Raw genomic sequence first — 60,081 nt, 5'->3', positions numbered from 1 at the left:
CTGGGGGGGTGCTGCGGAGGGAGGGGGAGGATGCTGCCGGGGGAGGGGGCTAAAGTGCGCTCCCGAGTGCAGTCCCCACCAGGCTATAGAGGGGTCTGTTTTCTGGCTGAGCCTGGGTGAGGTGGAGGTCAGCGCCCTTCACTCCCCTGGGCGAGCCTTAGGAGGTGACCTGGGCCTTCGGTGCTCTGCTCTTGGGGCTTCAGTCCTCTCATCTGTAATGGCCACACGGCCAGGCCTGGCCGCTGATCAGCCTGGTGCTGGGACGGGGCGAGGCGGAGAGCCACAGGCTGGTGAGGCAGGAAGCACCGGCGAAGGGCGCGAGGCCAGCCCTCTGCCTGGGCCGGCTGCCCGCCAGCGGAAGCAGCGCCAGCGCCTGCTGGAAACGCCGAGCAGGGTGCTGACCTCTGCTTGCCCCTTTGTAAAACAGGGGAGATCCCTGCATGGCCCCACCCCACCCACACAGTGATGGGGCAGCCAGATGAGGTAGGGGAAACCTGTAATCACCCCCTCTTCCTGTGTCCCTCCCTTACCCTTCCCGCAGGGGGTGGACACAGACAGGTGTGGGTGCCACCCTCCTCTGCACTCCCAGCGGTCCTGAGCGGCTCCGTGCTGTCCATGGGCAGAGGCCTCTCTGGAACGGGCTCCTGAGCTCGGGCTTGGGAACTGCTGGCTCACCGCCTGGCCCTCCCTAGACGCCCAGAAAGCGTTTGCAAACACACGGTGGGCCACCTCCTGCGGTGCCACGCTGCCTTCCCTCCTGGGAGTCTGGAGGGCGCACAGCACTCTGTCCCGGGCTCTGAAGATGGCGCAGGCGCAACTCCCGGGCCAGGGCTGCCAGCGTGGCCCGGGGCCTTCTGGGCTCAGGTCCCTACCGGCCACCGGACTTCCCCTCCTGCCATATTCCCCTGCCCCTCTGCTCCGGGGCTTTCCTGCTGCCCCTTGAACATACCGATCCCGTCCTGTGACAGGGCCGCCCTGCCAGCTGCTCCCCCTGCTGGCACACGCCCCTCCCCTCTCTCAGCACCACTCCCGGGCTGGCTCCCTCTCGTCCTGCAGACCTTCTCCCGGAGGCCTCCTGTGCCCACATCGCTGTCACCCTGCACTGCACTCATGCACCTGTGTCCCCGACACTGGGCCCTCCTGGCAGGCGTCTGCCAGCTCGTTCTCTCTGCACTCCTAGCGCACAGCCCAGGCAGAGCACAGAGAAGGTGTCTAATAAATACTAGAGGACGGGAGCATGACACAGATATGGATGAAATGCCTCTAGGCCCGTGCTGACCTCCGAGGCACCCCATGACTCAGGCCTCCAGCGCAGACGTTGACAAGGTTAGTCAGGGAGCCGGACAGACAGCCCAAGAATTACAAAACTCATGAGGGTGTTATAAATAGATGCATGAGCAGGAGTCCCAGGAAGGTGCCAGACTCCACCTGGGTGAGGTCAGGGAAGGCTCCTCAGAGGAGGTGACTGAAGACTAGACCTAGAAGGATCTGCAGGAGCCTCTCAGGCAGAGAAGCAAGAGTCTCCCTAGAATGGGTTGTAGGTACGAAAGGGGCCGCACGGAGGACTGTGGGAGCGCCACGGGACAGCTGTTTCCCGGCCGCTGCAGCAGCATCTGCTGGCCGCCCTCTGCCGGAGCAGTATGGTGAGGCTCTTCAGGAACAGGAGGGGCACTTGACAGGGTCACAACAGCTGCCTCTTACCCTGACTCTGAGGAGAAAAGTCCCAAACACCCCTCTCTGCAGACTCCAGGGAGCTGAGGCACGAGAGGAAAGGGACTGACGCGGCTGTGAGCTGAGGTGGGCAGGGCCCGGGGTGACCGGGCTGGAGAGAGGGTGGTCTGAACCAGGACCGGGGAAACGCATTCATTCAGCAGCTATTGATTGAGCACTTACGTGTGCCTCGTACGCGGGCACAGCACTGAGCCAGACAGACTACGCCCAGCCCTCCGGAGGTGACGAGCTAGTGGGCGCACCCAGGAAGTGCCCATGTGCAAGCACCGCAGTCAGAGGATGGCCATTCCTGTGACGGAAGGAGGGAAAGGAGCAGGATGGAAGCAGGGACAGAGGTGGGCGGGGCTGGAACTTAAGGAGGAAGCTCTACAAGCCTCCCTGGGAGGCCACCTGAGCCCGGACCTGAGGAAGGAGCCCCAGGATGTCTGGGGAGCACACGCCAGGCAGAGGGAACCGCATGGCACCCGCAGAGATAGACGGCGTGGAAGGGGTGACAGTGGCTGCGGAGTGGGAGAAGCAGGGGCCCTGCTCTCACCTCTGTGCATTCTTGCTCATTCACACACCCTGGTGAGGTCCCAACCCCACCAGAGACCCCTCTGCGTCCACACACCCCAAATGCACATGCACGTACTCAGGAACAAGTGAAACAGCCATGTACAGGCGTGGGGCGCGGCCACACCTGCTCAGGTACATTCGCAGACACAGCTGTTCCCGCCCACCTTCCCGACACCGAGGTCTCCACGGCCTGCTGGCTCACAGCGCCCTCTGGTGGCCGCTGTGGTGCGGTGCTGGCCACACTGTGGGAGCTCTGGGCAGCGTCAGGGACTCCCATCTCCTCCTCAGTGCTTCCTGGCCCGTCTCTCCACAGGTTGGAGAGAGCCTTCCAAGTGCAGGGCTGGCCAACTCCACACCTGCCAAGGCGCCCTAAGGAGGTAACTGCCCAGACATCTCCCCAGCCCAGCCACTCCCAAAGCAAGCTCTGCTCCAGGGACCTTTCCTTGCAAAGGCTGTTCCCACAGCTGGGAATGTCCTCCTTGCTTCTCCACCTGACTTATTCCTACCCCCTTCATGAAGGACCAGCTTCGCCTGGTCGGTGTGGCTCAGCTGGTTGGCGTGTCATCACATATACCAAAAGTTCAGTTCCCGGGTAGGACACATACCTAGGTTGCAAGTTCAATCCCTAACCCAGTTTCTCCCTCTCTCCCTCTCTCTCTCTCTCGCTCTCTCTCTCTCTCTCTCTCTCTCTCTCTCTCTCTCTCCCTCCCTCCCTCCCTCCCTCCTCCCTCCTCCCCTCCCTCCCTCCCTCCCTCTCATCCCCTCACTCTAAAAGTCAATGAACATGTCCTTGAGTAATGATTTTTTTTTTTTTAAGGCCAGCTTTGAACCCAGGAAGGGAGACTCTGGGCGGGGAATGCTCCCAGGCTCTGCCCAGCCGCTCTCATCAGGCGCCCACCTGCTCTGTCACACTGTGCTGCCCACGGCGGGTGGGCTGGTTCCCTGTGGCCCAGCAGCAGGAGCTGGAGGCCATTCTCTGGGCAGGAGGGAGCCTTGCAGAGAGGGAGGGAGGGGAAGCCTCGGACCCAGGGCCGGCTCTGCAGTTAGAGCACACAGAGGAGGAGGCTGTGTGAACTGAGGGGGCTCCTGCAAGTCAGACGGCTCTACCGCGAAGCAGCAAGTGCCCCCCGCCTCTGCTGCATGCTGACCTCGAGCAGGTCCTCTCGGGCGCACCCCGGGCGGCACTGGGCACCGGCCTGGCCCCGAGCACGGAGTGCCCGCACACGGCGGGTGCTCTGCAGCAGCTGTGCGATGAGGGAGGTGCGGGGGCCACGGTGATGGCAGAGCTATTGCTGAACTGTCAGATGGAGAGTTTTCCTTCCTTTTCCCACACAAGCTCATCTTCTGCTGAGCAAAGCACGGCTGCTTTCTGGAGAGATGCCAAGCTGTGGATCTTGGCCGAGCCCTGGGGTCTGCTCTGCTCACAGCCTGCAGAGCCTGGCTCAGACACTGCCTGCCGGGGTGGGTGCGGGCATTGACATCTGTTGCACTGGAGCCTGAGACTCAACATGCCCTGAGGAGGCCGGTGTGGGATTCCTTCACCTCAGAGACAAAACCGAGGCCAGAGGGGCAGGCCCACCCCCAAGAGGGATGGGGCTGCTCTGAGCCGAGCCTCGAGCAGCCGAGCAGCCGCCACACTGCAGCGTTTGACGAGAAGACTCACGCTTGTTCCCTGCGGTTCGGGACCTCCGAGGTGTTGGGGGAGGAGTGCCATAAACTCGGAAATAGCTTTGTTTTGCCCAAGATCACCGAGGACCCGCCAGAGGAGAGCGGGATGCCGGCCAGGTGAGCTGCTCAGGCTGCTCTCCGGCCTGAGGGGAGTCCTGGCTCCCACGAAGGAGCTAAGTGACCTCGACCAGTGTTTCCCTTCCCTTTCTTTTCTTAAAAAAATATATTTTATTGACTTCAGAGAGGCAGGGAGAGAGAGAAGCATCCCTGATGAGAGAATCGTTGATCAGCTGCCTCCTGCACACCCCACACGGGGGTAGAGCCCGAAGCCCGGCAGGTGCCATGGGCAGGAATTGAACTGTGACCTCCTGGTTTACAGGTCAACCTCCAACCACTGAGCCACACCACCAGGCTCCGTTCCTTGCCGCTGTCTCCAAGCCTGGCTTCAGCCCTCCCATGAGGGCTCTCACTGGCAGTGTCTTCCGTTTTCAGGAAACCCTGACCATTACCAGCTTCTTCACTGAGTTCTGCTGAAGTTTATCTCTTAGAAATCCCAAGCTTAGATTCAACCCAGCCCTTCAACATAAACTCTTGAGCATGTATTTTTCCTTGACGCTGTGTTAAGTGCTAAAGGTACAAGGTCCCTGCCTTCATGGAGCAAGTCTTCTGGGAGAGATTGAGAAAAAGGCAAATACGCCAGTGAAAGTAAACATATGGAGTCATTTCAGATAGAGATCAGGGCTAGGAGCAGACGGCAAGCAGGGGGATGTGGGAGAGGCACTGGAATGGCTCCATCAGGCAGGGGCTCAGGAGGCCTCCCTGGAGGCAGTGTCCCCTGAGCTCGGACGTGGTGACAGAGAAGCCCTGTGGACCTGGGGCGGGGCCTGACTGGAACACCCTGACACAGGTCCTCAGGGAGGAGCCCAGGGGCCCTGGTCGCCCCTGAGCGGGACACAGGTCTCCCCTCCCACATCCCCACTGAAGCGACAGTAACTTTTCAAAACGGAAAGGCAGTCTCTCAGGGCAGAGAGTGGGAAAGTCAGTGGCAGGGACAGGAGGCGGCTACCACATTTTTAAAGCTGGGAAACTAACAGAAAAGTATTAGCGACGCAGCAGAGGAGGGGAAGGTGAGCTCGTGTGCAGGGAGGGCTCATCTGTGGCCCAACCCCAAACGAGTGCCCAGCGAAGCGCGGCCTGAGGGGCGGACCAGGACCGCAGAGGAAGCACTGCCTCCTCTCCCAGAGCCAAAGCCAGCGGCTCCCGGCTGAGGCCTCAGGCCCCAGCTGCTGCAGGAAAAACAAGACGAGGATTAACTCCCCAAAGCACACACTACAGAACAGGGAGCTCCAGTGCCGCCCGGCCCCGCTGCAGTGTTCACACAATCACCACATTGTCAGCCCCAGCACTGACGTCCCCAAGAGCGTGGTGAGAGTGGCCCTGGGGCAGAGAGGGGGGCTCTGGCCTGCGCACCCGTCCGGTGCCCTCGCTGTCTCACGGGCCTTAGGGCTGGAGCCCTGTATGCTCTGCGCGGTGTGGCTGCGATTAGAAGGAAAGGCGAGCTCTCGGGAGGGGAGAGGCCCGTGTGTCCGCGCCCCGCGCACACAGGCGGGAGGCGGAGGAAGGACACGAGGCCGGGAGGGCCAGGCCCGGCCGCGGGAGCCAGACTCGGAGCCGTTCAGAGAGCCTGAGTCACTCCGGTGGCAGCCACACGAGTCGTTCCCCGGCCGGAGCCAGCCCCGCCCAGCCTGCGGTCCTGCCCGGTGCCCACCAGGGAGGCGGGAGCGGGGAAGGGCCGTGCCCGGGGGGCCGCCGTGGGCCCCGGGCCCTCGCCTCTCTGCGGGGTCTGCGGGAGCACGGCCTCCAGCCCACGCCGGAAGGTCGCACCCGATGGGACGGCGCCGTGACCAACGCTTCTTAGCAGAAACAAGATCCACTTCTAAATGTTTTTATTTTCCTGCCACAGCCTACATTCAATGTTGTTTGTATTAGTTTTCGGTGTACAGTGCAGTGGTTAGACAATCACACACTTCACAGGGTGTCCCCAGTCCCCGCCTGGCACACACTGACTCTGCTCCCGAGGCGGTGTCTTCCATCCTGTGACTGTTCTGTAGCTGCCAATGTCCCCATCTCAGCCTTCCCCTTCTCCCGCCCCCCAACTGCAGTCTGTTCTCTGCCTGTGAGTGTCTGTTTTGTTTATTCTGCTCTTTATAGTCCGCATCCTAGTGAAGCCTGTGGCATTTCTCTTTCTCTGAGTTCCTTCAGGCAGCAAGCAGGGCCGCAGGGCTCCCGCGGGCGGAGCTGTCCTGCCTGCAGCCGGCGGAGCCACGGGAGGGTCCCCTCTCCTGCACTTGTCCGCTGACAGCACTGGGCTGCTTCCAGATGAGCATAAGGGTGCACATAGTCAGCATGTATTTTTCAAATCAGTGTTTTGAGTTTCCGTTTATCTTTTCTCAGAAGTGGGAGCCCGGGCCACGTGGCAGACCGTGTTTAATTGTTTGAGGACGCTCCGTACTGGCCCCACCGCGGCCGCCGGCTGCCTTCCCCCAGCAGTGCCCGGTCCCCTTCCTCCGCATCCCCTCCAGCTCCCATCTCCCTCCCGCCTCCCCCTGCAGAGAGAGGCTGTGTCTCCTCAAAGGCACTGCGGACCGCAGCCCTCCAGCTGCGTGCTCCCAGCCCTCGGTGCGGGAGGCTGCCTCGAGCCGAAAACACTCCGGTGGAGAGAAGAGCAGGGGGGGGGGTGGGCCTGCTCACCTCCCACACCGCAGCTGACGGGGCCCAACGGCAGCCACAGGCCACCGGAGCTGGAGCTGAAGCTACCGCAGGTGCCCGCTGCACCCGGAAGGTGAAGGGGGTGGGGGTGGGGGGGCACCTCTGGGGGAGCCAGGCTGCACCGAGTCCCGGAGAACCGTCTGCAAAGGCCCCGAGGAGCAGCGGGAGGGCCGCGCCTGGGGTGAGCCCGGGTCACCCCTCCGGTCAGCAGCTCTGCCCGGCGCCCCTGCCCAGGAGCCCCCTCAGCTGTGCCGCCCGGCCCCCGGGGCCCTGTCTGTGCGGCCCCCGGGGCCCTGTCTGTGCGGCCCCCGGGGCCCTGTCTGTGGGGGGGGGCCCTGTCTGTGCGGCCCCCGGGGCCCTGTCTGTGCGGCCCCCAGGGCACTGCCCCTGGGGCCCTGTCTGTGCGGCCCCCGGGGCCCTGTCTGTGTGATGCTGAGGCCGTGGCTGGGCCTGGGCCGTGTGGGGACCGGCAGCACCAACCACCCGCCCGCCTCGCACACCGGGCGGGCACATCTCCTGCTGCAGGCCCTGCTGCAGGCCGGGCCAGGGCCGCCGGAGTGCCGGGAGCTGCACGTGGTCGGGCCGCAGAGCAGAACTGGAGGGCATGCTCCGCGGTCAGCAGTAGGCTTTCTGGGCGCTGCTGTTACACGAAACGCTTTTTCCGTCAATCATTGCTGCAAGGCCCGTGTGTGGTGTTTAATATATATTAAATATATATGTTAATGTTAATAAAACCCATTAATATACTTAATGTAATATTTTAATATAAACAAATTCCATGGTTATTTTTTAAAATGTTTTATTGATTTTTTACAGAGAGGAAGAGAGAGGGATAGAGAGTTAGAAACATCGATGAGAGAGAATCATCCATCAGCTGCCTCTTGCACACCCCCTACTGGGGATGTGCCTGCAACCAAGGCACATGCCCTTGACAGGGATTGAACCTGGGACCTTTCAGTCCGCAGGCCGATGCTCTATCCACTGAGCCAAACCGGTTTCGGCTCCATGGTTATTTTTAATTGACTTCTTTTTGGAGAGAGGGAGGAAGGGAGAGGGAGAAGGGGCATCAGTTCTCTGTCCCACTTATTCATGCGCCCCCTGTGCTGACAGGGACCTGGCCCACAGCCTCGGCCTCAGGACCACTGAGCACCGCCAGGCTATCTTTAGCTGCCTGTCCGCTCCGGCCCAGGCCCCTCTCCCCGCCTCCCTCACCCAGGCTGAGCCCTCTCACCAGGCTGAGCCCGCAGGGCCCCAGGCTCCCGCTACGGGGTGGGTGTGGAGGAAGTGCAGTCACAGCCAGGGCGCTCTGAGTCTTCCCCGGCCCGGCCTCACTGCCAGACGGGCCTGACCTTGGGACTTGACCCTGGGCCCCGCGCCCCCGGCCCCACAGGCCGCAGCAGTCCGTGCTGGCAGAGGGCGGCTCCCAGCTGGGAAGGCGCAGAGTGCCCGGGGCACGCAGGATTGTGAGGTGTCAGCACCGAGCAGGGGCCTCCGCTGGAGTTTTTAGAGGCCCCTGGGGGCATGTGGAGTTGAAGGGCGTGAGGGACACATCATCTTTCCAGGCTCAGAGCTCGGCCACCCCTCCCCACATCCCCCTCGAAACCCCACTGTCACCGGCTCTGGCTCCCGAACCCTGTGCGGCCTCATCACACCGAGGGGGGCCCAGTCCCCGCCGAAGGGCCTGGGTGGGGACCAGCGTCCCCACAGGCTCCTCAGAGCCTGGCCCATGCCGGCTCCTCCGTGACGCCGGCTGAGCCCGGCACCGCTGCCTGCGCCGCCGTCGCCTGTGTGCGGTGGGTCTGAGGGACTCGCTCCGGTGAGGAGCCGGGGGCCCGGTCGGACTCAGGCCGGGCGGGGAGGCCCCCGCGTGGCCGAGGCCGAGGAGCCCTGGGCTAGAGCTGGAGGCCGGGCTCCAGGAAAACAGGCTTCAGCCGGCCTGCCCTCGGCGTCAGTGACCGAGCACAGGGAAGGCGGTGGGAGTCCCCCCGACACTGTGGGCAGCAGCGCGGGCGCCTCCAGAGGAGAGGGACGCTCCAGTTCCAGCTCCCGGGTGCGGCGTGAACAGTCCCAACGCGTCTCCGCCCCTGTGACCGAGCACCCCGACCCGCCCTCCCACCAGACGGCACTCCCACGGTGCACCTCGCGCCCTGCGCCCTGCGGCAGGCTCCCGGCTTCTGAGGCCCCCAAACAGCCTCTCCCACCAGCGTCTGAGGGAGGGGCCTCCCTGGGCCGCCCTGCCCCGAGGGAGCCCCAGCAGCCGCCAGCATTCCCTCTGGACGCCCGAGGCGGTGTGGCCCCGAAGCAGATCTGCGTTGTGGGCGGTGCAGAGGGAGCCACGTTCCGGTGAAGGGAGGGTGAAGCCGGCTGCTGTGACAGTCGGTGAGGGCGTGTCCGTCCGTGCCGGGGCCGGACTGCCGGCCACATGGGCCGGGCAGCATCCGGAAGGGCGGGGACTCTGAGCTGGGCTCGCAGTCGAATGCCCAGTCAGGGAGCACAGCATGCCTGGGTTTAAATCCTGCTCTGCCACTCATTATGGACTGAGTCACTTGACCTCTCTAAGGCTCCGTTTAGAGAGTGAGATACTTAACCCGGTGCCCACTAAACTGTCCCCGAGCCCCCAGCTGTCTGCAGTGCAGCCGGGCAATGTGCACGGACCGGGTGAATTCTGCTGCAGGAGGGTGTGCACAAAGGACGACGTCTGTGCCGGAAGCCGGTGCCACCCGGGCTGTGGGCTTGGACTGGCCACAGCAGCTCCTCAAACCGCCGTCTCCCCTGACAGGCGGGAGTCTGCCTGCGCGCGTGGTGCCGCTCGAACAGGGGCGTGCCTGTGCGCACCGGCCTGAGAGCCCGCCGGGAGGGGTGCTGACGGGGTGCTGGGGCGGGGCGGGCGCGGGGCGGGCGGACCCACAGCCTCCTCTGGGCCGAGCAGAGCAGCTGGCGGGCTGTGATAAGTGACAGTTACAAACAACCAACAGCACAGAAACCCGGGCTCCGTGGGGCTCTGTCTCCTCAGAGAACCCCGCAGGCCTGGGGCCTCCTGGGAGAGCCAGCCGGAGCCCTGGTAGAGGGACCTTTCCAGCCACATGACAGGACAGCCACAAGGTCATGCAGGAGTCACAGGCCATGACGAGGAGCCACTCACCCTCAAAACAGCTGGGGAGAAAACGTTTGCAAAGCACATCTCTGTGAAGGGTGTATGCCTGGAATAGAAAGAACCACAGGAAAACCAAGAACCCAGCTCGGGCAATGTGCACAGACCTTAGATACCTTGCCAGAGGGACACCGATGGCAAAGGAGCACACCTCATGTGTCACCAAGCTCACAGTGACCGGGCAGAGTTTATTGCATGTAAATCACACCTTCCCGAAGCCAGAGGGGGACGAGAGAAGCCTGTTTGTTAGGAAAAGAAGCCCAAACAGCGGGGCCATTACTGCTGTCACAGGGAGGAGACAGGCTCAGCAGCATGGCGCAGGCCTCCAAGGCGCAGCCAACCGGCGGAGCTGCGGTGTGGTGGGGAACGAGGCACAGCGGGCCGGGCCTGCAGGGCAGCCTGGTGGCAGCCTGGGTGGCACAGTGGCCAGAGAGGCTGAGATTTCGGGGACTGCAGGGCAGAGGCGTGTGAGGGCACTGCCTGTGCTTCTCAAGTCACCTCACTAACTGCCAGGCTGTGGCCCGGAGGAGCAGGCGAGCCCCCAGTTCACACAGAGCCGTGCTCTTGTTCAGGAGACAGGGCAGGGGAGGCTGTGAGAACCAAGATCAACAGTAATTAATGTAAACGTCAGTCCCGGCTGACAGGGCTCTCTGAGGGTCACTCGGTGAATATCTGAATTTTATGACCGCCTGCTGCCTGCTGACTCAATGGCCTAAAGCAGCCCCCACCCTGGTAATCTTACTGTTTACCAAACATCGCCTTTGACTGTCTGTCTGCATTCCTGAGAAGCCACTGTGTTCTAGTAAACCAGCCGGTGGGAATGGAGACTCGTAAAACGTGGTCCCTTGTACCAAGATCACCACTGGCTTCTCCCATGTTTTCCCAATGTATATTTCTTGTCCTGTGTACTGATTTGCGGCCACGCAGGCCATGGCTCCACAGGAGGCCCCGAGGTCCAGGCCTCTCCCAAACGTCAGTCCACCCACTCCTCCTCTGGCCTCAGGTCCGCAGGAGGGGGAGCCCCAGGGCCCAGCCCACCGGCAGACACGCCGCCCGCAGGGGAAATGGCTGCGGAGGTATCCCGTAGGGAGCGACAGCCCTCCTTTTCTTGGGGCCTCAGCTTTCCTAGCTTCCAGGGGGCGAGCTAAGCCAAATGGCAGCTGGCAAACTGGGGGCCATTCCAGCCCCACAGACATTTTGTTTTAGTCCCAGGGTTGCTTCCTCCCGACCCTTTCCCCCAATATTTTTGTTGTTGTTGTTGTTGTTAATTCTCACTCGAGGATATTTTTCCATTGATTTTTAGAGAGTGGAAGAGAGAGGGAGAGACAGAGAGAAACATCACAGTGAGAGAAACACATGGATTGGTTGCCTCTTGCTGTAACCAAGGTACATGCCCTTGACCAGAATCGAACCCGGGACCCTTTGGTCCTCAGGCCAACGCTCTATCCACTGAGCCAAACCGACCAGGGTCCCCAATTTTTATTGTGAGGAATTTCAAGCACATAGTTGGAGGCTGGGATGGCCACTGCTCACCCTTGGCTCTGGCTCCTCCTCTGCTCCTCTCTCGCAGGCAGACGGAGCTGTTGAAGGGACTCACGGCCACCATCATCTTCCGCTCCTAATCCAGCGCCGGAGAACAGACACTGCCTGAAGCACGATGCGGCTGCGCCAGCGAGGGGACACCGAGCGCCTGGCCCGCGTCCAAGTGCCCAGCAGCTCAAGTGCCTTCCACGGCCCATTGTTTTGAGCCAGTATCTCACCACGAGTCACATACTCCGCTTGGTTTTGTCTCCTTCTCCCTCCATTTTTTACTCTGAAAAAACATTACACCTCCAGAAAAATGCATGCGTACGCGACTGGACCCACCGGCCGTTCGCATTGTCTGTCTCCTGATGTTCAGAGCTGGTGGCAGGCACATGTCCTTGTGCTTTTCCATCCATTGCCATCACTTGCACATCAGGAGAGCTCGCTCTAGTCTTTGATCTCCAGCTCCCATTGAAAACCCAGAGCCTGAGGTCTCCAGCTCAGAGCAGCCAGCTGCCTGAGCGCCGCCCCTCTGGCGGGGCAGTGGTCTGCACGCTGCCCCCCACAGGCCCTCTTTTGTCTGACACCCCCCCTGCCTCTCTCAGCCACGCAACCTCAACCTCCCTCCACTCCGCTCTCCGCTCTCCGGCCCAGGTCTCCTGGGGAGGACGGCTTCTCGCCCTCTGGGGCTCCTCCCGGCTCGAGGCTTAGCCTCACCAGTGCAGTCCCAGCTCCACTCCCACACCAGGGAGAGCGCTGACAGCTCGCAGCCTCCCGCCCAGCCCTGCCTCTCAGGACCTGAGGACTGGCCAGGCCGCACCCGAGCACTCTGCGCAGCACCTGGCCCACAGCGGCGTGGCTGCTGGTGTAAGCTTCCTCAGAAGAGAGGCAGACAGGGGGCAATCAGACATGCATGAACAGAATCCCGTGAGGTGAAAAAATGCTCAACAACAGGGAACTAATGGATTAGATAATTATTGCATCCTTAAGATGCAAGAGTCGGCAGCTGAGACAAAGATGCTACATTTAGAAATGACTCAAAAGAATACACACAAAAAAGAAAAAGGAAAAAAGTTTTTAAGAAGAAATGATCCAAGTAGCCATCAATAAAGGACCATGTTGCCGAAACTGGTTTGGCTCAGTGGATAGAGCTTTGACCTGCAGACTGAAAGGTCCCGGGTTTGATTCTGGTCAAGGGCATGTACCTTGGTTGCGGGCACATCCCCAGTAGGAGGTGTGCAAGAGGCAGCTGATTGATGTTTCTCTCTCATCAATGTTTCTCTCTATCCCTCTCTCTTCCTCTCTGTAAAAAGTCAAAATATATATATATTTTAAATATATATATATTTTTAAAAATAAAATATATTTTAAATAAAATAAAATAAAGGACCGTGTCACAGGGAATGGTTAAGTCTAGTCCTCTGCTATGACATCGTGGGTTTATATTTAGAAAACTAGAAAAATTGTTTCTTTTTTTTTCATTTTTTAAAAATATATATTTTATTGATTTTTTACGGAGAGGAAGGGAGAGAGATAGAGAGCTAGATGAGAGAGAAACATTGACCTTTCAGTCCGCAGACCGATGCTCTACCACTGAGCCAAACCGGTTTCGGCTAGAAAAATTCTTAAGAAACAATCTTCCTCTCTGTGTGGAGGAAGATTGTTCCTAGTTGCAAATATACATACATACATACACACTTATATTATATATGTGTGTGTGTATGTGTGTGTATATACATATATATATATATACTTATTTATGCTTATTTTACTTTTATAGGTGTTTTTTGTATGTTTGTGTGTGTTTTTAGTTTACAGAGAGCAGGAGAGAGAAAAACATCAATTGGTTGCCACACACACATGCCAACGAGGGTTCAAACCCCAACCTGGGCATGTGTCCTGGCTGGGAACTGAACCCACCACCGTTCAGCGCTCCCACCAACTGAGCCACACTGGCCTGACTGTCTCTCTGTCTATTTTTGTTTTTGGAACATGTGACTATATTACCTAGCCAAAAATTGAATTAAAAATATCATTAAAGAGCCCTGTGGTTAGAGCATCAGCCCCACAAAAAAAGGTATCAGGTTCAATCCACTGTCAGGGGCATTGGCAGCTTCACCCCTGGCTCAGTGGGAGTGCGTGCAGGAGGCAACCAATCCATGTATCTCTCTCACATCGCTGCTTCTCTCTCTGCCTCTCCCTCTCCCTTCCACTTTCTCTAAAAATCAAGGGGAAAAATATCCTCAGGCGAGCATTAACCAAAAAACAAACAAAACAACCCAAATGCCCATCAAGGGTGGACAAATTGTGGTAAACGCCAACAATGGGATACTACTCAGCGATAAAAAAGGTACCCTCATCAACATGTTATAGATGAATCCCACAAATAAGATGAATAAAAGAAACTGTACACTAAACAGTATACACTATGTGAGTTCACTGATGCGAAGTTCTGGGAAAAGCATCACGCCGAAACCGGTTTGGTTCAGTGGTAGAGTGTCGGTCTGTGGATTGAAAGGTCCCGGGTTCCATTCCGGTCAAGGCATGTACGTTAGTTTCGGGCACGTCCCCGGTGGGGGATGTGCAAGAGGCGGCTGGTCCATGTTTCTCTCTCATCTACGTTTCTGGCTCTCTATCTCTCTCCCTTCCTCTCTGTAAAAAATCAATAAAATATATAAATAAAAAAATTAGTGCATCACACAGGAAGTCAAGGTAGCAGTTACTTCCAGGGGTGGGACACTGATGGGGGCAATGGAAACCCTGGTATTATTCATCTTGACTGGGGGGCGGTCACCTGGGAGAGAACAGCAAGTTTACACTTTAATTAGCAAACTAGTAAAAAGTAACCTGGAGTTCCGTGGGTGCTGCAGCCCCGGGTGGGAGCCGGCCCAGGGGCAGCAGGGACCTGGCCAAGTTGACCCTGAGAGTCCTGTCCTCTCCAAGCATGTCCCTGGGCTGGTTGGGACTTTCCCATCTCCAGCTCCAATCCAGGATCTCCGAGGCCTCTCTGCGGGTCCGCCTCTTTGGAGGGAGGTGGCCTCCCGCTCTTATCTCAGTCCTGCAGCCGGCCACAGGGGGAGGGGGGGCGGCCACAGGGGTGGGGCCGGTCACGGGTGGGGGGGGGGTGGCCACAGGAGGAGGGCCGGCCAAAGCGGCGGGGGGGGGGGCGGCCACAGGGGGGCGGCCGCCCAAAGCGGGGGGGGGGGGGCCACATGGAGGGGCCAGCTCGACCCTCCCGGCTCCGCGTGCGCCCGCCCCAGGCCTCGCACGCCCTGGCCTCCGCGTCCTCGTCCTCGCCGCGCACTCATTTCTCAGCGGAGCTCCCGAGTTCTGCTAAGCGCAGGCCACGCACACAGCGATGCTCAGTAGATGGTGCTGCGGGGAACCCCGGAGCTTTCCTGCAGATCATGATCGTCATCTCTCTTGGAGGAGTGGTCCGGGGGGGCCCCAAAGACGCCAGTGAATCAAATGCCAGAGGGAAAGGTGGCCTCAGCGGACGCGGCGCGGGGTTCGGAGCGCGGGCGGCGCGCGGGGCGGGCCTGGCCCTTTAAGAGCGGACGGAATGTATCAAAACAAACCGGCCGGCTCCCACTGGCCGCGCGCGGCACGTGACCCCGCCGGCCCCGCCCCCTTTTGTCGGCCGCGTCCGAGTGTCAGTGTCGGCGCCGCCGCCGCGGACTCCGGTGGCTCCGGCCTCCCCGCGCCGCCGCCGCCGCCGCCGCGCCCGCCCCGCGCCCTCGGACCGCGCCGCCCGGGCCGCGGCCTCGCCCGCGGATGGCGCATTCGCCGGCCGCCGCGCCGGGCGCGCAGGAGCCGGGCTGCCCCATCCGCGTAGAGCACGACCGCCGGCGCCGCCAGTTCACCGTCCGCCTCAACGGTAACGCGTGCCCCGCCGCCGCCCTTTGTCTGCGGGGGGCGGGCCGGGCGCCCTCCCGGCGGCGGCCCGCGGCCGGGCGGTGTCCGAGCGCCGCGGGCGGCCTCGGGGCCGAGGTTCTCGGACTCCACCGACGCCGCGGGGCTGCGGCTCGGGGCCGGCGGGGGCGTGGCCGACCCCGGCGGGAGGGGCGGGCTGTGGGCAGGCGCGTCCCCGCGGACAGCCCCTCCGCGCGCGGCGAGCCCCAGGAAGGCGGAAGCCGGAGCGGCGCCGGCGCCGGCCGGCCTCGGCCCTGGGAACGCGCACCTGCTCGGCCGGGCTGCGTCTGGTCCTGGGAGCGGGTCGCCGTGACCCCGCTCCGAGGCTACGCCTTCCTGTGCTGCTCCGAGGGGGCTGGGAGGGTCCTCAGGGCAGACTGGGCCGCTTCTCCCGGGAGGATAAAGATTAGAATCGTGAGCCGAAACCGGTTTGGCTCAGTGGATAGAGCGTCGGCTTGCGGACTGAGAGGTCCCGGGTTCGATTCTGGCCAAGGGCATGTACCTTGGTTGCGGGCACATCCCCGGTGGGGGGGGGGGGGGCAAGAGGCAGCTGATCGATGATTCTCTCTCATCAATGTTTCTAACTCTCTATCCCTTTCTCTTCCTTTCTGTAAAAAATCAATAAAATATATATAATTTTTAAAAAAGAATAGAATTGTGAAATGAAGGACCATAACCCCTGCCTCCCATCCCCTTTGCTTTGATAACTTTTCCTTCTTCCCAGCTGGGCCCCTGCGGCAAGGTCCAAGCCAAAAGGGCCTTCAGAGGCCCAGGAAAGGGAGGGGCTGCCTGAGGTCAGGCAGGGAATTGAGGTGGAACTGGAACAGGGTCCTGCCTAGTGTGACTCCTGGAACTGCATGCCTCCAACTGTGGACGTATCAGGAGGGCTGGCAGCTGGGGCAGGCCATTTCTAAGACGCCCTCCCCTCCCCTGGGGCATTGCTGGGCACTGAGCCAGGCCCTAGCACGTCCTGGAATGTGGGGCATCAGCACCCTGTTCTTGCCGGGGAGCCTCCGTGTGCCCACCGGAGCTGGCTGCAGGGGAGCTCTCGGCCCCAGAGGATGAGGGTGGAGGAAAGCCTTATTGGTGAGGTGACAGGACAGGACCTCCCCCTCCGGCCCGCCTGCCCTGGGAAAAGCCCCATCGTGTCTTCGGCCGAGCTAGGATGAAAGCCATGCCCAGGTGTCCTCCACATTGAAGCCCAGTCCAGCCCCGATCTGCCCGCTTAGTTCGTGTTCCAGCTGCAGTCCTTGGCGTGTGGGGCCCAGAGGGCCATGGCCCATGCAGCTTCTAAGGCTACCTGGCAGGTGAGTGTGGGTCATGGAACAAGAAAGAAATAGGAGCATAAGTGGCAAGAGAGAGAAAGTGTCTTTTTCTGGGGATTTTAATCTAAGATTTCTCAAGCTCCATGGGCTCCACCCTCCCAGCCAGGCTAGATTGACAGGCAAGCAACTTCCCTACCTCACCCTGACTTTACTGCACATGGGTCCATGTCTCTCTGCTATCCTCCTATCTGTGTACTAGAGGCCCGATGCATGAAGATTCGTGCAAGGACAGGCCTTCCTTCCCCTGGCTGCGGGAGCACCTTCACTGCGGCCCAGAGGGCTGGGGCGGATTCAGAATGCCTGTCGTCGCCATGGTGACAACACAAGCATCCCACCCCAGGCCACTTGGCAACTGCATATGCAAATTAATCCAGCATCTTTGTTGGGCTACTCACTCCTGATTGGCTGGTGGGTGTCTTGAAGGCATGGTCAATTTGCATCTTCCCCTTATTGTAGATATAAAAGCCTAAGCAACCATTCAACTGTTGGACCATTCAACTGGTAGCTATGGTGTGCACTGGCCACCGGGGGATGGACGCTCCAACAGGTAGATTAGCTTGCTACTGGGGTCCTGCTGATCAGAACTGGGCGAGTTGGGCTGGACATGCCCTGGAGCCCTCCCATCATCCCTCCCCGTCAGGCCAGCCCCCTCAGGGTCCCCCAGCCTGGCCTGCGATCCACACCCTTTGGGGGATGTCAGAGAGCTGCAGGCCAGGCCAAGGAGCCCCACTGCACCCGACCTCTAATTTTTAATATGAACTAGTTCGTCCCAATGGTGACAACTTCATATTATGGGTGAGCAAACTGAGGCTTCGACCACGGGCAGGAGAGACTGTACCAGCATCACGCAGTGCCCGAGCCGGAGCGCCAAGGCTGTGGTCGGCCCGCGGAAGCCAGGCCTCCGCTGCGGTGGCTGCGGTGGTGCTGTGGCCGGGCCCTGGCGCCCTTGGGGCGGGCTTCAGCGCTGGCCCATCCTTGCAAGGCGGTTTTTCTCGCTTCTAGGAAGTAAGAGAGAGATGTGTCTAGAGCCCTGCTCTGCTTCTGTTTACTGTTGGTCACTTACACATTGATTCTTTGTATTTGGCTCATTTTATGTTTTTGAAGTTGAGTTCCTGTCAAATGGTTTACAGCTGCCTGCAAACTACTGTTAACATTTAGCAGCAAACTAGAACTCAGTGAGCATAGCCCAGACCGTGAGATCCTCGTCCTAAAGAGGTGCTCTGGCTTTTCCAACCTTCTTTTCTGAGGTTCCAGGGAGGCCTCTGGGTCCCTTGGGTGCTAAGGCGGTGCTGCATGCTCACAGAGACAGGCAAAAAGGATGTTCAGGTTTCCCTTCTTCCTAAAGAGTCCAGCCAAAGGAGACCCCGCCCCGCTCCCTCCCCCCTCTCCCTCCTCCCTCCCCTCACCCCCCTCCCCGCCCCATTCCTCTCGCCCCCCCCTCACCCCCCATGCTATTCAACCCGCCCTCTCCCTCACCCCACCCCCACTTCTTCCCCTCTCCCTCACTCCCCCCCTGCCCCCACTCCCTCACTGCCCCCTACCATCCTCGCTTCCTCACCCCCATGCTACTCCCCTCTTCTGCCCCCCCAGCCCACTCCCTCCCCCAGCCCACTCCCCCAGAACTGGCTGTGGTCACAGCTCAATGTGCCCACCTCTGGAACCTGCTGCCACAACAACTGCCTGTGAAGTGTTCCAGGGACCCAGCCACCCCAGGGCACAGTGTGCGACTGTGTCCCCTTCTGCCTGCACACCAGCTCTGCAGCCCGCACCTGGCAGTGGACGTGGGGGCGGGGCGAGAGCAGAGTCATCTGTGTCTGGGCCGCCCGCCTGAGCCAGCTGCTGGGCCTGGAGGACTGAACTCAGCTGAGAGGCTGAGTGGCCCTGGGCCCCCAGGCGGGAGGGGAGAAGCGGGGCCTCTGGCAGCTCTGGCTGGTGTGAGGGAAGGGGCTGAGCGGCTCCTAACCGCCCTCCAGCCCGCCGGCGGGTGCGGCACACGGCTCTGTGTCCCAGACCTGCCGGCCCGGCGGGAGAAGAGTTAGGGCTGGAGGGCCAGGCGCTGTGCTAGGTGCCGGGAGGCCTGGGATTGGCCATCGGGGGGCCAGGCCTGTGAGGGGGAGGGTGGGGACCGGCTCTGTTTGGAAGGGGGTGTTCGGGAGGCCTCCCTGGGCAGGCGGCTGGGGCAGCGTGCGGAGGGACAGCGGGGCCGGGTAGATGCGGGAGGCCCAGGCAGGTGTGAGGCCCCGGAGGCGGCGAGGCCGTGGCTGTGACTGAGCGAGGGGCGCCCAGGAGGGTTGAGCGGACAGGGGCCGCTGTTGCAGGCCCCGGGCTGTCTGGAGGGCAGGCTGTGGGCGGCCAGCATGGGGCAGGGGCGGGAGGGGCCTGCCGCCGTTCTGCAGGGCCTGGCCATGAGGGTGCTCGCTCAGCTCGGGCGTGTGGGACCTCAAGCTCAGGTTCAGAAGCACTAGCTGTGTCACCGCGTCATCGGGGAGGCAGGTGCCTGCCCGTGGCGGCTACGCCGGATGGTGCCACGGCCGGCCCTCCCTCCCCCGGGCTGCGCGCCCTCTCGCTTCCAGAAGGGTCTGCTGTTCCCAGAGCCTGGCGGCCGCAGCCAGCCCCAGCTCACAGGACAGCAGGGTGTCCTGCAAACCCAGAACGGCTCCGCCGCCTCCGAAGCCGCAATCAGACGGCCCCTCCCAGGGGCAGTGTCCCCCGCCGCCCCCTGCGGTCCCGGGTCCCGGTTTACCTCCCAAGGCGGGTAGGCGGCAGCGTCCTGAGAATCAGAGCCGTGTGACTCCACCGCCAGTTCCGGGCCTCAGTCCTGGGCGCTGAGGAAGTGCGGGAGCAGAGCGCCCACCAGGGACCATGCGGTGCCTACGTGGCTGAGGAGGCCCCTCTTCATCGTCTCCACCAGCGCATCTGCCCCGGGGACCGGCAGGAAGCCCCACCGTGTCCGCTGAGAGGCCCTGGGAGTGCCCGCTGGGCCGGCGGCAGGTCCTCGGGGGCAGCACTGTGCGCGCCCACGAGGCGGCTTCCGGAAGGTGCCCTCCGAGGGCCGGGCGGGGAGGATCCCGGTGCCGGCGTGTCTCCCCGGCCACCTGCCGGCGTGCATGGGCTGTGCGCGGAGGGGAACGCCAGGAGCAGCACCGGCTCGCAGACCGACAAGCCGAGTCCTCGTGAACAAGCCGCCCGCGGGCCCGGCTCTGGCCGGAGGCTGCAGGCACAGCCCGGGGTTTCTGTTTCCCGGCCAACGACGGGTGGAGAGCCGTCCTGTTCGGAATCACCAGGGTTTCACGGCAGCACAGGCCCTGCCTCCGCCGTCGCCAAGTCAGGGCCGCGTATCAGTCACGTCCGGGCTTTGTCCGCCCCGGAGCATCACTCCGGGAATGCCGGGCGCTCGCTCTAAAAGCACGTGTGTGTCCTGTGGTGGGTTGGATATTTTAAGGACCATGAGGAGTTTGATTTGAAATTATACAAGATCCCTATTGTGGTTTTTTAAAAAAACAAACTGTGTTCTCCTGTGATTGCCCAGCCCAGCCTCATGTCTGTCATTACAGACCTGCTTGTTCCTGCTGCCTTTTTTCAGACAGTGTTTTTTAAAGACATATACACTTTAAAGTGTTTATTTTTAGTGGCAGAGGAAGGGAGAAGGAAAGAGAAGCATCGATGTGGGAGTGGAGCACGGGCGGCGGCTCCTGTGCCCGAGAGGGAGCCGCCTGGGCACGTGCCACTTGGGGACCAAGCGGGCAGCGCCCTTCCAGTCCTCCCGAGGGTGTGTTTGTTGACTCGAGAGAGAGGAAGGAAAAGGGAGAGAAAAACATGGATAGGAGAGAGAAACGTGGATTGGTTGCCTCCCGTCCACACCCGGACCGCGAGTGGACCCACAGCCTGTCGACGTGCAGGGTGATGCTCCAACCAGTGAGGCTCCCAGCCAGGCCCAGGCAGCCTCTTCAAGCAGAAAACAGGCAGCAAGTCTCATCGGCCGCACCAGGACTTGGCGATAACTGCCGGTGGCGGACGGCCGCTGCACCGTCATTCCGCCGGGCAGCTCGGGCAGCCTCCCTGGCGCCCGGCGCAGGCGCACGCAGGTCTCCGTGCCCCACGCGGCTGACGGTCACGAGTTAGCTCGCCTCTTCTCACCTCGTCAGTCAGCGTTCAGAGATGGGGTGAGCAATCCGTCCAGTCCTTCACCGTCTTTCATTATGGCCAAGGTTTCAGAAAGAAGCGTCACAGGAGAGGGCGTGGGAGCGGGCCCCACAGACAGAAGCGCCTGCCCATGGGCGCACTGGCCGGCAGCTGGCCAGCAAGGTGCCGAGACACTGCCTCCATGTGCATTCCCTGCAGGGGAGACCCGGAGCACCCCCGTGCCAACCCCCGGAGCCCCTCCCGCCTCGCTGTCCTTCCTGGCACCAGCAAGAGCTGTGTGCTGAAGGCGTGAGGTGAAGACAGGACCCTGACAATTGACGTGTGTTAAAAACCCAGTGAGGAGGAGCTGGTGGTTTTATGTAGAAACTAAATAATTCTTCATAAATAAATCTCTGTTTTGGAATCTAAAAGAAGATTCACCTGTGGGCCCTAGAATCCTGGTGCTCCCCACGGCCTCCCCACCCCACTTTGCAGGTGGGAAATCCGAGGTCACAGAGGGTCACTGCCCTGGCTTCCCTCCCCCCCAGGCAGCTGGTGGCAGTGCAGCCGAAGGGCTTGTGCGTCCAGACCCCAGGAACCAGGCCCTGCGTGAGCCCGGCGGCTGCCCCATAGCACGTGAGCGCCCCCTGGGGCTGCACTGGCCGGGACGGCAGGTGCCTGGTGTGGCAAGAGGCCCGGAGGGTAACTTTCCTGGGAGGCCCCAGGGTCTTCACATGCCTCCGGCTGTGCTGGCTGGTCCCCTGGAGGTTTCCCAGGCCGCAGCCTCTCTGCCTAAGCTGCTCTGAGCCACCAGCCTGTGGCCCCTCCCCCCAGGCTCCTCTCCCCCGCAGGGGTGCGAGTTCTCAGAGACCACCTTCCCTGATAGCTTCCTGGGGCTGTTGGCCCTGGGGTTGGGGCCTGGGAAGGGTCCTGGGTAGAGGCCAAGCGTAGGGTCTCTTTGACCCGAGTAGCTTTAACGTTTCTCAAAACCACTGCAGACCATGGTCACAGTGTGACTCGGGCCCTGGGGGACAGAGCGATGGTCCCAGGACAGGCGAGACCGTGGGCATGAGGTGCTGGGACTGGTCTCGAGTCCCTGCAGAGTGTGAGCGCCCAGCTTCCCCGCCTTGGACTTGTTCCTGCGGCCACCCTGGCCGGTCAGTGTGATCGCTCACAGAACCGCCCTGTCCCGGGCTCTGCCCACAGCGTTGTCAGAGAGAGGTGCCCCGGGCCCAGCTGCCCGCACGCCGATGGCAGAGGGCGGGTGCCCAGGACACGGCCCTGCCCTGGCCTCTGCTGGGGACAGGGGGCCTCGGGGAGGGGACAGTGGGCCACCTTGGGGCACAGGAGGAGCCAGCGCTGGGAGGCCAACAGTGAGCACGCAGGCCCTGCGCCACTCAGGCCTCTGAAGTCGTGGCCTGGCCCTGCCAAGGCATTAGAGTGAGGGAGTCAAATGTTTGACCAAACGCAGCAGCTCATTTTAAAAAATATATTTATTGATTTCACAGAGGGAGAGAGAGAGAAACATCAATAATGAGAGAGAGAGAGAGAGAGAGAGAGAGAGAGGGGGGGGGGGGGAGGATCCAAGACGGCTGCACAGGTAAATACCTAGCCGCACACAACAATTTCAATAAAATACAACTAAAATATAAAATGGACATTGCCCAGAACTACAGGAAAGTCGACTGACTGGAAATTCTACATCGAGAAGCAAGGAGAAAACTAGAAGGAAGCGCGGAGGAGCTGTAAAAGCCTAAGGTACGGAGACACGCTGCGCGCACAGAGGACAGAGCTGGAGAGGAGGGAGGCTGAGTGCCTGGCTGGCGTTCCCTAGCGGGAGGAGACAAAAGCTCCGGAGTGTGCTGAACCCCAGATCCAACAGCACTGAACCCCAGTTCTAGGCCAGACCCTGGAGACCCAGGCTCATACAGAGGGAGCCAGGGCTGTGAGGTGGAATCCCAGGGGAGCGGCGAAAGGCAGAGCCCCTGGAGGTGCGCACATTGCGCGCAGAGGACGGACTGTTGACTCTGCTGCCAGATTGCCCTAGCAGGAAGGAGACAAAAGCTCCGGACTGTGCTGAGCCCCAGTTCTGACTGCTCTGAACCCCAGTTCTAGGTCAGACCCCAGGGACCCAGGCTCATACAGAGGGAGACTGGGCTGTAAGGCGGAAACCCGGGGGAGCGGCGAAAGGCAGAGCCCCCAGAGGCGCACACTGCAGGATTGCCCTGGCAAGAAGGAGACAAAAGCTCCGGACTGCTCTGAACCCCACTTCCAACCCCACTTCCAACTGAACTGAACCCCAGTTCTGGGCTCATTGGGATAGAGACCAGACTGTTTGGTAGCAGGCGAAACTCAAGGACACCTCACTCTCAGAGGTGCTTGCAGTGAGTACCGAAGGACCCTGAGAAACACTGAGACTCAGGAGCCGCATAGGGTGTGGCTGACGGAAGCCAAAGCTGTAGACTCCACCCTGAAACTCCGCCCCATCCAAGCAGAACACAGAGACTTTTAAGGCTACCAACTCAGGGAAGCTGCGAAAATGCTGAGACAAGGAAATAGATCACAAATGAAAGAAATGGAGGAAAAGAAGAGACTGGATATAGAGTTCAAAACCACGCTTATAAGGTTTTTCAAGAATTTCCTAGAAAAGGTCGATAAGATCTATGAGGATATGAAAAGGGATCAACTAGAAATAATAAGGGATCAGTAAGAAATAATAAGGGATCAACAAGAAATAAAGAATACATTGTCTGAAATAAAAAATATTATACAGAGTCCTAAAAACAAAATGGAAGATCGCAAGAATCAAGTCAAAGATTTGGAACATAAAGAGCCAGAGGGCACTCCTCCCCAGAAACAAGAAGGCAAGAGAATCCAGAAAATTGAAGATAGTGTAAGAAACCTCTGGGACAACTTCAAGCAAACCAACATCAGAATTATGGGGGTCCCAGAAGAAGAGAGAGAGCAAGATATCGAAAACATACTGAAAGAAATAGTGACAGAAAACTTCCCCCACTGGTGAAAGAATTAGACTTACAAGTCCAGGAAGCGCACAGAACTCCAAACAAAAGGAATCCAAAGAGGACCACACCAAGACACATCATAATTAAAATTCCAAGAGCAAAAGACAGAATATTAAAAGCAGCAAGAGCAAAGCAGGTAGTTACCTATAAAGGAGCACCTATACAATTGTCAGCTGACTTCTCAACAGAAACCATGCAGGCCAGAAGGGAATGGCAAGAAATATTCAAGGTGATGAATAGTAAGAACCTACAGGCAAAGATAATCTACCCAGCAAAGCTATCACTCAGAATCGAAGGCCAGATAAAGAGCTTCAGCAATAAAGAAAAAGCTAAAGGAGTTCATCACCACCAAACCAGAATTATGAATTGCTGAAAGGGTTTCTTTAGGAAGAGAAAGAAAATAAAGATAAAAACTATGAACAACAAATACGTAACTATCAACAAGTGAATCTAAAAACCAAGGAAATTAAAAAAAAAATCTGATGAACAATATTAACTGTTGAATATAATAGAATCAGAGGTATGGAAGGGGAGTGAACTGACGATTCTTGGGGAAAAGGGGAGTCAGGGATGTGGGAAGAGACTGAACATAAACTGTGCACCTATGGATGAGGACAATGAGGAGTGGGAAAGGGCAGAGGGTGGGGTGGAAACCTGGTGGAGGGGAGCAATGAAGGGGGGGGGGAAGGAACATTTGTAATAATATGAACAATAAAGATTTATTTTTAAAAAAATAATAATGAGAGATAATCATGGATCGGCTGCCTCATGCATGCCCCACACTGGGGATCAAGCCTGCAACCTGGACATGTGCCCTAACAGGGAATCGAACCCTGACCTCCTGGTTCACAGGTGTCATTCAGTCACTGAGCCCAGCTGGCGGGGCTGGTGGCTGGTTTTGAGTTGACCGTTTTGCATGGCCCTCCAGTGTTGTCATCAATATCCATTGGCTCGTGGCAGGAAGGCTCCCACTTCTGCTTCCGAGGGGAGGCCAGGCAGAGGGAGCGGCCTGTCAGGCTGGGCGCTGAGAGCTGGGTGTGAGGACAGCGAGGAGGCCGGTGTGGCTGGACGGGAGCCCGAGAGAGAACAGGTGGGCTCTGACTCGCTCCCCTGGCGGATGCAGGGGTGCCCGCAGAGATGTGAGTAGTGCCAGGTTCTGAGCATGTTTTGAAAGTTGTACCCGTGGACTTGTCTCAGGACCAGCTCAGAGTCGGAGAGGAAACGAGGCAGGAGGTCCCAGAACCTGAGCTGCGGGGGTTCGCCATTTTCTGGGGCTCTCAGGACGTCTGAGGGAGGCGGAGGAGCATTCTGGCCATGTTGGCTGTGGGTAGGTAGGGCTCTCAGACTCAGGTGCCAGGCCACAGACCAGGGGCTCTGGGACTGCCCACTCGGGGCCTGGCTCCTGCCCCTGCTCGGGGTGGCCTCGCCTGTGTGGAGGGGCCTTCCTCGGGCACCGCCTGTGGCCCCTGGCGCTCCTCTGTTTCTCCTCTTCAGCCAAGCCCATGCACCGAGGCCTGTGGCCGTCTCTCCGAGCCTCAGTGCTCCCGTCTGCTAGCAGGGCTCCGTCCTGCCCTTTCTGTAAGGGTGTCGTGAGGGTAGCGTGCGGCAGGAGCTGAGCCCAGCCTGTTTCCTGCCAGCTCGCCATGTGGCTGCAGCTATGGCACCTGCTGTCTCTTCAGGCGCAGGGCCGGCTCTGGGGAGGGCCCCCGGTCAGCCTCGAGCTCCTAGAGTGTGTGTGGCAGAGAGAACAGCTGTAGTTTGTAGGACAAATTCCTCTTGAGCGTCTTCCTGGGCTGGCACTGGGGACGCCATGGTGACCGAGCCCCTGTGACCATCAGGAGCTGATGAACAGGGTGGGGACAGCACGGCCATTTGGGGGTCTGTTCCCTCCTCGGCCGGTGGCCACTCCCAGGATATTGTTGAAGGAACAGGAAGACAGGCAAGCTTCCAAGGGCTGAGGACCTGCCACCTCCCTCTTAAATGGCCGTGTGAGAAGCCGTGATCTTGTCAGGGGCTTGCAAGGCCCCACGTGACTCAGCCCCAGAGCCTAGGTATGCCTTCCACCACGCCCCCCCACCCCCCATTCCAGCCGCCGCTGGCTCCACTGCTGCTTGCCCATGTGCCTGGGCCTCTTACAGCTGTCCTCGCACCCGGACTGCTCGTCCCGACGTGTCCTTTCGTGCTCCTTGCCCCTCAGGCCTGTGCCTTCCCCTCCTCTGCTGCATTCGTCTAGCTTGTCCCGGCAGAGGCGGTCTTGTTTATAACGAGGCCACTTCTCTCTCCAGGAGGGAGCGCCTGGCGGTTCTTTCCTGTCACACCCCAGTGCCTGAACCTGCCTGCACAGAGGCCCTGATGAGGTGGGCGAATTGGATGGCCGGGTGGCGCAGCAGCTCCCCCGCTGGGCCCCAGTCCTGCCCCGTGCACGTTGAACACGTTGAATTACCCAGCAGGTTTGGGAGTCGAGACCAGAGTCTTGCTGCACGGCCAGGGCAGGAGGCAGTGGGGCCAGAGCTGGGCCCGCCCACCAGAGCTGAGCAGCTGTCAGGCCTGAGGAGGGGGTGCAGGGGCCCTAGGGCTACCCTCGGCTGGACCATTATGGGGAAGGGTGTTCCCGGCAGAAGCAGCTGCCCTGGGAAAGGCCTGGAGGCAGGGGGCAGGGGCATGTCCAGGGGGAGCAAAGAGACAGGTTTGAGGCCTGGGTTCCCCTTCACCTGCCTCACGGCGGGACATGGACCCTGGGTCTGAGTCTCCCCGTCTGCAAACGGAGGTGGCCCGCAGTGTCACCTGAGCGTCGGGGCCGTGTTCCTGCATCCAGTTCGCTTCTGCTGGTGACATCACGCCCGGCCCAGGCAGCATGGAGCAAATGACACAGCTTTACAGCGAGAACCACGTGAAATGCAATTTGCTTTTAATGATCACACTTGGCATCAACTTTTCTTTTTTTTATTTATTAAGGTATTATATGTGTACATGTCTTTCCATTGCCCCCCACACCCATACATGCTCCCCCCCGAGTTTTTTGTCCATTGGTTTTGCTTATATGCATGCATACAAGTCCTTCAGTTGATCTCTTATCTCCCCCATATCTCCCTACCCTCCCCCCTGTAATTTGACAGTCTGCTTGTTGCTTTACAGTCTCTGTATCTATCTTTTGGTTCATCAGTTTATAATGTTCTTTATTATCCATAAATGAATGAGGTCATGTGGTGTTTCTCTTTCATTGACTGGCTTATTTCACTCAGCATAATGTTCTCCAATTCCATCCAGGTTGCTGCAAATGATAGGAATTCCTTCTTTTTTATGGCAGCATAGTATTCCATTGTGTAGATATACCATAGTTTTTTGATTCAATCATCTGCTGACGGGCATCTAGGCTGTTTCCAAATCCTAAATTGTGCTGCTATGAACATAGGGGTGCTTATTTCCTTTCTGATAGGATATATTCCTAGGAGTGGGATTACTGGGTCAAATGGGAGTTCCATTTTCAGTTTTTTGAGGAAACTCCACACTGTTCTCCACAGTGGTTGCACCAGTCTGCAGTGCATGAGGGTTCCTTTTTCTCCGCAACCTCGCCAACACTTATTATTTGTTGATTTGTTGATGTTGGCCATTCTGACAGGTGTGAGATGGTACCGCATTGTTGTTTTGATTTGCATCTCTCTGATAATTAGTGACTGAGCATGTTTTCATGTGCCTCTTGGCCTTCCTTCTGTCTTCTTTTGAAAATATTCTATTTAGGTCCATTGACCATTTTTTTAATTGGGTCATTTATCTTCCTTTTATTAAGTTGTATAAGCTGTCTATAGATGTTGGAGATTAAACTTTTATCAGTGATAACATTTGAAAATATGTTTTCCCATACAGTGGACTTTCTTGTTTTGTTGATGGTTTCTTTTGCTGTAAAAAAGCTTTTTATTTTGATGTAGTCCCATTTGTTTATTTCCTCTTTAGCTTCCATTGCCCTAGTATCAGTGAAGAAGTTCTTTTGGCATATGTCAGAAATTTTGCTACCTGTGGATCCCTCTAGTATTTTTATGGTTTCCCGTCTTATGTTTAAGACCTGTATCCATTTTGAGTTTATTTTTGTATATGGTGTAAGTTGGTGATCTAGTTTCATTTTTTTGCATGTATCTGTCCAATTTTCCCCACACCATTTATTGAAGAGACTGTCTTGACTCCATTGTATGTTCATACCTCCTTTGTCAAATATTAATTGAGTATAGAGGTTTGGGTCGATATCCTGATTCTCTATTCTATTCCATTGATCTATATGTCTGTTCTTATGCCAGTACCAGGCTGTTTTGAGAACAGTGGCTTTGTAATACAGCTTGAAATCTGGTATTGAGATCCCTCCTACTTTATTCTTTTTTCTCAGGATTGCTGTGGCTATTCGGGGTGTTTTTTTGTTCCAGATGAATTTTTGAGTTCTTTCTAGGTCTGTGAAATATGCTGTTGGTATTTTAATGGGGAGTGCATTGAACTTATAAATTGCTTTGAAAAGTATGGACATTTTGATGTTGATTCTACCAATCCATGGTATGTTCTTCCATCTGTTTACATCTTCCTCTTTCTCTTTTTTCAGTGTCATGAAGTTTTCCGCATATAGGTCTTTTATCTCCTTAGTTAAGTTTATTCCTAGGTATCTTAGTTTTTTTGGTGCGATGGTAAATGGGATTGCTTTTTTAGTCTCTGTTTCTGTAAGTTCACTGTGTATAGAAATGCCATAGATTTCTTGGCATTAATTTTGTATCCTTCTACATTTCCAAATTCATTTATTAAGTCAATTAGTTTTTTGATGGAGTCTTTTGGGTTTTTGATGTACAATATCATGTCATCTGCAAATAAGGATAACTTTACTTCTTCTTTTCCAATTTGGATGCCTTTTATTTCTTCTTCTTGTCTAATTGCAATGGCTAGTACTTCCAGTACTATGTGAAACAGGAGTGGTGAGAGTGGGCATCCCTGTCTTGTTCCTGTTCTTAGAGGGAATGGTTTTAGTTTTTTCCCATTGAGTATGATGTTTGCTGTGGGTTTATCATATTTAGCTTTTATTATGTTGAGGTATGATCTTTCTATTCCCACTTTGTTGAGAGTTTTTATCAGGAAAGGGTGTTGGATTTTATCAAAAGCTTTTACTGCATCAATTGATATGACTATAAGATTTTTATCCCTCACTGAAACTGGTTTGGCTCAGCGGTAGAGTGTCGGTCTGCGGACTGAAAGGTCCCAGGTTCGATTCCGGTCAAGGGCATGTACCTTGGTTGCAGGCACATTCCTGGTAGGGGGTGTGCAAGAAGCAGCTGGTCGATGTTTCTCTCTCATCGACATTTCAACCTCTCTATCTCTCTCCCTTCCTCTCTGTAAGAAAAATCAATAAAATATATATTTTTTTAAAAAGATTTTTATCCCTCAATTTGTTTATGTGATGTATCACGTTTACTGATTTGCGGATATTGTACCATCCTTGCATTCCTGGAATAAATCCTACTTGGTCATGGTATATGATCTTTCTGATGTGCTGCTGGAGCCGATTTGCTAGAATTTTGTTGAGGATTTTGGCATCTATGTTCTTGAGGGATATTAGCCTGTAATTCTCTTTCATTGTGTTGTCTTTATCTAGTTTTGGTATTAGGATAATGCTGGCTTCATAGAAGGATTTTGGAAGTGTTCCTTCCTCTTGAATTTTTTGGAATAGTCTGAGGAGGATAGGTTTTAATTCTTCCTTGAATGTTTGGTGAAACTCTCCTGTGAAGCCACCTGGCCCTAGGCTTTTGTTTGCTGGAATCTTTTTGATGACTGTTTCAATTTCTTCCAAAGTCACTGGTCTATTGAGATTTTTAGATTTTTCCTGATTGAGTTTTGGAAGGTTATATTTTTCTAGGAATATGTCCATTTCCTCCAGGTTGTCCAGTTTGTTGGAATAGAGTTGTTTGTAGTATTTTGTAACAATCCTTTGTATTTCGGCAGGGTCTGTTGTTATTTCACCTCTTTCATTTCTGATTTTGTTTATTTGGGTGTTCTCTCTTTGTTTCTTGGTTAGTCTGGCTAGAGGTTTATCAATCTTGTTTATCCTTTCAAAGAACCAGCTCTTGGTTTTGTTGATCTTATGTATTGTTCCTTTGGTCTCTATGTCATTTATCTCCGCTCTGATTTTTGTTATTTCCTCCCTTCTGCTTACACTGGGCTTTTCTTGTTGCTCTTTTTCTAACTCTGAGTTGTAGAGTTAGATAATTTGTTACCATTTTTTCTTGTTTTTTGCAATAGGCTTGTAGAGATATGAACTTCCCTCTCAAAACTGCTTTTGCTGTGTCCCATAGATTTTGGATTGTTGTGTTTTCATTGTCATTTGTTGCCATGATGTTTTTAATTTCTTCTTCTTTTTTTTTTTTTTTTTTTTAAACTCAGTCCTTGTTTAATAGCATGCTATTTAGTCTCCATGTGTTTAATTTCTTTGGATTATTTTTATTGTAATTACTTCCAATTTTATGCCACTATGATCTGAGAAGATGCTTGATATGATTTCTATCTTCTTGAATTTGAAGAGACTTTGCCTATGTCCCAACATGTGGTCTATCTTTGAAAATGACCCATGTGTACTTGAGAAGAATGTATATTCTGTAGCATTGGGGTGAAATGTTCTGAAGATGTCGATTAATTCCATCTGGTCTAATGCATCATTTAGGATTGATGTTTCTTTGCTGATTTTTTGTTTAGATGATTTGTCGAATGGTGACAATGGGGTATTAAAATCTCCTACTATGATTGTATTGCTATTAATCTCTCCTTTAATGTCCTCCAGCAGTTTGTTTGTTTGTTTTTTTTTATAATGTATTTGGGTGCTCCTGTATTGGGTACATATATGTTTACTAGGGTTATTTCTTCTTGTTAGATTGCTCCCTTGAGTATTATGAAGTGGCCTTCATTACCTCTTGTTATGTCCTTCACTTTGAGATCTAATTTGTCAGATACAAGTATTGCTACCCCAGCTTTTTTTTTTTTCATTTCCATTTGCCTGGAAAACCTTTTTCCATCCCTTCACGCTCAGTCTGTGTGCATCTTTTTTTCTAAAATGGGTTTCTTATAGACAGCAAATATATGGGTCTTGTTTTCTTATCCAATCTGTTACCCTATGTCTTTTGATTGGAGCATTTAATCCATTTACATTTAAAGTTATTATTGATAGATATTTATTTGATGCCATTTTTAAAAATATATATTTTATTGATTTTTTTACAGAGAGGAAGAGAAAATGATAGAGAGTTAGAAACGTCGATGAGAGAGAATCATCGATCAGCTGCCTCTTGCACACCCCCTAGTGGGAATGTGCCCACAATCAAGATAATGCCCTTGACCAGAATTGAACCTGGGACCTTTCAGTCCACAGGCCGAGGCTCTATCCACTGAGCCAAACTGGTTTTGGCTTGACTCCCTTTTTATTCTATACCCCTGTGTTCCTTCTTTGCTTTCTCTCCCTTTATTTTTACAGCAGACCCTTCAGCATTTCTTGCATTGCTGTTTTTTTTTTGTTTTGTTTTGTTTTTCTCTATCTCAGGAAAGTTTTCTGTCATTATTTCTTGAAATACTTTTTCCATGTCTTCCTCAGTTTCCTTTCCTTCTGGAACCCCTATTATTTTAATATTGTTTTGTTTTGTATTGTCCCAAAGCTCCCGTAGGCTCTCCTCCTGCTTTTTAATTTTTTTTTTTAGAAGCTGCTCTAATTGGGTATTTTTTTCCATCTTGTCTTCTAGCTCGTTGATGTGGTCCTCTGCTTCTTCTAGTATACTCTTGATGCCTTCTATTGAGTTCTTCATAGTAGAAATGTCATTTTTCATTTCTTCTTAGTTCATCTTCATTTCCTCTTGGTTCTTCTTCAATTCCTCTTGGTTCTTCTTCATTTCCTCTTGGTTCTTATTCATATCATCAAATTTCTCTTCCATTCTTTTTAGCCAACTTATGATCATTACTCTAAATTCTTGCTCTGGGAGGTTGCTTGCCTTTAAATCGTTTACTTCCTGCCTAAGCCGGTTTGGCTCAGTGGTAGAGCGTCGGTCTGCGGACTGAAAGGTCCCAGGTTCGATTCCGGTCAAGGGCATGTACATTGGTTGCGGGCATATCCCCAGTGGGGGGTGTGCAAGAGGCAGCTGGTCGATGTTTCTCTCTCATCGACGTTTCTGACTCTCTATCTCTCTCTCTTCCTCTCTGTAAAAAATCAATAAAATATATTTAAAAATAAAAAATAAAATAAATAAATAAATCGTTTACTTCCTTTTCTGGTGATGCCTGCTTTTCTTAGTGTGCAGGCTATTTGTCTCCCCAGGGTCTCTCTTTTTAGGATGTCTGGTTATGTAGTTCTTTTCTCCTGTATTGATTTAAAGGCACAAAATACAACACTACCAGGTACAACAAAAGGCACTGAATATTTGTGATATTAATAACCTCTAATAAAGGTGACCACTAGAGAAAGGCAAATTAGGGGATAGGAGAGAAAGAAGAAAAGTTAAAAAAAAGAAAAAAAAGAAAAAAGAAAAGAGGGATAAATAGAGAAAAAGAAAAAAAATAGTGTAGAAATGAAATTGGGAAAAAGGAAAGAGAGAGAGAGAGAGAAGGGGGGGGGGAGAGGGAGACAGACAAGAAGTAGACTAAGAGATAAAGGAGGAACAAACTATATATATATGAGGAAAAAATTCCAATAGAACAACCACTAATCCCAGCAAATACCAGCAACAATACTTGGAGATTAATACAAACTACAATACCCACTATTATCAAGCAAGGCTAGGATAAACAGAAGTAAAAAAACAAACAAAAACAAAGCAATTAAAAAATACTAAGTAACAATAACAACAAAAGAAAAAGCATATCAGTCACACTAAAAAGCATAAAATTCAATATAATCAACATTCATGTAAACAATAACAAAAGGATAGAGAGAAAAACAGTTTTTTGGTTTTTTTTAATAGTTAATATAGCGAAGAGAGTGGTATTTATGCACTTGGAGCAGGGGGTTGAAAATTAGGTTTATAAGTATGGTGAGAATTTTAGCAGGGAGTATACAGAAAGCATAGGGGAAAACTAAAGCAGGAAAGGGTTAAGATAAACAGACGAAAAGGGTAAAGGTTAGTAAGAGAGTGATGGTGTAAAGGTTGAGTTGAGATAGAGTTTAATAATGCTATAGTAAAGATGAAAATAGAATGAAGAGTAATCCCAATGTAAAATAAAGAGAAAATAAAATGGTACTTTAAAAAAGAAAAAGGAAACAAAAATGCAAAATAGCAGTAGTAATAATGGTGATTGAAACTAAAAAATGTAATAATTGAAAAGGTAAAATCAAGTGAGGAAAAAAATTCATTTCTTAGGTGAAAGATGTAAAAATTGAAAATAAAGTAAAAGATGTAAAAAATGAAAATAAAATAAAAAATAGAAAAATTAGCATAAAAATGTGCAGTAGTGGTCATTCACTTCCTCTATTATTCTATTTGCCACGCCTTTTCTCGGTCTAGACAGTATTGCAGTTCCCTGCATTCCACTGCACCTCAGTTTTGTAAGCTAGTCCTTAATTTTTTTAAAAATATTTTTTTAATTGATTTTTCACAGAGAGGAATGGAGAGGGATAGAGAGCTAGAAACATCGAGGAGAGAGAATCATCGATCAGCTGCCTCCTGCACAACCTGTTCAGGGGATGTGCCCGCAATGAATGTACATGCCCCTGACCGGAATCGAACCCGGGACCCTTCAGTCCACAGGCCGATGCTCTATCCACTGAGCCAAACCGGTTTCGGCTAGTCCTTAATTTTAAGTAGGCTATTTCTTAGTTATTTGTGTCCGTTTATTTTTGATTAATTAAAAGTAATAAAATAAAAAAAAATAAAAAAGAAAGGAAAAAAAGGGGGGGGGGAAGTCAGTTTGTAATTCAGCCCCTAGGTGGCAGTGTTTCTAGATTGACTTCCCCGTCTTTTTGGCTGCTCTAGCCTTCTTTCTCTATGGCTCTCTCTATGGTTTGTTGAGGTAGGCTGCCTGGGTGTTGGCTCCCAGATGGTCTCTTCTCACTCTGATCCCGTTTCCAGGAAGGCAGTTCCCCCTGCAGTCTCCCAGGATATGCCAAATGGGGCAGTCCTTCCCTACGACTCGGAAGCAAGTGGGCGAAGGGGACCAGGCGCAGGGTGGCCTGTGCCAAGGTGTCCAGATGTTCCGCTTTTGGCGGCACAGTCCCAATTCTTAACACTTTGTCCCGCATCCCTTGGCATTTTAAAAAAGTCCCGGTTTTTTAGACGATCCCGCCAAACCCAGCCCTGGGTCCTCTCTGCAGCCGCTGCCTCTTTCGTAGCTGCAGCGCCACACCAGCGCACCGGGACCCAGACTCCTCAGGCTATCCCCGCAGACTCTGACCTTTCCGCGGGTGATTGAAGAACTCCCTTGAATCCATGTGTTTGCGCCGGTTGGGGCGTCACAGCTGTTCAGTGGTCTCTGTTTGGGGTTTTTCAGGCCTCAGATAAAATCCTCTTTTCTTTGTAAGATGGCATAGTTTTCCCTCTGAGCCCGTAGCTCCGGGAGAGGTCTCCGCCACAGTCTCAACTTATTTTCTTTGAGGGACAGCAAATTGTGTGTTCTGGCCTCAGGGCCCTCACACTGGCTGTGCCCTCTTCTTGTCCTTCCCTGCCCTCTGGCGACATGGCCCTCTCTCCCCGATCCAGCTTAGTTCCTTCCTACGTCACAGCTCCCTGAATGACAGGCCTCGGAGCTGTCCTCAGCCACCTGTCCTCCCCACTCGAGCCATCAGCACCCGCATTGCTCACCTGGACTAGTGTGGCCACCATGGCTCTTCCCATAGCAGCCAGGGGAGGAACAGGAGACACGGTCCCCTCCTGTCCCTCCTCTGCCAAGGACCCTTGATGGCTCCCAACTCACGGTGGTTATGAGGCTCTGCTGGACTCCTTCCCCCATCACCCTTGCCCTCCCTTATCTCTTCCCCCACCCCCCTTGCTTGCCCACTCCTGCCTCAGGGCCTTTGCACTGGCTGCTCCCAGTCTGGGACTCTGCTCCCCAGACAGCTCACAGCTGCCCCTCTTTCTCCTGCCTCCTCTCTGCCCACCTGCCTGCTTCTCTGCTCTGTCTCCTCATGCGTCCACCAGCACAGGACTCTTGTCTGGCCTACTTACTGCTGTGTCCTTAGCACCTGAAACGGTGCCTGGGGCTCAGCAGTTGTTGAATGGGCATGGTGGTGGATGGATGGGGGCTGGGTCAGTAGATGGGCAGGCAGAAAGGAGATGGATGGATGGATGATTGATGTGGTTGGATAGATGGATGGATGATGGATGGTGGATGGATGGATGGTGGATGGATGGATGGATGGATGGATGGATGGATATTGGTGGATGGATGGATATTGGTGGATGGATGGATGATTGGATGGATATGGTTGAATGATGGATGGATGGTGGATGGATTGATGTGGTTGGATGGATGGATGGATGGATATTGGTGGATGTTTGGATGATTGGATGGATATGGTTGGATGATGGATGGATGGTGGATGGTGGATGGATGGATGTGGTTGGATGGATGGATGGATGGAGGATGGATGGGTGGATGGGTGGATGGGTGGGTGGGTGGGTGGGTGGATACACAGAGAGGTGGGAATAGACTTTGGCTGGAGGAGCCCTGTTAAATGTTTCTCAGTGGGACTCGGGTGGTGAGCCCAGGCGTGGCAGGGCTGCGAGGGCACAAAGACCCATTTGTTCCTGTCTTATGTGCGGGCGTCACTTCCCTGTGAATGCTGGGGCCACACCTCCTGACGTTCCCCGGGCTGGCGAGTGGTCCTGCTGTGGGTCTCATCTGCTGTCCTGTCTCTCTGGGTTAGTGGGGACTTGGCAAGTCCTGCAGTGCACCCAGCGCTGGGCCTGGGCCTGGGCCTGGGCCTGCAGACCCTCTGGAGGGAGTGCAGATGGAGACACGGATGGCTGGGCTGGGGGCTTGGGGGTCCTGGGACGCCGAGACTGAAGAAAACAATGATGACTCATGGTGGCCTAGAGAGTTCTGGGTGCTGTTTGTCCTGAGCCTTTCACAGAGATGGCGCTCAGTCTCCAAACAGCCCGTGAGGGGTGTTCCATTATGGCCCCATTCCGTGGATGCGGAAGCTGGGGCACGGAGAGGCCGCGGAGGCTCCAGCGGCCCTGCTCACATGTCTACCCTCCCCTGCAGGATGCCATGATCGGGCCGTCCTGCTCTACGAGTACGTGGGCAAGCGGATTGTGGACCTGCAGCACACCGAGGTCCCCGATGCCTACCGTGGGCGTGGCATCGCCAAGCACCTCGCCAAGGTAGGGGTAGGCGGAGGACACCAGGCCCTGCCAGCCTCAGCTGTCTCCGGCCAGAGTGCAGCTGGCTCCTACCTGCTGCCAGCCTGTAGCTGGGGCTGGCGGGGGGGATACGGAGGGCAGGGGGAGGGGTGACTTGGAGGGGGGTGGCTGTGGGGTGGGGGGGCGGCTGTGGGGACTCTGGGGCAGGGGGCGCTATGGGGTAGCTGGGGGCGCTGTGGGTGGCAGCAGGGAGTTTGGGGGGCTATGGGGTGGGGGCTGTGGGGCAGGGGTGGCTGGACAGCGGGGGCGGGGCTGTGGGGTGGTGAGAGGGTACGGGGGCAGGGGGCGCTGTGGGGGCAAGGGGTGTGGGAGGTGTGGGGCTGTGTGGCGGGAAGTGGCTGTGGGGCGGGAGGCAGCTGGGGGCACGGGTGCTGAGGGGGTGTGCGTGGCGGGGCGTGTGGTCGGTGGGGGGATGGGGGTGGGGTGGTTTGTGAAGATGAAACGGAAGGGCCAGAGCCCGGACCAGGACACAGGCCGTATTGAAGAGAGGAGCACCGCTGCCGGCAGCTTCCGGAGCGCGGAGAGCCGGGCGGGCTTCGTGCCCCGAGGGGAGGGGAGGGGACGGGGCTTAGGCACTGGGCACACTGATCGGTGGTTTCAGGTGAGGCCTATGGTGAGGGCCGGGGCTTAGGGGATTTGGCAGGTGCTGATGGTGGCTCAGAGCTCAGGAATGTCTGGCTGCAGGTGGTTCATGTCCGGCCATCAGTAGGAGAAAGGGAGGATCTATCAGTTTGCGGGGTGGGGTGGCGGGGAGTGAGTGGCAGGCGTGTGAGCGCGGGGAGGCGGGTGGGGAGCAGCGTGTCTGCTGGTGCTCTGCTCCTGGGAGCAGGGCTGGGGGCTGTGGTCAGGGTCCAGGCTCAGCTGGGCGACCAGGCCCTGCCCCTGCTGAGCATCAGGAGCTCATGGCTGTGGCCCTGCGTCCAGTGTCCTAGGTGCTCGTCACTTCCCTGCCCCACCCCTTCTCCCGGGAGAGCAGCCTGGATTGCGGGGACTTGCGCCTGGACCAGAGAAGCCTCAGTGTCCCTGAGGGCTGCTCCCGGTCGCCCCCCCCCCACGTCCCCAGCTTCTGTGCCTCCCCCACCCTCCCTGTGACCAAGGAAGAAACCGAGAGCCCTGGCCATTGTGCTCAGTGGTTAGTGTCAGCCCACCCTCTCAGGGTCGTGGGTTCGATTTCCTGCCAAGGGCACGCACCTAGGTTGCAGGCTCCATCCCTGTCCCTGGTTGGGGTGCTTACGGGAGGCAACCAACTGCCATGTCTCTCTCCCTCCCTCCCTCCCTCCCACTCTCTCTAAGTCAATAGAAAAAATCCTTGGTGAGGAATAACAAAAAGAAGTAAAATGAACCGAGAGCTGCTGGCCTGGGTAATGGGGATGGAGCCCACGCTCCCCCCGCCCTGCCTGCCAGGCCTGAGGCCCAGGCCAGGGCGCCCTGTGCCCGTGCCTTCCTGGGCTCCGGCCTCTTCCTCCACAAAGTGGGCGTAGCCGGTCCGCCCTGGCTGTGTGGGCGCCTGGAGGACACCGCTCAGGCCCAGGGCGAGGCCAGGATGCTGCTTCCTTTGCATCTGAACAGCAAACATTTCCTTGTTTTTTTTTTGTTTGTTTGTTTGTTTTTTGTTTTTTTTAAATATATTTTATTGATTTTTATACAGAGAGAAAGGGAGAGAGATAGAGAGTTAGAAACATCGATGAGAGTCATCGATCAGCTGCCTCTTGCACACCCCCCACTGGGGATATGCCCGCAACCAAGGTACATGCCCTTGTCCGGAATCAAACCCGGGACCCTTCAGTCCCCAAGCCGACACTCTATCCATTAAGCCAAACCGTCCCGGCCAAACATTTCCTTGTTATGAACCTCACCTGAGGGTGTGTTTTCCACTGATTTTTAGAGAGAGTGGGGGAGGGGGTAAGCAGGCGCCAGTGCGCCCGAGGGCCCTGCAGGGGGAGGGCGGCCGTGGACTGGAGCCGGCCAGCCCCGCCCAGCAGGGGGAGGGCGGCGGTGGACGGGAGCCGGCCAGCCCCGCCAGGCGCCTGGCTGTGGGCTGCCTCCGTCCGGGCTCCTCTCCATGGCCCGGCCCCAGGCAGCCTCCGGGCCTGACCGCCCTCTCTGCCCTGCAGGCCGCCCTGGACTTCGTGGTGGAGGAGGACCTGAGGGCGCACCTCACGTGCTGGTACATCCAGAAGTACGTCAAGGAGAACCCGCTGCCGCAGTACCTGGAGCGCCTGCAGCCGTGACCCCGGCCGGGGGCGAGCCGGCTCCTCGCCTGCCTGCCTCCGTGCTCTCAGGACGCCCCGCGGGCATTCGGCTGTTTGTAAGGACGCTCACCGGGGCCGAGGCGCCGGCCGAGGACGGGCAGTGTCCGGAGGCCGGCAGCTCCTGCCTGCAGACCTGGCGGCCTCTCAGGAGACCCACGGCCCGTGGTCAGGACTGGGACACGGATCATCCCTGTGGCCGCTGGCCGTGCTCCTGCTCCTGGCACCCCTCACCACCCGCCCCCGGTGCTGTTTGCAGAGGGGTGTTCGCAGCGCGGAGAAGAGCAATAGGAAACTACCTGCCAGCTCCCAGGGCACAGGCGTGCGGCTGCTGACAGCACTGCCCTCCTCCGGCTGCCCGCCTGGCAGGGTGTGTGCGGGAGCCGCGGCCTGGCATTCGCTCGGGCTCAGCTGTGCACACAGCACGCCCAGCACGGACAGGCTGGGAGCACGGCTGTTCGTCTCCTGCGCCTGTGCCCTGACTCCTGGCCTCCTGTCTGTCGGCTCTGGGCTGCCCTGCCCTCTCCATCTGCCTTCACCAGGGCAGCTCCTGGGGCTCCGAACCCTCCCGGGACCCGCCCTCTGCCCGGGCCCTGGGTGAGCTTCCTAGAGGGACCTGGGAGCAGAGGTGGGAGGAGAGCTGCCCTCCAAGCTGTCCTCCGCCAGGAAAGGACTTTTCTGCAGAGGCTTTCCTTCCGGTCCCAGCCTCAGGGCGTCTTCCGAGTGAGCAAAGGCTGGGCATGGCCCCAGGAACCCTGGGATGGCGGAGGGCACCGCCTTCCGACTGCGCTCCCAACTCCGCAGTGTGTATCTGAGGGCAGGGAGCCCTGGTCCCCTGTGCCAGCAGGATCCTGGGCCAGCAGGGTGGCACAGCTCCTGGCCCTCCCGAGCTGGGGTGGCATCCTGGCACAGTTGAAGAAGGGGGTAGGCCTGGGAGTGGACAGACTGGTCCACCCAGGGTCTGGGCCTCTTCCCCTCTCTCCCTCCCCCTCACACAAGTTTACATATAGATTTCGTCATGGAAACTGTCCGGCGGCGCAGCGAGCCGGTGCGAGGCGGCCCCGGGCTGGGAGGAGGCCGGGCGAGCGGGGCCCTCCGTCTGGCAGGCCGGGGCAGGCTGGAGCATGTGCCCAGCCTGAGCCTTGTTCTGACAGCGGGGGGCGCATGCTGGGCCCGCAGGCAAGCCGCTCTTCAGCAGAACCAGGAGCTGCTCCAGGCGGGGAGTGGGTGGCCTTGGCCCAGGGACAGCTGTCCCGGCTCCAGCAGGTTTGGCCACCATGCCTCTGCCGCCTTACTGTGCGCTGGCGTGCAGGCCGGGGACCGCAGCCCTGGCCTGGAGCCCTCGGCTGGTCGCTTCTGGTGCTGCCCCCTGTCCGACATCCAGCCCCCTCCCTGTCTCCCCTCCTCCCGGCCTCCTGGCCGGCGCCCTCGCTGTGGCCGGGCAGCACCAGCCCCTCCCGGCAGGTCGCTCACCGCGGTTCCCTCACATCGTAACTCACGTGCCTTCCCTCTCAGGACCGGCTCTGGTGACCTCTGGCCAAGGCCCTGCCCTGGCCGTTTCCCAGGCTCCCGGCCAGGGCAGGGCCTGCTGCCCGCGGGAGCCGTGTGTCCTCCGGCCGGCGCTCTGACCTCACTGCAGCCCGGTGCCCGCGGGAAAGGACAGCACATGGGCACAGGGTGGCGGTTTCAGCCAGAGAGCGGGGCTCCAGGGTCCGGGGGCACCTTGGCTCCTGTGCCTTCTCCCCCTTCACCGCCAGCCAGGGCCCTGCCCTGCCCCTGCCTCACCCAGGGGAAGGCCGTCGGAGGCCTGGGTGCCCTCACTGGAGGAGGCCGTGATGTCCTAGGCCTCACTCAGCGTCCTCTCCCCCTGAAAAGCCTTCTGTTGGGGCTGCTAGTCCAGGGGAGCGAGGTGGGGAGTTCATGCAGGCCCGTGGGGTAACGTCACGGGGGCCTGGCCAGTGTGGCTCGCCTGAGCACCGTGCATGCACGGAAGGTCACCAGTTCACGTCCCAGTCAGGGCTGTACCCGGAAGGCAGGTTTGGTCCCCATTTGGGGTGTGCAGGGAGGGGAACTCCTTTCTGAATGGGATGTTTTCCTCCCAGTTCCCACCCTGGGGTCCCAGTGCTGCCCCCAGACAGGAGGAGAAGGCATTGCAAGGGCAGGCCTTCCTGCCGCGCCCCTGCCCTCTGCCCAGGGCCTCCGTCCACGTGGCAGGGCGTGCTGGGGCCCACTGCCCGCTGTGCCTGGAGCGCAGGCCTCACTGGCGGGATGGGCTGGTGCGTGCGTGAGGGCCGCTGTGCGGGGAGATGCTGGAGTGTCCACCACCCCCTCGCTGGTCCTCAGCACAGAAGCCTCCGATGGGCTGTCTACCCAGGTGTCCCCTCTGCTGTTCTCAGGGCCCCACTTCCTCCCACGGCACCCTGTTTTCTACAGGGGCGGGCTGGGTGTGCGCTGTCGTTCTGATGCTGCAGGACATTAAACACTTGTCTGGCTTTCAGAGATGCGCGTGGTCCTGCCCTCCCGCCGTGAGTTCTTCCGCTGACTCCGGGTGGTCCCAGCAGCCCCCGCCCCCGCTTTGTGGGTTCACTGTCCCACCGCAGTGACCAGGCTGCCTGCGACTCCAGCTCCGCCTTCGAGCGCCTCCCTCGGGACAGGCCTGGGGCCGAGTGCTCCGACCTCCGGGCTCCGCGGCCGCACTGACCGGGTGTCCGGGGAGAGCGTGTCTCCAGGCCGCTCTTGCCTCCGAGGCCGGCTGGGCAGCGTGGGGTGGGAACCGCGGCGGCTAGTGTGGGCCAGGGGACGAGGGTGGGGTGCCCAGTGCCAGCAAACAGGGAGCTGGGGGGCAGGAGCACGGCCACAGCCAGTCCCTGGGCCGCTGCGGGCCCCCCCGAACCGGGGGCGGCCTCGGTCCGTTCCCTGTGGACAGCACCCACCGCCCCGCGCCCGGCCGGCGAGCCCGCGCCGTGGACCGCGCTGGCCGGGCGGCGGACCGCCCCGCGCCTTCTCCCGGTGCTGGTGGGAGCCGGGCTTCGCCGGAGAAACCACCTGCCGACGACAAACTCCTTTCGGTTTGTTGGTGACGAGCTGAACATCCTCCATGCGGGTCTGCTGTCACACCGGGGGGTGGACTGACACCTTGAACCTGGCGCTTCCGTGGTTTAAACCTGACTGCATAGGCCTGGCTCAGGGATAGGCCGCAGGGAGCAGAGCACGATGCTCAGGGAGGGAAGTGGGAGGCTCAGTCTTGCAGAGGCAAACGTTTGTGAAGTCAGCACCTGCAGTGCCGTGGGCAGGCCGGGCTCGGGGCCTGGAGCCGGGGGGAGGGGGGAGCCAGAGACCTCCTGCCAGTGCAGGCACGACACTGCGGGAAGCAGAAAGGAACGAAGTGTGTGAGGCTTGTAGTGTTGGAAAAGGTAACAGCTACAGGACCCCAAGAAGCAGGAAATGAAACTGAAAAAAGACTTTAACCAACGAAGACACATGAAAACGTCCTCAGTTTTACAGACCAAAGCCTCGGCCCAGGGCAGTCAGAATCTGTGGACTTGGTCCACTTGCTAACCGAGACACTGGAGGTGTCGGTAAACAGAAATGGTTGAGGAGACAGGGAGGCAAAGAAACAGCCCCGGGGGGGGGGGGGGGGGGGGGTCGAAGAGCACTGGGCAGGCAGGCAGAAGGCGGCCGGAGGCAGAGGGAGCTCCTCGCCCACCTCCGAGCACAGGACTGGCAGCTGCCTCAGCCTGGCCAGACAAGACGACCAGGCGCAGGTGCAGACATCCCAAGGTCAGAGGTCAGCCGCAGCAGCGCAGAGGGGACTGACCCCGCCAGGACAAAGGGCACAGAGCCCCTGGACCCCGGCGGGCGCTCCGAATCGCTGCGCTGCCTGCTGCTGTGCTTGACACCCAGTGCATTCTCAGTCCAGGCTTGCTGTGCTTCCTCCACATTCGCTTGTTTTGCTTCAACACTGCTTCCTCAGGAGACTAACAAGCCTTGGAGAGGAGAGCAGAGCAGAGAGCAGAAGGGAGGAGAGGAGAGGAGGGGAGGGGAGGGGAGAGGAGAGGACAGGAGAGGAGGGGAGAGAAGAGCAGAGGAGAGGAGAGCTGCCCTCCCCCACCTCTGACGCGGTGGCTCTCCTGTAACATTGTCCAGGCCATGACTCGATCAGCAACTGGGCTCCGGCTCTGGTCACTGCCCAGCTCTCTCAGATTCCTGGCGGTGGACTGCAGTGAGGTGGGGTCTTCTGGGGGTTTCTTCTCTTTTGCTCTCGGTTTGGGGGAGTTGGGGAGTTGGGGGAGTTGGGGGTTTGGGGGAGTTGGGGGAGTTGGGGGTTTGGGGGAGTTGGGGGTTTGGGGGAGTTGGGGGAGTTGGGGGTTTGGGGGAGTTGGGGGAGTTGGGGGTTTGGGGGAGTTGGGGGTTTGGGGGAGTTGGGGTTTGGAGGAGTTGGGGGAGTTGGGGGTTTGGGGGAGTTGGGGGTTTGGGGGAGTTGGGGAGTTGGGGGTTTGGGGGAGTTGGGGGTTTGGGGGAGTTGGGGGTGTTGGGGGAGTTGGGGGAGTTGGGGGAGTTGGGGGTTTGGGGGAGTTGGGGGTTTGGAGGAGTTGGGGGAGTTGGGGGTTTGGGGGAGTTGGGGGTTTGGGGGAGTTGGGGGAGTTGGGGAGTTGGGGGTTTGGGGGGGTTGGGGGGGTTGGGGGAGTTGGGGGAGTTGGGGGTTTGGGGGAGTTGGGGGTTTGGGGAGTTGGGGGTTGGGGGAGTTGGGGTTTGGGGGAGTTGGGGAGTTGGGGGTTTGGGGGGTTGGGGGAGTTGGGGAGTGGGGGTTTGGGGGAGTGGGGGTTTGGGGGAGTTGGGGGAGTTGGGGGCTTGGGGGAGTTGGGGGAGTTGGGGGTTTGGGGGAGTTGGGGGTTTGGGGGAGTTGGGGGTTTGGGGGAGTTGGGGGTTGGGGGAGTTGGGGGAGTTGGGGGTTTGGGGGAGTTGGGGTGTGGGGGAGTTGGGGGTGTGGGGGGGTTGGGGGTTTGGGGGGAGTTGGGGGAGTTGGGGGGTTGGGGGGGGTGGGGGGTGGGGGGAGTTGGGGGCTTGGGGGAGTTGGGGGTTGGGGGAGTTGGGGTTTGGGGAGTGGGGTTGGGGGTTTGGGGGGAGTTGGGGGAGTTTGGGGGAGTTGGGGGTTTTGGGGAGTTGGGGGCTTGGGGGAGTTGGGGGCTTGGGGGAGTTGGGAGAGTTTGGGGAGTTGGGGGAGTTGGGGGCTTGGGGGAGTTGGGAGAGTTTGGGGAGTTGGGGGAGTTGGGGAGTTGGGGAGTTGGGGGAGTGGGGAGTTGGGGGAGTTGGGGGTTTGGGGGAGTTGGGGGTTTGGGGGAGTTGGGGGTTTGGGGGTGTTGGGGGAGTTGGGGTTTGGGGGAGTTGGGGGAGTTAGGTGTTTGGGGGAGTTGGGGGAGTTGGGGGTTTGGGGGAGTTGGGGGTTTGGGGGAGTTGGGGGAGTTGGGGGAGTTGGGGGCTTGGGGGAGTTGGGGGTTTGGGGGAGTTGGGGGAGTTGGGGGTTTGGGGGAGTTGGGGGTTTGGGGGAGTTGGGGGCTTGGGGGAGTTGGGGGTTTGGGGGAGTTGGGGGTGTGGGGGAGTTGGGGGTGTGGGGGAGTTGGGGGTTTGGGGGAGTTGGGGGTTTGGGGGAGTTGGGGGCGTGGGGGAGTTGCGGGTTTGAGGGAATTGCAGCATAAGGAAGGTTAGCAAGATCAACTGGGCTTGTGCCCCAGAGCAGAAACCTGAAAATAAAGCCAAATGCGTGCTCAGGCTCAGCAGGACTTCCAAGGAAGGGCGCAATATGTTCTTACTGAAAAGGCTCGTGTGGAGATGTCTGGGGACCAACCCTAAGATGTGCTGGGGCCACACAGGGACCTCCGTGTCCGTGTGATGAACTGACCGCTCGTCCGAGGATGTGCACATCAGGGTGGCACTCAGCTCTTCGAGCCTCCCCTTGCTTTTGGCAGGGGGAGAGGAACTGGCACAGAGGGAGCGCCATGGCCAGCAGCCCTTCCCGCACGCAGCACGTTGAGGCACACTCCACAGCTCCCCCGGTGTCCTGCCTCCCGAGCGCGGCCCAGAGAAGCCACGTTCACATCACCGACCAGTTGTCAGTCTGCTGTGCTGCTCTGCCCGTCCGTGGGGCATAGAGAGAGGAGCTTCCTGTGTATGGGAGCCAAACGGCACAGATCTAATTGGGGCCCACAGTTTGCCAGTTATTTTCCCTCGGTCGGGAGGAGGGCCTTTCCCTTGTTTATACGAACACTAGAGGCCCGGTGCATGGAAATTCACTCACTGGAGGGGCCCCTCAGCCCGGCCTGCCCCCCCTCAGTCCAGGAGCCCTCAGGGGCAGGAGACGACCCAGTGATCAGAGGAAGGTGACTCCCCATCACACCTCTGCTGCTGCCACTGCCAGCAGCGTAAGCCTCAGCTGGCCCTGGATCCTGAGTCTCGAGCTGCCTTGGGCGGCTGGACAGACTGCAACTGAGACTGCGTGCGCCTCGGACTGGCCCTTGGGGGCTGGGAGGTTGCGGGGACTGGGGGACTCCAGAGGCAGACACGCAGAGCGGCCAGGCCCACCTGCCACCCTGCTGGGGTTGAAGGGACTGGGCACCGCCATCTTGTGGCTTGGGTACCACTATCTTTGAGGGCAGGGTAGTCAATTAGCATATTCCCTCCGTATTGGCTGTGGGTGCTACCATCTTGTGACAGCATGAGGGTCAATTAGCATATTCCCTCTTTATTGGATAGGATTGTAAGGAACAATATTGGCCAGAAGCTATTAACCAACAACAGTTATCATGCAAGTGGAGGCTGAGGCGAGACACCCTGGGTGAACAAACTGAAGCTGAGATCTTAGTTATTACCCAAGAGGGTCAGGGCCCTTTACTCCACACCATTAATTCTGCACCAATTCTGGAATGAATGGGATAAAGGGACCTTCTTCACTCCACACTCCAATACCTAACATTGAGACACACGATGATTTGTTAAGTATTTTGACAAGGGTGACAGGCACAGCAGGAATGTTGGCTTGTCCGACTGAGCCTTACAAAACTGGCCAGGCTAACAATAAATTACCTGCTCTGGATGTACATTCTTCTCAAGTGCACATGGCCATTCACACAGATAGACCACATGTTAGGACACAAAACAAGTCTCTACAAGTTCAAGAAAATTGAAATGATATCAAGCATCTTCTCAGATCACAGTGGAATGAAATTAGAAATCAACTACAGTAAATCACCCCAAAACACGTCTCGCCCGGCTAGCTCAGTCGGTAAAGCATGAGACTCTTAAAAACACCCCAAAACATCCAAACACGTGGAAGCTAAAGAGCATGTTATTAAACAAAGAATGGGTTACCAACGAGATCAAGAAATAAATAAAATAAAAACTTCCTGGAAACAAATGAAAATAAACACACAACAACCCAAAATCTCGGACACAGCAAAAGCAGTCCTGTGAGGGAAATTCATAACACTACCTCAAAAAAATAAAAAACAAGAAAAATAAGCAATAAACTATTTACCCTACAATTAAAATAACTAGAAAGAGCTGGCTCAGTGGGTAGAGCATCGGTCTGCGGACTGAAGGGTCCCCAGTTCGATTCTGGTCAAGGACATGTCCATTGGTTGCAGGCACATCCCCAATGGGGGGTGTGTAGGAGGCAGCTGGTCGATGCTTCTCTCTCATCAACGTTTCTAGCTATCTATCCCTCTCCCTTTCTGTGAAAAATCAATACAAATATATTTTAAAATAATAAAATAACTAGAAAGAACAACAAGAAAAGCCCACAGAGAGTAGAAGGAAGGAAATAATAAAGACTAGGGCAGAAATAAATGACAGGGATTTTTAAAAATACAAAAAATCACTGAAACAAGAGCAGGTTCTGTGAAAGTATAAACAAAATTGATCCATTAGCAAGACTCATCAAGAAATAGCAAGAGGACCCACAAAATAATATCAGAAATGAAAGTAGAAGAGTAATCACTGATAACACAGAAATAAAAAGGATTGTAAGGAAATTCATAACCAGCTACAGGCCAACAAGATGAAGCATGTGGATGAAATGGACAAATTCCTAGAAAGAAACAATCTCCCAAAATTGAACCAGGAAGAATCAGAAAACCTGAACAAGCCAATAACAACCAATGAAATAAAAGCAGTAATCAGAAAGCTCCCAGCAAACAAAAGCCCAGGACTGGAGAGCTTCAGATGGGAGTTTTATCAAACATTAAAGGAAGATTTAACACCTCTACTCCTCAAACTATGCCAAAAACTATTCCCAAAGAATACTTCCAACCTCTTTTTATGAGGCCCACATTCTCCTAATTCCAAAACCACATGAAGACACTACAAAGTAAGAAAAATACAGGGCAATATTCATGATGAACATATAATAGATGCTAAAATCCTCCAAAATATATTAGCAAATTGCATCCAGCAATATATTTTTAGAATATTATACACCATGACCAAGTGGGATTTATTCCAGGGATGCAAGTCTGATACAATATTCACAAATCAATAAATGTGATACATCACATAAACAAATTGAAAGACAAAAGTCACATGATCATATCAATAGATGCAGAAAAACCACTTGACAAAATCCAACACCCATTTCTGATAAAAACTCTCAGCAAAGTGGGAATAGAGGGAGCATATCTCAACATGAAAAAGGCCATATATGACAAATCTACACCCAACATCATACTCGATGGGCAAAAACTTAAACCATCTCCCCTAAGAGCAGAACAAAACAGGGATGTCCGCTTTCACCACTCTTATTCAACAAAGTACAGGAAGTCCCAGCCACAGTGACCAGACAAGAAGGAATAAAAGACATTAAATTGGAAAGGAGGAAGTAAAACTCTCATTCTCAGATGATGTGACATTGTACATAGAAACCCCTAAAATCCACCAAAACAAACAAACAAACAAACAAAACAACCACTACTGGATTTAATAAATGAATTTGACAATGTAGCAGGATACAAAATCAACACCCTAAAATTGATGGCTCTTTTAAATACCAATAATAAATTCTCAGAAAGAAAAACTAAACAAACAATCCCATTTATCATTGCAAAAAAACAAAATTAAGATACATAGGAATGAACTAAACCAAGGAGGTAAAAGATTTGTACTCTGAAACCTACAGGACGTCGAAAAAAAGAGATAGAGAAAGATATAAACAAGTGGAAGAATATGCCATGTTTATGGATTAATAGAATCAACATCATTAAAATGTGCATTTTACTCAAGGCAATCTACAGATTCAATGCAATCCCTATTAAAATACCAAAAGCATACTTCACAAAGCGAGAACAAATACTCAAAATATTTATATAGAACCAAAAAAGACCCCGACAAGCTGCAGCAATTTTGAGGAAGAAGAACAAAGTTGGAGGAATCTTAATACCAGATATCAAGTTATCTGGTACTGGCACAAGAACAGGCATATAGATCAATGGAACAGAACACAGACCCGAGAAATCGACCCAAGCCATTACACTCAATATTTGACAAGGAGGCAAGAGCATACAGAGGAGTCAATATAGTCTCTTCAATAAATTGTGTTGGGAGATCGGAGAATCCAAGATGGCAGCATCGGTAACACCTATCTGTAGCCTCACAGAACAATTTCAATAAAATACAACTAAAATGCAAAATGGACATTACCCAGAACTACAGGAAAGTCAATTGACTGGAAATTCTACGAGAAGGAAAGAGAAAACCAGAAGGAAAGTCAGAGGAGCTGTAAAAGCCTAAGGTACGGAGACACGGTGTGCGCGGAGAGGACGGAGCCAGAGAGGAGGGGCGGCTGAGTGCCTGGCAGGCGTTCCCTAGCGGGAAGGAGATAAAATCTCCGGACTGTGCTGAACCCCAGATCTGACAGCACTGAACCCCAGTTCTAGGCCAGACCCTGGGGACCCAGGCTCATACTGAGGAAGCCTGGGCTGTGAGGCGGGATCTCAGGGGAGTGGCGAAAAGCAGAGCCCCCAGAGGCACGCACTTTACGCGCAGAGGACGGACTGCTGTTGACTCTGCTGCCAGATTGCCCTACTGGGAAGGAGACAAAAGCTCTGGACTGTGCTGAGCCTCAGTTCCGACTGCACTGAACCCCAGTTCTGGGCCAGACCCCGGGGACCCAGGCTCATACAGAGGGAGCTGGGCTGTAAGGCGGAAACCTGGGGAAGCGGCGAAAGGAGGTCCTGGAGGCGCGCACATTTCTCGCAGAGAACGGGCGGTTGACTGTGCCACTGGATTGCCCTGGTGGGAGGGAGACAGGGGCTCCAGACTGCTCTGAACTCCACTTCCAACTCCACTGCCAACTGAACTGAACTCCAGTTCCAGGCTCATTGGGGGAGAGCCTAGACCACATGTGTCAAACACAAGGCCCGTGGGCCAAATCCGTCCCGCCAGGCCTTGCAATGTGGCCCGCACCGCACTGTCATCACTGCACTCCGCTGCGTTTCCATCACAATGACAGTTTATGACTGTTCAGTAAACCATTCGGCCCGCGATTTAGGCTGGATTTTAGATTTTGGTCCCTTCTCTGATTGAGTTCGACACCCCTAGCCTAGACTGTTTGGTAGTGGGCACCTCACTCTCAGAGGTGCTTGCAATAAGTTTTGAAGGACCCTGAGGAATACTGAGACTCAGGAGCCTCATAGGGCATGGCTTACAGAAGCCAAGGCTGTAGGCTCCACCCTGAAACTCCGCCCCATCCAAGCTGAGCATAGAGGCTTTTAAGGCTACCAACTCAGGGAAGCTGCGAAAATGCCGAGACAAGGAAACAGATCACAAACGAAAGAAATGGAGGACAAAAAGCGACTGGATATAGAGTTCAAAATCACGCTTACAAGGTTTTTCAAGAATTTCCTAGAAAAGGTCGACAAAATAAATGAGACCTATGAGGATATGAAAAGGGATCAACTAGAAATAATAAGGGATCAACAAGAAATAAAAAGGGATCAACTAGAAATAAAGAATACATTGTCTGAAATAAAAAATATTATACAGAGTCCTAAAAACAGAATGTAAGATCAAAAGAATCTAAGCTGATAAACTATAAAAATCCTAGAAGATACCATAAGCAGCAAAATCTCAGACATCTTTCTCAACAATGTTTACGGATATAATCTCCAAGGGCAAAGGAAACTAAGGAGAAAATAAACACATGGGACTACATCAAAATATAAAGCTTCTGCACCGCAAAAGAAACCATCAATAAAATGAAAGGGAGCCCACTGTATGGAAGGATATATTTGGCAATGATACATCTGATAAAGGGTTAATATCCAAAATATATAAGGAACTCATGCAACTTAACAAAAAGAAGACAAACAATCCAATTAAAAAATGGGCAAATGATCTAAGCAAACACTTCTGCAAAGTGGACATACAGGTGGCCAAGAGACAGATGAAAAAATGCTCAAAGTCACTGGTCATCAGAGAGATGCAAATTAAAATAACGATGAGGTATCACCTCACACCTATCAGAATGGCTACCATCAACAAATCAACAAACAACAAGTGCTGGTGAGGATGTGGAGAAAAGGAACCCTAGTGCACTGCTGGTGGGAATGCAGACTGGTGCAGCCATTATGAAAAACAATATAGAGTTTCCCCAAACAATTAAACATGGAACTGCCACTTGACCCAGTGACCCACTTCTAGAAATACATCCTCAGAGTCCCAAAGCACCAATCAGAAAGAATGAATGCACCCCTGTGTTCATAGCAGCACACTTTACAATGGCTAAGATCTGGAAACCGCCTGAGTGCCCATCAGCAAACGAGTGGATAAAAAGCAGTGGTACATCTACACCATGAGATGCTATGCAGCAATAAAAAAGAAGGATCTTGGATTTAAGATGGTGAACGACAGGACAGCAGTGAGGGAGAGTGTGGATGAATGAGGGAGCACAAGGAGAGTGCATCGACGCTTGGGGCGTGTACGTATGTGTGAGTGACTGGTGGGGACTGGCAGACCAGGCTCTCCTAGCCAGGCAGCCTTGATGACCACTGCAGTGTGTTCTACGGCTCTGCCATAGAGAACACGCCATCTTGAAGGGAAGAGTGACTGACTGGGAGCCCAGCCTCACCTTTCCCTGGGGAGACCTTGGACACCACCCAGGACCTACAGCCACCCTGCAGGCCAGCTTCCTCAGACTCCAGCCTCCCTGCCACCCGCTCCTGAAAAGCTTTTCCAGGGGAAGACAAAGTGGTGGCTGAATATGTGGGTGAGTCCTGTGCCTTCTCACAGAGTGGACAGAAGAAACAAATTAATTGAATAACATCCACCTGGAATTGGCAAATTAAGCAGAGCTGGTGAGGCAGTCGGTGGGCAGAAAGGTCAGAGATCATCTGGAGAGAGTGGGATCCGGGTTCTGGGCTGGAGGGAGGAACACGTGCAGCTGGGAATAGAGTGTCAGAGGGAGATGAGCTGTACCAGCTATGTGCCCCTTAGGACACGTGTAGCGCTCGATTGTGGAATGGGGTCCACAGGGCTGCTGGCAGCGGGGACTCTAGATCTAAGCCCCCCATGAGAGACTGTCCGGAAAGGCAGCCTGAAGCTCTGCACCAGCTGCACAGTGCAGGGGGGAGAGATGCAGTGACGTGGTCACTCTGTCTGATAGTTTCCTGGCTTTTATTCTCTAAACCCAGTGCACAGGATCTTTCCATTACAAACACTCACTGAGGCTGCGGTGCAGGGAAAGGTGGTTTGGGGAAGCTGTGAAGCAAAATAGGTGGAGATGACCAGGAAGCCAGCTCTGGGATAGTCCGGTCCCTCCACCCCTGAGCAGACATTTTTCTCCTGAAGACCAGGCTCCTCCTAGCAGCGCAGCAGCACCCAACCTTGAGCTCTGCAGGGAAACAGAGATTTGAACTACATCCAGGGAGCCAGAAGGAATGGATTGAGAGGCCATTTGGTCCCAGAAACTGATATGGAAACACTGCCACCTAGAGGCCATGTCAGAAATAGATGCTGGTGTAAATAGGACTGAAAGTAGCAGAAAAACAAAGCTGCAGACTGGTCCTTCCTGGCTGACACCAAGGCTGTGGAGACAGACACAGAGGAGGAGTGGATCGCTGGGAACTTCAGCACGCTGCTGACTAACAAGAGACTGAGAGGAGGCAGGCAGAACAGGAGAGAGGGCCTTAAACCGTCTTTAATGGGACATTAAAACTCAACTGAAGTAGCCGAGACCGGTTTGGCTCAATGGATAGAGCGTCGGCTTGGGAACTGAAGGTTCCCGGGTTCGATTCCGGTCAAGGGCATGTACCTTGGTTGCGGGCATATCCCCAGTGGGGGGTGTGCAAGAGGCAGCTGATCGATGACTCTCTCTCATCGATGTTTCTAGCTTTCTCTCTCTCTCCCTTACTCTCTGTACAAAATCAATAAAATATATTTAAAAAAAAAAAAAAAACAACTGAAGTGAACAGACTTCACTACTTCACATTTTATTTTTTATCTTTTACTTAAGAAACTTAACTTTTTTTCTTTCTATTTTGTTTTTTAATTATTTAATTTTTATTATTTTTAACCTTTCTTTTTTTATTAGTGTTCTATATTCTATTTTTATTTTTTATTATTTTACTTTATCTTACTTTTTCCTTTATGCCAACGTTTTCATCCTCACTTCCTCTTTTTCATGCTGTTTCTCTTCTCCTATTCCTACTTTAGTCTTTCTCTCGCCTTTCTTTTTACTCCTTCTTAAACATTGATCTTCTTTATCTGCTTTATCAATGCATTACTATTACAGTAGTCTGTTGGTTTACTCATATATCTTATTTCTCCCCTGAATCCAGTCCAGGCACCCTTCTCTTTTCTCTTTCTTCACTAGCCAATTTTTGTCTTGTTGTTTGTTTATATGTTTTTGTTTTTATTTTTCTTCTCCTCACTTGTTCTCTTCTTCTACTAATAGCTTAATTAGTTTTACTCACCAAACTCAGGCCTACCTGCTTTCTACTCTATTTCCTTTTCCAAAAATAGATAAATATGTTGATAGATAGATTTAAAAAGGGGAAAATATATATAATTGTTAATTATTTGTTATGTTTTTATTGAGTGTTTTTTTATTTTTAAAAATATATTTTACTGATTTTTTACAGAGAGGAAGGGAGAGGGATAGAGAGCTAGAAACATCGATGAGAGAGAAACATCCACCAGCTGTCTCTTGCACACCCCCTACTGGGGATAGGTCCGCAACCAAGGTACATGCCCTTGACCGGAATCGAACCCGGGACCTTTCAGTCCCCAAGCCTACACTCTATCCATTGAGCCAAACCAATTTCAGCACAAAGTAAGAATCTTAAAGGATGCCAGAAAGAGATAGAAAGTTACCTAAAAGGGATCTACCATTAGACTATCAACTGAATTCTCAACACAAAAACATCAGGCAAGAAGGGAATGGGATAAAATATACAAAATGATGGAAAGTAAGGGCCTTAATCCAAGAACACTATGCCCAGCAAGGCTATCATTCAAAATTGAAGGTGAAATCAGGAGCTTCACAGACAAAAGTGAGCTAAGGAATTTTATTGCTACCAAACCAGCAATGCAAGAAATGCTAAAGGGAATGCTGTAAAGAGAAGAAATAGGAAGGGAAGAAGGAACACAGGCATAAAGAACAAAAAAGTACCTATCAATAACAACTTCAAGTGTAAATGGATTAAATGCTCCAATCAAAACACATAGAGTAGCTGAATGGATAAAAAATAAATAAATAAAATAAATAAAAAATTTTTTTTAAAAAGCATGACCCATACATCTGCTGTCTACAAGAGTCCCATCTCAGAACAAAGGACTCACACAGACTGATGGTGAAGTGATGGGGGGGGGGGGCGGGGGGAGAATATTTTCGGGCAAATGGAAATGAAAACAAAAAATCTGGGGTAGCAATACCTATATCTGAAAAATTAGGCCTCAAAATGAAGACCATAACAAAATATAAGGAAGGCCTTATACTAATACTAAAGGAAGCAATTCAACAAGAATATATAACTTTGGTAAACATGCACCCAATGCAGGAGCACCCAAATACAAAAAAAAAAAAAAAACCTTCTGGAAGATATCAAGGGAGAGATTGACAGCAATACAATCATAGTAGGGGACTTTAATACCCCACTAGATGAGTCCTCTAAACAAGAAAATCAGCAAAGAAACATCAATCCTAAATGACTCATTAGATCGGATGGAGTTAATTGACATATTCAGGACATTTCACTCCAAAGCTACAGAATATACATTCTTCTCAAATGCACTTGGGACATTTTCAGTGATAGACCACATACTGGGACACAGGCAAAGTCTCTCTAAATTCAAGAAGGTACAAATCATATCAAGCATCTTCTCAGATCACAATCACATAAAATTAGAAATCAAAACCAATAAAAACAATGAAAAAATAAAATACTTGGAGGCTAAATAACATGCTATTACACAATGATTGAACTAACAAAGAGATCAAAGAAGAAATAAAAAGCATTCTAGTAACAAACAACAATGAGAACATAACAATCCAAAATCTATGGGACACAGTGAAAGCAGCCTTGAAAGGGACATTCATAGCATTACAGTCTTATATCAGAAAACAAGAAAAATTGATAGTAAATTATCTACAACTAAAGGATTAGAAAAAGAGAGCAACAAGAAAAGCCCAGAGTAAGCAGAAGGAAAGAAATAATAAAGATCAGAACAGAAATAAAAGATATAGAGGCCATATATTGTATATATATATCAATGAAACCAAGACCTGGTTCTTTGAAAGGGTAAACAAGATTGATGAAGCTCTATCCAGGTTCACCAAGAAGCAAAGAGAGAGGACTCCAAATAAACAAAATCAGAAATGAAAGAGATGAAGGAACAACCGATCCCACAGAAATACAAAGAATTATGAAAAAATACTATGAACAACTCTATTCCAACAAATTGGACAACCTGAAGAAATGGACATAGTGTTAGAAAAATACAACCTTCCAAAATTCAATCAGGAAGAAGAAAGAAACCTGAATAAGCTGATCGATAACTACTGAAGAAATTGAAGCAGTAATAAAAAATCTTCCAGCAAACAAAAGCTCTGCTCTGGATGCCTTTACAGGGAAGTTCTATCAAACTACTCAGACTACTCCAAAAAATTCAAAAACAAGGCACACTTTTAAGCTCTTTCTATGAAGCCAGCATTGCCCTAATTCCAAAACCAGATAAAGACACCACAAAGAAAGAGTATTACAGGCCACCATCCCTTATGAACATAGATGCTAAAATCCTCAACAAAATTCTAGCAAATTGGATCCAGCATTACATTAGAAAGATCATACACCATGAACTGAGTGAGATTTATTCTGGGGATGCAAGGATGGTACAATATCCACAAATCAATAAATGTTATACATCACATAAATTGAGAGACAAAAATCACATAATCATATCAATTGATACAGAAAAAGCATTTAACAAAATTCAACACCCTATCTTTTTAAAAAATATATATTTTATTGATTTTTCTTACAGAGAGGAAGGGAGAGAGATAGAGAGCTAGAAACGTCGATAAGAGAGAAACATCGACCAGCTGCCTCTTGCACACCCCCTACAGGGGATGTGCCCACAACCAATGTACATGCCCTTGACTGGAATCGAACCTGGGACCCTTCAGTCCGCAGACCGACGCTCTATCCACTGAGCCAAACCGGTTAGGGCAACACTCTATCTTGATAAATAATAATAATAATAATAATAGTAATAAAAAAATAAAAAAAACTCTCAGCAAAGTGGGAATAGAGGGATCATACCTCAACATAATAAAAGCCTTATATGACAAACCTACAGCCAACATCATACTCAATGGAAAAAACAAAATCCATTTCCCCTACAAACAGGAACAAGACAGGGATGCCCACTCTCACCACTCCTGTTTGATATAGTACTGGAAGTGTTAGCCATAGTGATCAGACAAGAAGAAGAAATAAAAGGCATCCAAATTGGAAAAGGAGAAATAAAACTGTCATTATTCACATATGACATGATATTGTACATAGAAAACCCCAAAGACTCCAGCAAAAAATACTAGACTTAGTAAATGAATTTGGCAGTGTAGCAGGATACAAAATTAACACCCGGGAATCTATGGCTTTTTCCCTACACCAATAATGAACTCACAGAACGAGAAACTAATGAAATAAAATAAAATAAAATAAAATAAAAATTCCCATTTACCATCGCACCAAAAATATTAAGATACCTTGGAATACACATAACTAAGGAGATGAAAAACCTGTACTCAGAAAACTACAAGATGTTGAAAAAAGAGATAGAGGAAGGCATAAACAAATGGAAAAACATACCATGTTCATTGATTGGTAGAATCAACATCATTAAAATACTACCCAAAGCAATCTATAGATTCAATGCAACCTCCAATAAAATACCAATGGCATATTTCACAGACCTAGAACAAACTCTCCAAAAATTCATCTACAATAAAAAAGGACTCCATACTCTGGTTTCTCTTCAGATCGCATAAATCTTTCGCCTTTTACTAAAAAAGGACTCCAAATAGCCACAGCAATCGTGAGAAAGAAAAACAAAGTTGGAGGGATCACAATACCAGATATCAAGCTATATTACAAAGCCACAGTTCTTAAAACTGCCTGGATCTGGCAGAAGAACAGAAATATAGACCAATGGAACAGAACAGAGACCCCAGAAATTGACCCAAACTACTATGCTCAATTAATATTTGACAGAGGAGGCAAGAATATACAATAAATTCAAGTCAGTCCCTTCAATAAACAGTGGTGGAAAAATAGGGCAGATACATGCAAAAAAGCAAAACTTGACCACCAACTTACACCATATGCAAAAATAAACTCAAAATGGATATAGGACTTAAACGTAAGATGGGAAACCATAAAAATCTTAGAAACCATAGGCAGCAAAATAGCAGACATTTATTGTAGCAATATCTTTATTGATACAGCTCCTAGGGCAATGGAAACTAAGGAGAAAATAAACAAATGGGACTACATAAAAATAAAAAGCTTCTGCACAGCAAAAGAAACCATCAACAAAACAAGAAAGCTCACTGCATGGGAGAACATATTTGCCAATGTTATCTCTGATAAGGGTTTAATCTCCAACATTTACAGGAAACTCATACAACTTAATAAAAGAAAGATAAATAACCCGATCAAAAAATGGCCAATGGACCTAAATAGATAATTTTCAAAAGAAGACAGAAGGAAGGCCAAGAGACATATTAAAAAAAATGCTCAAAGTCACTAATTATCTGAGAGATGCAAATCAAAACAACAATGCGATACCATCTTACACCTGTCAGAATGGTTGTCATCAACAAATCAACAAATGACAAGTGCTGGTGAGGATGTGGAGAAAAAGGAGCCCTCGTGCACTGCTGGTGGGAATGCAGACTGGTACAGGCACTATGGAGAACAGTATAGAGTTTCCTCAAAAAGTTAAAAATGGAATTGCCATTTAACCCAGTAATCCCACTTCTAGGAATATATCCCAAGAAAACAGAAACACCAATCAGAAAGGATATGTGCACCCCTATGTGCATAGCAGCACGATTCACCATAGCTAAGATTTGGAAACAGCCTAGGTGCTCGTCAACAGATGATTGGATAAAAAAACTATGGTACAGCCGAAGCCGGTTTGGCTCAGTGGATAGAGCGTCGGTCTGCGGACTGAAGGGTCCCAGGTTTGATTCCGGTCAGGGGCATGTACCTTGGTTGCGGGCACATCCCCAGTGGGGGGTGTGCAGGAGGTGGCTGGTCGATGTTTCTCTCTCATCAATGTTTCTGGCTTTCTATCCCTCTCCCTTCCTCTCTGTAAAAAAATCAATAAAATATATTAATTTTTTAAAAAAACTATGGTACATCTACACAACGGAATACTACACTGCTGTAAAAAAAGGAACTCTTACCATTTGCAGCAGCACAGAGGGACCTGGAGAGCACTATGCTAAGTGAAATAAGCCAGTCAATGGAAGGAAAACACCACATGATCTCACTCATTTGTGAGATATAATGATCTACATAAACTGATGAACAAAAATAGACCCAGAGACAAGGTAGCACTGAACACACTTATGAAGGAAGGCAGAGGAGGTGGGCGGGGGGGGGGGGGGGGGGGGACAGTTAGAGATCAACCGAAGGACTTGTATGCATCCATATAAGCCTAACCAATGGACACAGACACTGGGGCAGTGGCTGCTTGCTGTCAGGGGTGGAGTAGCCAGGGGGCTCAATCAGGGAAAAAGAAGCCCTATGTAATACTTTAAACAATAAACAATAAAAAGAAGAAGGATCTCTTACCCTTTGAGATGGCAAGGAGGGATGTGGAGGGTATCATGCTGAGTGAAATAAGCCAGTCAGAGGAAGACAAGTATCACACGATCTCACTTATATGTGGAACCTAATGAACAAAATAAAACAGATTCAGAGGCAGGATCTCGGAGGGAAGGTGGGAAGGGTGGGTGGGTGGAAGGTGATCAATCAAAAACCTTGTGTGTGTGCATGGCCATGGACACAGACACAGGGTGGCGGAGGCCTGGGTGGGGCGGATGGAGGGGTCACTGGGGAAAGACAGATGTAATACTTCCAATAAAGAATTATTTTAAAAAATAGTAAGTGAACTAGATTCACCTGGGGCTGCAAGGAAGGGGAGAGGCTGGAGCAGCCCTGGCTTCCCCGGTCAGCCCTCAAGCCCTCTGCCTCCTGGCAGGAGCCCTCTCAGCACAGGAGGCCGCTCCGCAGGCTGGGCCCCCGTGGGACAGGCGGCGAGCGTGGCCTCTCCACGGCCCAGGTCCCTCCTTTTTGCAAGATCTGAGGGAGATGTAGAGAGTCCTGGGACATTTTTAGATGGTTCCTTTAAATATGAGACGTCGTCCAGTCTTCCCAAATGTTGGAATTGCCTTCCAGGCCCTCACCCCTTCCTAGGGAGTCTCCTCCCCCATGGCTGCCTCGCTTCCCATGCCCAGCTCAAACCGGGACCCTGGTGACCGACAGACGTGGCCGCCAGCAGCTGCCCTCTCTCTGCGACAAGACTTGTGTGAAGGTCTTGTACCCATGGTGTGGGAAGTGGGCTTTTGATGCCTAAATCCAACCGAGGATCAGGAAGGCTCAGGGCCTACTGAAGAAGGCCGCCTCTGAAAAGCCAACTGCTCGCAGAAAGCCAGGGAACTGGAGATCAGGTCTGCCTCACTGTGGCCCACGGGCACCCTGATCCAGAGCAGAGAAGAAAATGGTTTTAACGGGAGGAGAGGCAGTGCCCATGGACCCCAGCTGGGATGCTGATGGGAAATATGGAAATAAGACCTTGCCAGGTCTGCATCGCGAGGGCCTGGGCGTTGTACAGCCAGACCCACCGATCACTGCGTGGCCGGGGCTCCCCGGGCAGACGGAGCCTCAGCCCTGGATGCTACGCACTCAGCCTGGTATCTCCCGGCCCCTCCGGAGGCGCTGGCTGTGCAGCGAACGCGCCCCGACGGCTGGAGGGACCCTGATTCTGAAGATAAATTTGTTACTCACTCGACCCCAGGAGGAACCTCTGCATTCCACGTCGGGACCAGGAAGAAGCCACAAAAATGGAGAAGGTGACGGGGCTGCTCTCCAGGAGGCCAACAAGGGTCTCTGCTCAGGGCCCGGGGGCGTGGTCAGCCCAGTCACTTGTTACAACTGTGGCCACACTGGACATCCGGGCTGGAGCTGCCCCAAGGGACAGGAAATGACCCTCCGCCCTGTCCTGTCTGGGAGGGAGACCGCTGGCGGCCGGACTGCCCTGGGGACAAAGGTCCTAGGGGCATGGGCTGATGAACCAGGCGGTCCACCACGATGGACGGCCGGGGCCTTCCTGCCCAGCTCCCAGCAGGACTGTCCTCTCTCCCATCAGTCCTCCCCGCCGAGGCTGGGGGTGCTCAGCAGACCTGCAGCCACTGCAGGTGTGGTAGGGCCATCGGAGGCCTGGCAGAGCCATCGGGGGCAGTGGCAGTGGCGGAGCCATCGGGGGCAGTGGCGGAGCCATCGGGGGCAGTGGCAGTGGCAGAGCCATCGGGGGCAGTGGCAGTGGCGGAGCCATGGAGGCGTGGCAGTGGTGGAGCCATCGGGGGCAGTGGCGGAGCCATCGGGGGCAGTGGCAGTGGCAGTGGCGGAGCCATCGGAGGCAGTGGCAGTGGCGGAGCCATCGGGGGCAGTGGCAGTGGCGGAGCCATCGGGGGCAGTGGCAGTGGTGGAGCCATCGGAGGCAGTGGCAGTGGCGGAGCCATCGGGGGCAGTGGCGGAGCCATCGGGGGCAGTGGCAGTGGCAGAGCCATCGGGGGCAGTGGCAGTGGCGGAGCCATGGAGGCGTGGCAGTGGTGGAGCCATCGGGGGCAGTGGCGGAGCCATCGGGGGCAGTGGCAGTGGCAGTGGCGGAGCCATCGGAGGCAGTGGCAGTGGCGGAGCCATCGGGGGCAGTGGCAGTGGCAGTGGCAGAGCCATCGGAGGCAGTGGCAGTGGCGGAGCCATCGGGGGCAGTGGCAGTGGCAGTGGCGGAGCCATGGAGGCGTGGCAGTGGTGGAGCCATCGGGGGCAGTGGCAGTGGCGGAGCCATCGGGGGCAGTGGCAGTGGCGGAGCCATCGGGGGCAGTGGCAGTGGCGGAGCCATCGGGGGCAGTGGCAGAGC

At 54.0% G+C, this 60,081-nt stretch overlaps 1 protein-coding gene across 1 annotated transcript; it reads left to right on the top strand.

The window, feature by feature from the left end:
* The first annotated feature begins 15,065 nt into the window (after positions 1–15,065).
* NATD1 (N-acetyltransferase domain containing 1) lies at positions 15,066–38,385 on the top strand. Its single transcript, XM_036443608.2, has 3 exons — positions 15,066–15,275; positions 35,979–36,097; positions 38,251–38,385. The coding sequence occupies exons 1-3, from the start codon at positions 15,173–15,175 to the stop codon at positions 38,365–38,367; spliced, it is 339 nt and encodes a 112-aa protein (XP_036299501.1). The 5' UTR covers positions 15,066–15,172; the 3' UTR covers positions 38,368–38,385.
* Positions 38,386–60,081: the final 21,696 nt, after the last annotated feature.

Source organism: Pipistrellus kuhlii, unplaced genomic scaffold (genome assembly GCF_014108245.1).
Source record: "Pipistrellus kuhlii isolate mPipKuh1 unplaced genomic scaffold, mPipKuh1.p scaffold_m20_p_190, whole genome shotgun sequence".
NCBI classification, from domain to species: Eukaryota; Metazoa; Chordata; class Mammalia; order Chiroptera; family Vespertilionidae; genus Pipistrellus; species Pipistrellus kuhlii.
The sequence above is the reverse complement of the archived record's forward strand: the minus strand, read 5'-3'. Positions and strand labels throughout refer to the sequence as shown.

What these genes read in the sequence shown, in the direction of transcription:
- NATD1 (XM_036443608.2), top strand. Translation starts at nt 15,173, where the DNA reads ATGGCGCATTCGCCGGCCGCCGCGCCGGGCGCGCAGGAGCCGGGCTGC. An exon ending in GTTCACCGTCCGCCTCAACG is followed by an intron (nt 15,276 to 35,978) that starts GTAACGCGTGCC and finishes CCTCCCCTGCAG; the next exon opens with GATGCCATGATCGGGCCGTC. An exon ending in TCGCCAAGCACCTCGCCAAG is followed by an intron (nt 36,098 to 38,250) that starts GTAGGGGTAGGC and finishes TCTGCCCTGCAG; the next exon opens with GCCGCCCTGGACTTCGTGGT.